The 72089-nt window shown below is 41.2% G+C and overlaps 2 protein-coding genes and 1 long non-coding RNA gene across 5 annotated transcripts; 2 read left to right on the top strand and 1 right to left on the bottom strand.

Moving 5' to 3' along the window:
- Nucleotides 1-4436: 4436 nt before the first annotated feature.
- LOC307030047 (uncharacterized protein) lies at nucleotides 4437-17246 on the bottom strand. The gene is made up of 2 exons (XM_079666275.1): nucleotides 15065-17246; nucleotides 4437-4503 (listed from the first exon to the last, which is right to left on the bottom strand). The coding sequence occupies exon 1, from the start codon at nucleotides 16392-16394 to the stop codon at nucleotides 15285-15287; it is 1110 nt and encodes a 369-aa protein (XP_079522401.1). The 5' UTR covers nucleotides 16395-17246; the 3' UTR covers nucleotides 4437-4503; nucleotides 15065-15284.
- Nucleotides 6234-10519, top strand: LOC307030827 (zinc finger MYM-type protein 1-like). 3 transcript variants are annotated; one of them, XM_079667493.1, is made up of 5 exons: nucleotides 6234-6546; nucleotides 7089-7172; nucleotides 7271-7372; nucleotides 7498-7584; nucleotides 7772-10519. In XM_079667493.1, the coding sequence occupies exon 5, from the start codon at nucleotides 8375-8377 to the stop codon at nucleotides 9977-9979; it is 1605 nt and encodes a 534-aa protein (XP_079523619.1). In that variant the 5' UTR covers nucleotides 6234-6546; nucleotides 7089-7172; nucleotides 7271-7372; nucleotides 7498-7584; nucleotides 7772-8374; the 3' UTR covers nucleotides 9980-10519. The 3 variants fall into 3 exon arrangements, with proteins under 3 accessions (XP_079523619.1, XP_079523617.1, XP_079523618.1); XM_079667491.1 differs by having other exon boundaries at nucleotides 6234-7172; XM_079667492.1 differs by having other exon boundaries at nucleotides 6234-7172; nucleotides 7271-7584.
- Nucleotides 17247-30793: 13547 nt separating the features above from the next.
- LOC307030512 lies at nucleotides 30794-37119 on the top strand. The gene is made up of 3 exons (XR_013805677.1): nucleotides 30794-31017; nucleotides 35772-36232; nucleotides 36919-37119. It is a non-coding gene; the product is annotated as an uncharacterized lncRNA (long non-coding RNA).
- Nucleotides 37120-72089: the final 34970 nt, after the last annotated feature.

Raw genomic sequence — 72089 nt, forward strand, 5'->3', positions numbered from 1 at the left:
TGACATTCTAATAGCCTCTGACAAGGGACTTGTCTCTATTCTTGTCTTACTCGATCTTAGTGCTGCATTTGATACTATCGACCATGATATCCTATTGCAAAGACTAGAGCACTTAGTTGGCATACAGGGAACTGCTTTAGGCTGGTTTAGGTCTTATCTATCTGAACGCTCTCAGTTTGTACGTGTCAACGATGAATCTTCCATGCAAACCAAAGTTAGCCATGGAGTGCCACAGGGCTCAGTGCTTGGACCTATTTTGTTCACCCTATATATGCTTCCGTTAGGCAATATTATAAGGAATCATTCTGTAAACTTTCATTGTTATGCGGATGATACTCAACTATATTTATCAATCAAGCCTGATGAAATTAATCATCTAAATAAAATTCAAGACTGCCTCAAGGACTTAAAAACGTGGATGACCTTAAATTTTTTGATGTTAAACACGACCAAAACTGAAGTTATTGTACTTGGCCCGAAGAATCTACGAAACAAATTATCTAAAGATATATTAACTATGGATGGCATTAATTTGGCCTCCAGTGAGACTGTAAGGAATCTTGGTGTTATATTTGATCAGGATTTATCCTTTAACGCCCACATAAAATCAATTTCAAGGACCGCCTACTTCCATCTACGTAACATTGCAAAAATCAGGCATATCTTGCCTCAAAACGATGCAGAGAAACTAGTCCATGCATTTGTTACTTCAAGGCTGGATTATTGTAACTCCTTATTATCAGGGTGTACCAAGAAGTCAGTCAAGTCGCTTCAGCTGATTCAAAATGCTGCAGCTCGTGTACTAACCAGAGTTAGGAAAAGGGACCACATTACTCCTGTTCTGGCTGCCTTACACTGGCTCCCTATAGAACACAGGATAGAATTTAAAATTCTTCTTCTCGCCTACAAAGCCCTTAATGGGCAGGCGCCATCTTACCTTAAAGAACTCATTATACCCTATTGTCCTACTAGGGCATTGCGTTCCAAGAATGCAGGGTTGTTGGTTGTTCCTAGAGTCTCTAAAAGTACAATGGGAGCCAGAGCCTTTTCTTATCAAGCTCCACTTTTGTGGAATCAGCTTCCAGTTTGTGTTCGGACGGCAGACACCCTATCCGTTTTTAAGAGTGCGCTTAAGACTTTCCTTTTTGATAAAGCTTATAGTTAGGGCTGATTAGATTCAGCCCCTAGTTTTGCTGATATAGGCTTAGTTTGTCGGGGGACATCTTACTTCTTCCTTCTCTCTGTCTATACCTGTGTACTCTCATGTTCCGATTAACCCAGCTTCCCCAAATTTCTTTCTTTTTGGTGTCTATATACGCCGGGATCCGGAGTCATGGATGATCCTGCGGTCCTGTGTCATGGATTGCGAGTCCTGGATCTTGAGTCGTGGCTGCGGTCCTGGATCATAAGTCCTGGATGGATATCCTCGTGGATTCATCTTCTTATTATACACACATGCATTTCAAAACATTTGGACTACCTATGTTGCAAATGTATTATCTTTTCAATTTACACACGGCATCTATTGCACGTCTGTCCGTCCTGGGAGAGGGATCCCTCCTCTGTTGCTCTCCCTGAGGTTTCTCCCATTTTTCCCTTTAAACTTTGGGGTTTTCTCTGGAAGTTTTTCCTTGTACGATGTGAGGGTCTAAGGACAGAGGGTGTCGTATTGTCATACTGATATTCTGTACAAACTGTGAAGTCCACTGAGACAAATGTAACATTTGTGATATTGGGCTATATAAATAAACATTGATTGATTGATTGATTAATATCTTTGTACATCCTGCTCTAAACTGTTTTATTGTAGAGATCACTTACAGTACCTTCTTGATTTTTTATATTCTATATTGCTATCATTGACCTTCTACTTTCCCCCTATGAAAGTATGTATTCTTAATATTTTTTTAATCAAATATAACACATAAAAACAATAATTCAATAACGTGCTTTAACCACTAGGTGGTGCACACAAGGTACACACAACCATAATAACTTTGTATTATTAGTGTAGGACACTTATGTATGTACAACATCTTAAGATGTGTAGTTTTATTCCTGCTTTCACATAATTTTACAGCATATTGCTATACTATTTCAGACTCAGTATTTACATTCAAAGAAAATCAGTAATATCTTTAAAAACTACAAGTCCTTTTATATCAGCTGTGCACCGTTATGGTGTAAATTTAACCTATCTACGAATTAGATCAAATGTAAAAGTCAGCCGAATTACTATACATACTGCAAGGAGACGTATTGTGTGAAGAGAAATTGAAGATGTTGTTTAATTGTTGATATATTTATGATCCACGTCAAGTATTCAGTTTCGGCGGCATTTCTGCAGTTTTTCCAAAGTTCTTCTCATCAGGGCTCTATAAATAAAGAACTACGGCAGATCTGTAATATGTAATGCAGCCGAACCGTGTATTACAATGCCGTTATGTGATGACTTTCAAAGAGAAAAGCAAGAACACTCGGAATTAAGTATTATTTTATTCTTTTAAAATGTATTTCCGATTTCATATCATATAAACACCAAATCCCAACATGCATTGCGGCTAAAACATCCAATCGGCGAGCTTAAACCAGAGCTGAGGATCTTGGGTAATCGCTCGAAATAGAGAGGCGAAGTCCCGCCCATCTACTTCCGACCCATGGGACCCCGGAAGCGGAAAATTATACATTGAAGTCAATGGAGAGAGAAAAGTCATATTTCGATCCCGTTTGAATTGAACCACGAATGACACATATGATGTTTGTGAAATTAAAAAAACATTTTGCAAGTCAAAAAAATAAAAATGTGTCGTAAAACTGTGAAGTTACACATTTGTTTGTGTGAAACCGCTCAGTGAACTACAGGTCTCTGATCTCGCAAAATACGCGTCACCATCACAAAGATGGCCGTCACGTTAGCAAATTTCACCTGTTTCTTTCAGAATGAGGCGAAAAAGTATAAAACGAGGTGAAAATCACTACAAGTCTGGGTATGTTGAGAGCTGTACATACACGAAAGGGGAGTTAGTCGGTTCTGTAAGAGCCAGCATGCGGGGCTGGCTTTACAAGGTTTCCGTGAGTAATATGAGTGCAATGTTTAACGTTAATGTCAGCTAGCTAACATTAGCGAACAAGGTACACTAACGTGTTTTGTTTTAGCAACTAGTTTTCTCATTAAGAACTTCGTGGTCTCTGTGTATGCTGTGGATAACATTAGTGTTCACAAGAACAAGATACACTCCCGTGTTTTGTTTTAGTTGTTCTTCAGATTGAAGCGGCCAGTTTTATATCGATTATACTGTATGTGTGATCTCCTTTTTACATCTCGTTGTGTCATTTGAGTTATTTGCTGTGTGTAGATTCAAGGATTTTGGTTATCTTGTACATTTATTGGTTATCTAGGCACAGCTGTGTGTGACTCCCTCTGGTACACTGCTATGTGTTTTCCTAATGTAGAGAGCATTGATTAATTAATAAACTACACACTGACTCTAGATCCTGACCAAATCCTTTTTTTTTGTTGATCAAATGTTTTTCAAAAATGTATTGTATATTATAACAGCTGCACTTCACAGACCGGAGTCTCTGCTACTGTGGACCACGAAGGAGGCGATCATCATCCCCATCCCCAAAGACCCTGCATGGCATGGAAATCTCCTCCTCCTGGAAAAATTCTATACCCAGCATATGCTCCCTGTGTTGGCCAGTAGAGAGGAGGACATTTAAATAAACATACTCTTAACACCCTCGGACTCTGCGTTGTGTTTCGTATGTGTGATGGGGTGTTATGCAGAGGGGAGGAAAACAGGACACAGCAGATTGGGATTGTGGTGGAAATGCTGAGCAGTTATTTAATTGTTGCATGTAATTATTATTATACTGCGTGCTTCTTAGTTATTCCATCTCTTGCTGTAACATGGATCTGTATGTAACTCTATATTTAATTGTTATCTACCACACTTCCTTCTACATCGTACACCATCATTATACATGATGGTGTATATAGGATGTATGTATTTGTATACATATCTTTAAATTGTATAATTTTATTTTTCATATTTGGGATTTCTCTTTTGTCCACTCAAATACACTTGGCCCTTTGTCTTTTCCATGTGGAAAATGGCAGCTGTATATTCTGCTTTTCTCATCTGGCTCCCTGTCTGCTCTTCTACAATGAGAAAATTATATAATTAATAACTAATAATAATTTAAACCTGTTATTACCAATATTTCACAAATTCTTCATGTAAACTTAAGAGCACAGCTGTATGTTGAGTATTTCAACTTTGCTTGGTTCATCTTACTGGGGGGCAGCTACATGGATGTCGGTGCAGTCCACAATCATTTTGCAGTTGAAGGCAGAATGAATTTATTATTGACTCAGAATGAAGCACAACTTCAAGTCATAAAATACATTGACTTTATTTCTAATTGTGTAAAAAAATATGAGCATTGATTAGCAAGCAGGACCTGCAGGAACAGAGGTGATGGTGGTGACGGATGGAGCTGGGAAGAGAGAAGAATAAAGAAAACAGATCAACTTTATTATCAGATATTAAAAATTCAATTTCAAAACAAGTTGCCACTCCTACTTTCTAGTATGTAAAGATGATTTCACATGACCAATGCAAAATATCACACTCAATACATGTGTGTCTCTGGGGGGTGCATTGTGCCTTTGATGTATATAAATAATATACCATAACCAAATACTATTACGCAGTGGCGGCTGGTGGAAATTATTTTAGGTGGGGCTTTTGTAATGGTGAATAAACCACACGGGGAACATTTTTGAGAAATTACCCCTTAAATTAAATTGGCTACACTATTTCATCGTTGGTGTTGTAGTATTGGTGTTTAGCTACGGTATTTAGCGTCTACAGCACCTCCGCTTTTTAGGGTTGACGTAGACCCAAACGTCGCCCGGAAGTCCCCCGGTGTTGTTGCGGGAGCTGCTGCACTAGCTAACGCTCCACTAGCTAACGCTGCACTAGCAAAACAAACGCTTATTTGTTTTGTAAATGGTGCGGCGGGCTTCAAACACGTTCCCCATCACTGGTTTCAACCAAGCACTAAATTAGATGTTTTCCAACCAAATACGGTTGAACTGACACTTCCCCATATTAATTTGTAAGTAGATTCGAAGATACATGAGTTTCTGACTGCCGCAAGCTGAAGCTTGGTTGCTAGATTACTAGCTGGGTGTTCTCCAATAAGGGGCCGGGGGAAACAAAGTTAGTGATTACTGGTTCCATGTTGATTTAATTCAATACAAATTGTTGGGGGGAACTGAAAGGCTATTACCGTACTGGTTACTTTGCAGCCCGGACATTTCCCCCAAAACACATTTAGACGCTATCGCAACACAGAAGTACCTTTCAAATCCGATCATTTTTAAGACCTTTCTTATTTTTTGGATATATTTAAGACCTTTTTAAGGCCTTACATTCAGATTATCAAATGTAAGACTTTTTAAGACCCCGCGGGAACCCTGAGGAGACTAAATACGAACATTATATGCAGACACAGACGTGGTTCAGAAACACAGAAATATTAGAAAACAGACCATTAAGGCAAAACATCTAGTTTGATGGATGGTGTCAAAACTCAACTACAATAATGTGTGTGTGTGTTTATTTAGCACGGGCACATAGTAGGCCTATCTGTCCCCGGCTGAAGAGCTAGCATGGGAAACAAAAGACAGTGTTTACCTCTTTGCATCCAGCTAGTCACACACAGTTACAATCACACTCCCTGTAATTGACATAATTAATAGATAGTTTAGCTTCTCACCATCATTTGCTGTGGCCCACTGATCTTAACGATCGTAACTGAAAGGCTGCCTGTCAAACGTAAACATTCAGCCACGTGACTCGCAAACTCTCGCGAGAGTTTTACACAAGACGGATCCTTTCTAGCCATAACTGGCCTGCCTGCCTGCCATTTTAATGTTCAATTGTTAACCATTTGTGCAGATAGTATGAAGTACAAAAGATCCCCGATACTAATGTGGCGTTAGCCTACCTCCCGCCCCCTTAGCACCTGGTGGAGGGGGCGATAGGCTATTCTTCAAATGTTTCACAAAATACCAGCGACGTGCAGTCAGGGGAGGCAGGGGAGGCAGAGCCTCACCTGACATACTCCCAGGGGCGGAGCTTCCTACAGGCAATATAGGCGGTTGCCTAGAGCGCCACCCAGAGGGGGGCGCCAAAAATTGCAACTTTTTGTCTTTTTTTTTTTGCTTGGCGCAGTTTTGGCGCCCCCCCTCTATATCTGCAACCATTATTCTTACATAAAAAAAAAATTCTAACATAAGGGAAAATGAGCCAAAAATCTAAAACGGTCGGTCGGAGAGCCTCGGCTTTAGGTGTTCACAGTCAGAACATGCTAGAGCGCTGTGCATTGATGGGTATCGGTCAAGTGTTTATCAAATTGAGCGTTGAGGAAAGAAAGACTAACGTTAGAGAACTATGAAGAGGCAAAAGCCATCTGGGGCGCAGTATAAAAACAGAAGAAAAGAAGAAGAAGAGAAACGTGCCAAGGTGAAAGGTATGCAATTTTGATTGTATTGTCAACATTAGCGAATGGATCATGTAATCTTGCTAGTTAGCAAAGCCAACGTTAGCTAGCCAGCGTTTGTTATTGCCATTCAGTCGAAACTGTCATAAGGCTATTTTCTTTGTGTCATGAAATAGAAATATTAGTAATAAAAACAATGTTAGTTTTGGTGTAGCGAGCTAGCCAGTGTGGTGGAATGTTAGTTAGTTGGTAACGTTAGCTAACGTTAAGTTTACCTCAGAAAGCACATTGACTATCCGAGTCAAACATTTGCCAAATTCAACCCTGTCATAATGTGCGCTAACATTAGCTAACTAGCTCAGTGGTTCTCAACTCCAGTCCTGTTGAATGTTTTCGTTCCAACCCAGAACTAACACACCTGATTCAACTGTTCTAATAAGATAGGCATAGCTCTTGATTAGTTGAATCAGACCTGTCAGGCTGTCCTAATGCTTACTAACTAAATAATAGCTACATTTAACAAATGGAAATGATTCAATGTTGATAATACACATTTTGTTATATCATTTTAGATTCACTTTTAAAATATCTGGGACCATCTGCTGCATCAGTTGACAAGGAACCGCCATGCACCTCAGCTGTGCCGGCTTCCTCAGGTGAGTGCAATGTGTCAATAGATGTTCCTGATGATAAATAATTGAATGTGAAATCCAGTCAATATATTTGCTCTTGTGTGTTCTTTCTATATTTATAGACCTAGAACCACATGAAGGAACGTCAGAACAGCAAGCTGCTCATCCTGATGAGATGACCACTGATTCCACCCTGCCACTGACCACTGTGTCTGTTTGTTCTGGTGAGTACAATATGTCAATAGATGTTCCTGATGTGATGATAAATAATTGAATGTAAAAATGACTGTCGTGCCATTTCTAATCCAGCCAATATATTTGCTCTTGTGTGTTCTCTATATATGTATAGGCCCAGAACCACTGCAAGGAACGTCAGAACAGCCTGCTGCATCTCATCCTGATTGCACCACAGATTCCACCCATACACTCTTCTCAGGTGTGTGCCTTATGAATGTAAAGATGTTTAGCTATAAACCTAATTGTCCTCATGCTTTCAAATAATTGCTTTCTGTTTTTATTTACATTTTACACACTGTCCCAACCTTTTTGGAATTGGGGGGGTGTGTGTGTGTGTGTGTGTGTGTGAATATGAGGTGAGAAAATGTGCTTCACATGCCCTCCAGATGCAGCAAAGACAGACGATCCACTACCAACCGATCCTGCTGACTGCCCTTCACATCTCACAGACACAATGAGGACAGAGTTTGTTCGGAGAAGACCATATCAGATAACACCTGATTTCATTTTCCCAAGGAGAGATGATGGGAGAAGTTGCCACCACCAGTACTTCAGCAGGACCTTAGTAAATGGAGAAAGGATCAAAAGAAGTTGGGTGACATATTCAAAAAAGAAGAACAGTCTTTTTTGTTTTTGTTGTCAACTTTTATCTCCAAAACAAATTAATTTAACAAATGCAGGACTGTCGGATTGGAAAAATGCAAGTGCTGCTTTGACCAGCCATGAAAATAGTCCGGAACACCTGAACAATTTGGCGTCATGGAAAGAATTGGCAGTTCGATTAAAACAAGGTACAACAATAGACAAACAAGAGCAGGCCCTCCTTGAGGCAGAGAAGAGTCGGTGGAGAGCAGTGCTGACACGACTGGTTGCTATTGTACAGTCTCTGGCAGGGCGAAATATGGCATTGAGAGGAAAGACAGAAATACTCTCCTTCAAATGGAAACTTTTTGAAAGAGGTTGAGCTTTTGGCGCAGTTTGACCCAGTGATGAAAGACCACATCCACAAGATTAAAAGTCAAACATCCCACCACAGCTACTTGGGCAAAACCATTCAGAATGAGTTGATTGAATGCATCAGTGGAAAGATTCTATCAACAATAGTGCAAGAAATAAAGAAATGCAAGTACTTTTCCCTCATTTTAGATTGCACCCCGGATGTTAGCCACACTGAACAGCTGTCAGTAGTCATCAGAATTGTGACACTGGAAGAAGACCCCCAGATTAAAGAGCACTTCATGGGATTCCTAGTAGCAGAGGAGTCCACTGGTGAAAGTTTGTCCGCCCTGATTTTGAAGAGGCTGGAGGAGTTGCAGATTGCCTTTGATGACTGCAGAGGACAGTCATATGACAACGGCGCAAATATGAGAGGGAAGAACAAGGGAGTACAGGCCAGGCTACTGCAGTTGAACCCAAGAGCTTTGTTTGTGCCTTGTGGGGCACATACACTCAATTTGGTCATTGCTGATGCTGCCAAAAGCTCCAAAGATGCCATATCATTTTTTGGCATTGTGCAGAAGCTATACTGCCTGTTTTCTGCCTCTACACAGAGATGGGCCATCCTCAAGAAACACGTCAACCTTTCACTCAAAATGTGGTCAGAAACCAGATGGGAGAGCAGAGTGAAAGCTGTGGAGCCTCTGCGATATGAAGCCGCAGCTGTGAGAGAGGCACTGCTTGAGGTGAGAAACCAGGCCAAAGACCCAATCATCAGGATTGAAGCCCAGTCTCTGGCAGAAGAAGTGGGGTCATTCCGCTTTTCACTGTGCACAGTGGTCTGGTATGACATGTTAAGTCAAATTCAGCAGGTGAGCAAAGTCCTGCAGTCCCAAACAATGCAAGTGGATGTAGCAGTAAGTCTACTGAAAAAGACTGAAAAAGCTCTCAAATCCTACAGAGCCACAGGCTTTGTGGCTGCACAAACATCAGCCAAGGACATGTGTGAAGACATGAATGTGGATGCAGTCCTTGTGCAAAAGCGGCTGAAGTCAACAAAGAGGCACTTCTCATATGAGTCTCCTGATGAGCCATTGAGGAATGCCTTGCAAAATCTGGAGGTAACGTTCTTTAACGTGGTGGTAGATGCTGCAGTGTCAGCACAAAAGGAGAGGTTTACCACTCTTGAACATGTGCAAGACAAGTTTGGCATTCTGTACAACTTCCCAGACCTGCCACACCAAGAGCTGATGAAGCAAGCAGAGGCACTTGCACATACCTTAAGCCATGGAGGGCAATCTGATTTGGATGGGAAGGAGCTGGCTCAGGAGTTGGAAAATGTACCTGACTTGCCATCAAAGAGCATGACAACTCTTGAGTTGTTGAAATTCATACATACAAAGCAGCTCACCGAAATATATCCCAACTTGTGTATTGCTCTGCGGATCAGTGCAACGCTACCAGTAACAGTAGCTTCAGCCGAGAGGAGTTTTTCCAAATTAAAACTCTTGAAAACATACCTGAGGTCCACCATGGCTCAAGAACGCCTCAGTGGTCTGGCTGTAATCAGTATTAACCATGAGGTTGGTGGTCAGATTTCATATGATGATGTGATTGATGACTTTGCAGCGAGGAAGGCCAGAAGGATTGCACTGTAAATGGAAACCAGTAGGAGCTAATATGTAGGCCAACCTTGTGTGATGATAGGGAGTGGAATGTAAATAGTTCTTGAGACAAAGTGAATTTGTAATTTTTATGTATTTGTTTGTTTATTTAGCATATTATATTTTGATTATTTGACATGTGTAACATATTTTACAATACATAATTTTCTTTTAAAGCAAATGTGCACGTTATTTTATTGTTTGTTATTGTTATTATTATTATTGTTTGTTAGCTAAGTTGTTTGTTTTAATTCTTTAGTGTGCACTTTACATTTCTTCTTAATTTTCTTTGAAAGCAAATTTGCACATTCTTTTATTGTTTGTTGATATTATTATTGTTTGTTAGCTAAGTTGTTTATTTGTTTTAATTCTTTAGTGTGCACTTTACATTTATTCTTAGCTCTTGTTCTTGCTTGTAATAAATAAAGCTGCAGTACTTTACTGTATAACTGTTAAGATGTTTTGATATTTTTTTTGGGGGGGGCGCAGTGGTGAAGCTCGCCTAGGGCACCAAATGTGCTAGGTCCGCCCCTGCATACTCCAATGTAACGGGAAAACAACTAAAGAAAAACTAAACAGTAATAATAATAAAATGTCTCCACTGATCTATGTTGTAAGTGTAATTTATGTATGATTCCAATCGCTTTTTAAAGTCAAAATCAACAAATTTGCCGAGCTCCGCTACAACTACGGGTAGCGATGAGAAGTGAGGCAGGGACGAGCTCTGCCTCTCGTAAGCCCACAATAACTTGCTGGAGTGCGGGCACTAATTTAGCGCGGGCACTTATTTTGTGAGCGTGCTCAAGCCAGTTACTCGGGGGTGACGTGAGGCACAGATGAACTCTGCCTCACCTCAGAATGCGTCACCCCACAGAAACTGGCTGGAGCGCGGGCACCAAGCGCAAGCCTGTTACCATCTCACTGTAGGTCACAAATGTAATGTTTGTAGATCCCTTTATTACATTTATCCTCACCATCCATAGTCTCTAAATAACTTATTTCACATATATATGATATTTAGGCTCGCTGGTCTCATCATATAACGGCAATGAAAAAAGCACCAGGGGAGGCAGCCATAACCTCTGCCGCACTGAAGGGGGCGCACGTGAGCCCACAGGTTCTTGTTGCTACTGTTATTCTACGCAGAGACGGTAGACGCAAACAACAAACTAGACTTTTCAAACTACAGGAAGATAAGGAGGACTTTTACAAAAAAGTAATAGAGATTGTTGTCCAGAAGGATAGCATGGACTTCATCTTCAAGTCAAGGTAAGACCACAATTGTAATGAAAATGGGATCTTACTAAGAGAGAACAATCCAATATTTAGATTTTGGGTATCGTTTTGTTGAACGGTCTGTTTAAAATGAATCGAAGCATCAGACTAAAAAAGCTTTTGAAAATAACCGAATATTTCGATTAAGGTTAAAATATAATATTTGTAAATCTGACTCTGAAAGAGTCAGTGCCTCACCAGCCATGAACCTCACCGCACGTCACTGCAAAATACTTACCATCATGACTACTCTTACTGTTTAACATTTTGGTTTACTTCATGTTAAGGCTAATACAAATGACAAGGCTAAGTAATGTAATGTAATGCTAACTAACGTGCTCGCTACTAGCTATGTAGCTAACTTGACTATGTTCCATGCAAAACATGTATATTACCTGATATGTTTGGTCCTGGTCCTTTCACCAGACGGGAAGCGATAGCACGAGCAAGTGGTATGATCACTTTTGTGATTACAACCTGGTACAAAGCACACAGGCATCTTGTAAAAGTGAATTTATTGGAGCAATCTCTTATATTTATTGGAGGGAATAAATCAGTTATGAGATCTTCTTCTTTGTTTTAATTGCGAGTCGCAACCACCAGCCTTGGAGCATTATCGCCTATGACATCACTTAAGCGACCCAGAATGCGATTTGGGATTTTGTAGTCTTTTTAGTTGCGTATTTTTCATAGTCTTATATTTCAACAGTTTTACAACAAACTGTGACTTTTTTTACATGGAAATGATTGTTTAAGATTGACAAACATCATATGTGTCATTCGTGGCACAATTCAAACGGGATCAAAAGATAACTTTTCTCTCTCCATTGACTTCAATGTATAATTTTCCGCTTCCGGGGTCCCATGGAGGCTCCCGGAAGGGGAGGGACTTCGCCTCTCTATGCCTACGTCTGTTTCCGGTTATTTTTATTTTGAAATTCAGTTCCTGACGGACGCCAAAAATTATGGAACTAAACAAATATATAAAAACAAGGATAATTGTGTGTTATTGGTGAGCAAATAACAGTGTGATTTATTTTAAAAGAATAACAAATTAGAAGGAAAAAAAGATTGAAAAAATACAGATTTCAGTATTCTGAGGCTCTGAGCCCCATTTATTTTCCTCACAGACGGCAGCAAAAGTCCGAAATGATACGATTTAAAATAAAAGCAATAATTGTGGCTTGAGAAGACACAGCTGAGAAGAGGCTGGGGGAGAAAACCTGACGGTGGACAAAGGCAGTTTTGATACTGCTTTCAGCTGCTTCACTGATCCACCAGAGGTACAATGTAGAAGAGAAACATCTCCAGTGCATCTCCATTCAGCAACACGCAGCGGATTAAGATGCTCCTAACATCACAGACAGCGGACTCTGGAAGGTGGAGAGAGCTGAGGGTTTGAATCCTCAAGATTTCCGCCCTTGTTGATTTGGTGACACCCGCTGTTACCATTGTAATAAGATAATTGACACGTTTTTTAACCTGTTAAACCCCAAGGTCCCCGTCGGCGGGTACTTTTTTTTTCTTTTCACGACACTGTCCCAGGGGATCTTAATATTTAATAACCTATTAATGTGTTATACCAGATTAACGGGAATAATCTCAACTAACTGACGATACAAACCATTTTTACCAAAACAAAACACAAGTCTCATAAGAAGCATCTAAATGACCCCTGAGCGAAAAATGCTAACCTATTACTGCACCGATAATCACTCATAGCTCCCTTATTACTTATCCTTGGTGCACATCCAACACATCGTTTATGATCGCAAGTAGACACATAATCTAACGGTGCCGACCTCACCAAACTCGCGACGTTAACAAAAAGGTACATCAAAACAAATGGCGCTAGGTAGCCCACAACGCTAACATGGCTTACCTTTGTCTTTGTCTGGTCTAAACTGGTCTTCAATGGCATTAAAACGATAAAAACGATGCTGTATCCATAGGTCAATCCAATGTGTGTGTCCCCTTTGAAATGTTCTGATAATCCATAAGCAATAAAACAGTTTTTCCGTTGCTTGATATTGCTTGCAGGATATTTCTCCCCTCTGCTGCAAGCTAGCATGCGCAGAGACGCTACCTTTTTTTTTAAACATGTGTGTGCGGGACGATTTCCCTTGGATTTTATTGGCTCTAACGGCCAGAAAGAGATGTCACATGTCAAAATCGAACAAGGGGGGCCAGAGATATGAAAAATCCACCCAAATGGCCCCAGAAGAGGTTTTTTTGTACTAAATCTGTCTAAAAAGGTCAAATATCACTTATTTTGCATCAATCTTGATACAGGGTACTTATATGTTGTACTTTGGATTCCTAAAGCTTTTAGTCTACTAACCCATCATCCAAGATTAGTTTTCACTATAAGTACAAAATATCTTTTGGACGGACACTATAATTTACAGTTTTTTACCATGTTCAATCTGAATTTTCTTTAAAATAAAAAACATCTATATTGATTCTGACTTTTCTACATCCAACTCACAGGTTTATCATTACTTCGAGAAAAAAGATTATTAATTTAACCATTTTAGAAGGGAAGATATGGTCATTTGTTCTGGGAATGTCATTTTCGAGCCTGAAACCTGAAAAACAGGCTTGGGGCCTAAGAGGGAGAAGGGGACTTAATTGAGCAGTTTGTACTTATTTGCCACCACGAGTGACAGAATTTCTAGTAAGCTAGCTAACAGCGGTAATCGTCCCTTTCGGTGAGGCACAGCAGGGTGCGAGACAAAAATACAAATGTTCACTGTACAACATGCATTGTACTAAGGTGTTATGTCCCAACTAGGGGAAGAGGAATGCAACACACACCAGTATGTAATTGGTATTAATTATAAGCGTTTATTTAAAAACAGCTGTAAACAAAATGGCAGGCAAGCAGCCTGAAACGAACAAAAGGGCCAAAAGGGCACCGGTTGACAAATAACCAAACAAAAGGAGGACTCTAAGAAAGGAGTCTAAAGACATACAGGGAAAATAAATACTAATATACTAAATAAAGAACGAAACAAAACCTCACTCTAAAAGTGGTACAACTAACACAAAGAATCTATACAAAAACACAGCCAAACTAAAGGCAACCGTCACCGAATCCTAAACTACTCTAAACACTAACTAAGCTACTCTAGACACTACTAATCACACAAGTTTTAACCCCAGAAGCAAGTAGCGAGAGGCATCTGTCCACCTACAGAGCCTCCAGAATGATGATTGTCCCCAAGCTTTGTAATAATCTCCAGCAGGTGTGCGCCGGCTGTGCGCTGCGATTAGAGTGCGTCGGGCCCGGCGTGCTCCAATCGCAATCTTCAGGGGCGGACCAGGAGATGGGAGCCAATGCCGGGAGGGCAACCGCACAGCTCATTTACATAGAACACACACAGCTGAAAACACTCAGACGACCAGGAAGGCAGCAGCCGTAACACTCCCCCCCCTTAAGACACAAACCCACAGGTTTTGTGAACCTAAGCACCCTAACGAAATTCCTAATGACACACATTCATCACAAACTCAACCCGACACACTAACGTCACAAACTCAACCTGACACACTAACATCTCAACCTCAACCTGGACAAGCATCGGCCAACACATTCTCTGAACCCTTTAAGGACGGGTGTCTACTGCTGTAGTCCCGCACAATCAGAGCCCATTGCAGGAGACGCTGGTTGTGCGTGGACACGCAGGGGCAGAATATAAAGGGATCGTAACAGCTAAACACCACAATTGGCCAAAGGCTGGGTCCAACATCAATCTTAACATGTTGTAGAGCCAACACCAACACTAAGATCCGATGAACTACCTGACGCTCTCTGGTTACCGGGAGTGTCGAGAAGTCTAGAGGCTTGTCTGAGCCGGCGTGTTGTGCTGGTCTCATGACATCCTCACGAGGGGGAGCCACAATTTCTGGCTTCTCCTCAGACACTGCTTTATCTGAAGACACAGGCACAATCACAGGATCAGACAATGGGACATCAGGGTCACGTTTACTTGCCTGTGCGTGTGTAGCCAGACCAATGCCTTTAGGCGGAGATATTTTCTGCCGCTGTTCCTTGCGCTTCAGCGCTGCACAGTTGGCGATGACATGTCCAGGTTTGTGACAGTAAAAAACACTCCCTCTCTTCTCTGTTCACGTTACACACATTTGCTGGCTGAGTAAATGGTGCGGCTGACACACGGCGGGATCTCTCCGTAGAGACAGGGGAAAACACAGTTTTATGCATCAGCACATACTCATCAGCTAACACAGCGGCAGCAGAGAGAGAGTTTACCCTTTGTTTGTTCACGTACTCCGCAATGCGATCAGGCAAACACTTCTTAAACTCCTCCAACATGATCAATTCTCTCAGAGAAGAATAATCGGTAGCATTACATGAAGCAATCCACTTAGCTAAACACATTCCCTTTTTCCTAGCGAACTCTACGTGCGTTTGATCAGGACTCTTCCTATAGTGCCTAAACTTTTGCCGGTAAGCTTCAGGAACTAATTCGTACACTCTGAGGATGGCAACCTTTACTGAGTCATACTGCAGGCTGTCCTCTAACGTGAGAGCCACAACTGCTTCACGAGCTTTTCCATGTAATTTGCACGTTACCATCAGAGCCCAAACTTCAACCGGCCACTGCAATGCTGTAGCAATGCTCTCGAATGCGTTAAAATAGGCATCCACCTCAGTCTCACAGAATGTTGGCACTAGCGAAATGTTGTTACTCACGTCAAAGGCAGGTGGAGGAGGTGGAGATGGCAAGTTTCTTCCGGCAGAGTCAAAAGCACCGGATGCGCGCAGTTGGGAGTCTAGCTCCAGCTGACGAATCTGGATCTGGACTTCCTTATCTGCCTCGATTTTCCTTAGCTCCAACTGAAACTGCCTGTCTTGCTCCTTGTCTTTTGCCTCTAACTGAAGTTGCCTGTCTTTAGCTCCCAACTGAAGTCGGGTGAGGCGGACTTTAAGTTTATTCCCTTCCCTGATCAGGACTACCAGGAGACGGTGGACAATAGCGAGGCGGCGCAGACGGTGCTTTACACTGCTCGCTCCCCTCGCTGTCACTACCCTCTCCTTTAGCACGGTCATTTGGCACAGTGAGCTCAGCTTGTGCAGGCAGCACCAGAAAACCCCTTTCCACCAACTCATCCACCACCAGAGCCTTTAACTCTTTTTTTTAACATCTGTTTAGCCACTGGGAGACCGAAATGTTGCGCTATCTCATATAAGTCGTCTCTACGACACTGAACTAACTGCTAATGAGAAGGACAGACCAAAAACGACTCCAAATCAAAAGTTGCCATACTCAGCTAAAACTGCACACAACCTTACCAATTTGTTTTCAGCTGTACACAACCACTTATAACCCCAGGAAAGTAGTTAATATCCCGGACAAGCCCCCATGTATGTTACATCCCAACTAGGGGAAGAGGAATGCAACACACACCAGTATGTAATTGGTATTAATTATAAGCGTTTATTTAAAACAGCTGTAGGCCTAAACAAAATGGCAGGCAAGCAGCCTGAAACGAACAAAAGGGCCAAAAGGTCACCGGTTGACAAATAACCAAACAAAAGGAGGACTCTAAGAAAGGAGTCTAAAGACATACAGGGAAAATAAATACTAATACTAAATAAAGAACGAAACAAAACCTCACTCTAAAAGTGGTATAACTAACACAAAGAATCTATACAAAAACACAGCCAAACTAAAGGCAACCGTCACCGAATCCTAAACTACTCTAAACACTAACTAAGCTACTCTACACTCTAACTAACCTACTCTAGACACTACTAATCACACAAGTTTTAACCCCAGAACAAAGAGCAAGTAGCGAGAGGCATCTGTCCACCTACAGAGCCTCCAGAATGATGATTGTCCCCAAGCTTTGTAATAATCTCCAGCAGGTGTGCGCCAGCTGTGCGCTGCGATTAGAGTGCGTCGGGCCCGGCGTGCTCCAATCGCAATCTTCAGGGGCGGACCAGGAGATGGGAGCCAATGCCGGGAGGGCAACCGCACAGCTCATTTACATAGAACACACACAGCTGAAAACACTCAGACGACCAGGGAGGCAGCAGCCGTTTAGAATCAGCTAAACTAGAGTGGGAATGGCGGACTTACTATGAAAGCCATTATACATGAGGCAGTCACAAAGTAAAAAAATACATAAAATAGCTATTGCAGGAAAAACACATTTTGAAGAGATACTTTCAGACAGCTGCTTGTAGGGTTTCCAATGTCAGCACAACGCCAGCTGTGGTCTGCAGCAGTGGTGAGCAGTCTGAGATTACATTTGTTTTACATTTGTTAAAATATGCTGTCGCAGCCTGGAATGTGATCATCACACTGACACTCAGAAGATGAGCCAGGAGGTCATATTACATGTTTCTGAGGTAATTTATGTTTGAATAGGGATCATTTAAAATGAGATACAACGTGTAAACAATTAAAAAATGAATCAGTCCCAATGCAACTTGAAATCTTAAATAAATAAATCAGATTTCCAAATACAAAAACATTTATAATGTGAAGACTCCCTGTCCGCCAGCGTTAAATGATTGTGTAAATGATTTATTTATTGACAGGATGCAGTTAAAGTTGAATTCTAATAAATCAAGCTACAGCCTTTTCTAATACAAACCTTAATGCTAGTGAAATGCATTTCCCTGGAGCACACTGAGGTTTGATTTCATGACACTGTTTGTCTTTCTCTGGACAGAAGCCAGCCTGAACAAATATTGCTGCAGAAAAATAATGAAGACAGATTCTTGACAATTATTCCACTAACACCTCCTGAATGTCAAGTGACTCTCGAGTCCTGAACCAAAAGGTCTTCATCAAACCCTAAAGCCTGATGCTTCTGACAGGCGCTCCACCCAAGTCTAAACATCTTCCTCGTGCCTGGTCTGTTCTGGGCCTCCACCCACAGCCCCCACCAAAACACCTTCCGTCTCTGGATAACCATCAGCTTTCTTTAAATGTCCCATGTCATGGCCATTTCTACTGATCATATTTCCATTGTTGAGGTCTACTAGAATAGATTTATATTGTGCAATTTTCCAAACTCACATTGGTTTCTCATACAGCATCTCTGTATAGTATGTGTATTCACTCTCTGTCCTAAACGGCTTGTTGGAGCTCTTGCCCCCCCTCTCCCTATGAGCCCAGTGTGCTCTGATTGGTCAGCTCGCCCACTCTGTTCTGACGAGTCCACTACCGTTACAGCGGAACATCAGTGATTATGTGTTACAATGGCGTTAGCAACCAGAAAATGACACAAACAGATGAGAATGCTGCGTGGGGTCTGGGTGCCGTGATGGCGGGACGTTGCGCGGCTCGCTGCTGCGAGGAGCGGACAGTGTGAGCTGGGTTCATTTCCTGCTTGCTGTGTGCGGTCTGCGAGACATCGCGAATGGACGCGGGAAGGGAGGGAGCCATCTGCGAGGCTCCACTAGCACCCGCACCCCCAAACGTGGTGCACCTACAGTGTAAGCGCGCCATAGTTTCGCCGCTGCGAGGCTCCACTAGCACCCCCCCCCCAGCGCGTCACAGTTTCGCCGCTGAGAAAGTGTGTGTGTGTGTGAGGAGCTCCACGGATTGGTCTATTTGGGTATGGTCACGTCACTGTACCCAAGAAGAAAAAGAGAAATGTCCAACGAGGCGTTCTGGGGCAGACAGGTATATTCTGTGTTAGAGTTGTACTCGCTACTTTGAGGGTTTGTGACTCTGCAAACCGTTTACATGCAGAAAAACCTTCATAACACACAAGGGGACGGGTAATAACCGGAAAAGCATGACATGGGAACTTCAAGTTGTGTTTTGTTTTGGTCTCACAGGAGAGGGGAGGTTATCTGTGTTCAGGGTGAGATGGACAGGTGAGATGAAACTAAGAGGAGGGGGGGACATAGGGGAGATAATGTGTAGGTAAGAGTGAGCAGAAATGGGCAGTAGGAGATGCAACCCAGTCTCACGGCATTTTGTGTTATAGTCACAACATTTCATTTATTGATTCGTGTTCACCAACATGAAAGATTTTAAAAGCAATGTATTTCTATTGGTAGTGTGTTTCGTGCCTGCACCACGTCTTTTTGTCCGTTCGGGTCTTGGAAGACCGGAAGCTGTGTGGTTCATAAAAACATTTTCTTACTCAATATCAAGCCACTATTATTGTTTTTATTTTAAATCGTATAATGTCAGAGGATTTGTGTGTGTTTGTGCTCAGCTCCGCTCCGCTGTGTGTGTGTGTGTGTGTGTGTGTGTGTGTGTGTGTGTGTGTGTGTGTGTGTGTGTGTGTGTGTGTGTGTGTGTGTGTGTGTGTGTGTGTGTGTGTGTGTGTGTGTGTGTGTGTGTGTGTGTGTGTGTGTGTGTGTGTGTGTGTGTGTGTGTGTGTGTGGGCATTTGTTTATGATAGTGTCGTTCGTTCCGGTGCACTCCGGCAGGACTATAGCACTACATCGAGATTAAGATTAAACAAATTTTTTTCACTTGGGAATACACATATAACTATGGAGAACCAGATTTGTGTAAATTACTACGCACACACACACACACACACACACACACACACACACACACACACACACACACACACACACACACACACACACACACACACACACACACACACACACACACACACACACACACACACACACACACACACACACACACACACAGACACACACACACACAGCGGAGCTGAGCACAAACACACACAAATCATGCGCCCTGGTGACCGGACATCTCCTTCATAAAACGAGTAATAGAGGGAATACTCTGGTAGTTCGATGTGTGTAGAGTAGGGATGTGTGATTCACCCCTGTTGCGATACGATTTGATTCAACATTATGCAATATCATACAAGCGATACGATGCGATTCAACACGATGCAAAATAATGACACAATTCAATATGGCACGACAGAGGATTTGAGTTTTATTCCTCATATACAGGAAATCATACATTAACAAAAAAGTGATTTACATATTTGGTTCTCTCTACTAGTAATGCACATCCCATCATGCTGTTTCTTTTTTACCTTAAACAAAACAAACACTTGGACCTTTCACAAACTGGCCTTTTCACAAGTGTAGTAGTGTTCTCTGTCTCCAGAGTAAAGTACAATTTTATAACACCTCATAGTTAAACAATTTAAGGATGCATTGCCCATGATTACCAATGTGCAAATAACAACTACCATAGTGCAATGCCCATACAACTGCCAGCCTGATGTGCTTAACACTCATCCATGGGCTAACTCACCAGTGAGCAGAAAGCAGTGGTTTCTATATGAACAATAAAGAATACAAATAACCTTTCACAAACAGCTCTATCATAACTGCTTACAGTAAGGAAGACATTTAAACTATTATTGGCAGTCACAGGCTGCTGTAAACTAAACACCACTCTCTCTGACAAAACACCTCACTGAGTGATTTAACTCATATGTCTAACTTTCAGGTTTTACTTTTCAGACGCAGACCCCATCTCGCCTCTTTATGTGCGTTGCTAAGTTCCTCGTAATACTTGTGTACTTTAAAGCGGCACGGCATCGTTAACAATTTGCGAGCGATTTTTCAAGTTGTCCGTCTTTCTTGAAAAATCAGAAGTGTTGCCAAAGGTTTGATTTGTAGGTATTTTTCGGTGCGCTGTGTTTCTCTTTCTCCTCGACTTCCATGTGTGTTGAACGAAATGAAATACTATCTTGTTCGCACAAAATGGTATTTTGTGCGAACGAGATGCTTTTTTTCTCTCTCCATGAACCTTTAGGGGCTCCATAGAAAGAGACGTCTGTAAATCGTTGGATATTTTTTTTGAAACTAAATAAACTACCCAGTATGAACATTTGTATAGCCCTTATTAAAAACATTCGTTCCTCAAGTTGTAAAATGTGCTAATAACGTGATTCTGAGAGTTATTTTCCTCGACATTATGAACGCGGATCTAACCCACGGGACCATGCCGCCCGCTACGTTCATCTGACGTGTTCAGTACTACATGAATTTTACCTTTACCCATGGATGCACAATAAGAACGGATTATATGATTATATGGATACTTTCGTGACGTTTCGCTCTCTCAAAAGTTGGGCCATTTTGTCTTCATGCGCCAATGAACAACTCTCATAGGAATGAACGAGGCCCCGCCTCCCACGCTGTATCCAGTTCTTATTATAAATCCATGATACACACCTACTGAACTGATTACCCAAGATCCTTAAGCTCGGTGATTTTGTATGTTTTAGCCGCAATGCACGTTGGGATATGGTGTTGATGCGATATGAAATCCGAAAACATTTAGGAGTTTAGGATGGCCAAAGACACTACACTACCCATAATCCTCAACTATCGTTTGGGACTACTGTCCCTTTGCTTGAAAACCCCGCGATTAATCTTCAAGCTCTGGGATTGGATGTTGGAGTGGAAGTGCGCCAAGGTTACGCCAAGCGTCAAACAGCAAATCAAACGAAACCACGGCAGACTATCCAAAACTGTACTCGAACAGGACCAGCCCCCACCCCCCAGAACTACACATGCTGGCTATTGTGTCACGCAAAATGTTCTATGGGACGTCTCCTGGGAATGTTTTCATTTTTCCCACAATTAGAAGTTGCCAGTATTAAACACATTGTTGTTATCAAATTTAAAACATATAATTAATTAATGGGTAAAAATCGCTTGTGTCCATAATGGGCAGCACTTTGTAATTCTACTCCACTACAATTCAGAGGTTAACCTGGTATTTTTACTCCACTACATTTATTTTAGTTACTTTGCAGATTCTGATTAATGATGTGAAATATAAACAACCCTTAAAGCAGACTTTAGTTACACCTGAGTAAAATTCAGGGAAAGGTGATTGTCAAGTGCCAACAATCAGGAGAGATATTTGATAGTTGGTGCTTGAGAAGACTAAACATTTATCTTCAGATCTCTATATAGTATATTCATTATTCTCTACTAATACTTAATTAAAGACTGTATAATGGCTATTTTGCACATTCCTTTCAAGATTTCAAGATTTTCTAAGGTTTATTGACATATCATACGTTGAAGTTATGCAATGAATGAAAAACTTGGGTCACAGGTTCCTCAACAGTACATTACAAGACATCTATCAATATGTGTGTATACCTCCTCCATTAAACTGTCAAATTCTGCACATTTCTTATTCTATCTACATACATAAGAGTATAATTCATATGTATAATATCAGATAAAATAAGTGCTTCAACATAGTTAACATTGCAGGAAAGCAATATATTAGACGTTAAGTACTTTGTCAGGCTTAATATTTATCTGTAGATACCCCCAAAGCTTTTTTCTTATTTAAAAGAAGACATTAACCTAAAGCAGGGGTTCCCAAACTTTTTCAGCATGAGACCCAAAACAGAAATGCTGTGTTCCTAAGGGGCCCGAGCTAAAAAATTGTCATGATTTTCCATAATATCTACAGTTATAAACAAAGAATGCAACACACCATGAATTTAAAATTGAAATGTTTATTTAATTATAAAAGTGCTTCGCAGCAATTAGGTTTCTTACCATAACAACCTTCCCTTTGAGCTTGCCCAGAAAAAATAAGGATCAAAGCAGAAAGACGAAACATGGGAAGTGCAGTCAAGTATACAGTCAAAATCAAATTTAAATTATACAATTATCAAAAGTGCAATATTAAGTTTGTCACTAGCTCAAAAACTATGTACACACCATTTTAAACTATTTTAAATTAACAAAGAACAAACATATTGTAAACAGGAAGGGACAAAAAACTAACTATAGGAAGTGCAGTCAAGTGTATACAGTACATCACAGGTGAAACCACATTTAAATTATCAGAAGTGCAACATTAAGTTTGTCACTAGATCAAAAACTATGTACACACATCTTTTAAACATTTTTAAATGAACAGAGCTGTTGTAAAACACTCTGAGAGACAAAGAAACTCCAACACTTGGCAACTGATTAACTTTACTGACTTATTTACAATATTTTCTTATCTGACATGCTAGAAGGGGTATTATATCATATATTGATACATGATATAATATAATAACAATTACATCTAATGAGAGGTATGTTGCTGGTTGAAGTTTCCAACTAGCAGATCTATTCTGGGCTGGGTTTTTGACAGTGCCAATCTGAGGTCATGCTCAGGATTTAACTTGTTTCTGTATTTGTTTTTCAGGTATGCTAAAGTAGAACACCCAGATTCACACAAGTATGTGATGCCAAACTGTATCAATACTTGTACAGCTATCTTAGCCAAGCTGGAGAATTCAGCCTGCTGGAAATGAGCAACCCAAAACTGTGCCAAAGTGGTTGTTTCAAACAGCATCTTACTGCCCCTGTTGACCTGCAGTGTGACCAGTGCCTCTAACACTGCCTGACTGAGACCCAGCTCTTGTGATGGCACAGCTTGGAAGGGAAACTTCACCCACTGAAGGTGTTGAGCTCTCTGTGAGTCAGGAAAGTACTGCTTGAAGTTCTCCTGTAGTTGAGACAAGTGCTCGACTATGTTCTGCTTCACAGAGTCACTCAAGGGAAGACCGATGCTTACTTGGTAGGCAGTGAGAACAGGAAACATTGCCAGTTCTCCTGCAACCATCTGGGAATGCGACAGACCAAGGCGTGCTTCGAATCCTTGCATTCCATCTTCAAGATCCAATATGCTGTTCTCTTTTCCTTGAAGGCTGGTGTTCAGCATCTTGAGCTTATTAAAAATGTCCACAAGGTAGGCAAATCTTGCCAACCAGCGCTTGTCCTCAAAATGCTTGGCAAGGTTAGCGTCCTCATTTTTCAGGTAAGCCATGACCTGCTCTCTCAGCTCCCACACTCTCTGTAGAACTTTTCCCTTGGAGAGACACCGTACCTCACAGTGGAAGAGTAGGTGCTCATGCTCTGCCCCCATGTCCTTGCAGAGCTCTCTGAAGAGCCTTGATTGTAGTGGTCACTTTTTAATTAGATTTACCACTCTAACAACCACATCAAGAACCTCACCTAAGTCCTGCTGCAATGCTTTGCTAGCCAAAGCCTCCCTGTGGATAATACAGTGTGTTACCTTCACATTTGGGACCACTTTATGTACATGAGCCACAAAACCAGACCTGCACCCAGTCATGCTCCTTGCACCATCAGTGCAAAACCCTATACAGTTTTCCCATTCTAATTTCAGTTCTTTCAAATGTGTGTCCACCAATCTGAAAATATCCTCTCCCTTTGTTGTTGTGTGCAGCTGGTCACAGAATAGGAACTCCTCCTTGATATCTTTACCACTAATGTACCTGGCAAAGTCCATTAACTGGGGAATCCCAGCAACATCCACAGACTCGTCTAGCTGCAGTCAAAATAATTTGCGCTGTAGTATTTCCTCTGTGACTGTTTTTTGGATGTCAGCTGACATATCCTTCATTCTGGATACAAGGGTGTTGTTTGAGAGTGGGACAGACTCAATTTTGTTCGCTGCATCCTCACCCAAGACAGAGAGACACACATCTTTAAGACAAGGCTTTTTCAGCTGCTCCCCGATGGAATGGGGCTTCTTTGCTTTGGCAATGCGGAGGCGGACTTGATAGGATGCCCTCAGTGCCCCTCTGTTCCCTTTGAATGCCTGAAAATAACAGAGAAGATATTATCATTAACATTGCTGGGTTATTGGGTGATTTTTAACACCAGCCGGCGTACGCCGTGTACCTAATGTGGACCTGGCAACCGCATTTATAGCGCATTACATTACATGTTACTTGTTAGACACTTTTATCCAAAGCGACTTACATAATCAATACTTTGGGGAATCCCCAAGGAGGGGTTTTGACAGGGTTGTTGCACAAAAGATCCAAGCGCGCACAGAAGAAATCTGAGAGCAGACATTTCACGAGCGCACAGAAACAGCCTGAGTGCGAGGAGAAGGTTTTAAGCTGGAACACAGGAAATCTGTAGGCAGCCATCTGAGTGCAGAAGCAGAGCAAATCTAAGTGCAAGCAGGCACTATTTGAGTGTGAGGACAGGGTTTGAGGGAAAGAAATACATATTCTGAACCTGAAATCAATAAAGTATGCTCTCAAATTTCAAGACCACGCTCTTGAATAAAGATAGGGAATAACCCCATATGTATTCCCATGTGCATCACACTGCAGCAGTCAGATACTTTCTCTCGCTTTCCTTCTCATACTGCCTGTCACTTTCCCTCTAATCTTCCTGTGGTTATTGTTTCTCTGTTTTTCTCCCGGCCGTTTTAAAAACATTTTAGGCTAGTAAAAGTTGAAACATCGCTCTGTGCCGCTGCAGAATTTAGTAGTCTCGCGGGAGCGAGTAGAGGACGCGCGAGAGCGCGCAGCTGGCGGTCCGCTCCGGGGCTCAGTCTGCATTTCATCCAACTTTGTATTAACGAAACAATTTCACAACAGACCCTGACAAACTCACAAACACACAAATCAAATGATTAAAATGAGTGACTTACTTTTCCGCCGTCAAAACACTGCTTCTTGAAAGACTCTTCTTTGCAGATGAAAAAATGCTTCGATTTGTCCCGATACAGAGGATGTTTTGTTTGGAGATGCCGGTCCAATTTATTCATTTTTCAAGCTTTCGTTACTGAGCACCTCTCAACATAAAACACACTGAGGCCGCTCCTCTCCATTTCTAACAGCTTTTGTGAAGCCAACTTTTAAAAACTCCTCTTTGTATCGTCTCTTTGCCATCATGTACGATCGGGATTAATGAACAGACAATAAACAATAAACATAAATTAAATCATTCAATATACAATGCTGTATTGCATAATTTCATTTTCAAAATAAAAAATGAAATACAAAAATTATACAAAAATTGTATTTGCAACGCAGCCATCAGCTCTGACGCCGTGTGTGTGTAGCAATGCATTTAACATGGCGACCCAATCAAAACGAGTCCGCGACCCATTTTGGGCCTAAAGTATTCTTTAATGTGTTGATAAAGGTTAATTCGTTTTTCTGTTTTGCACATCCTCCTATTAATATCTTTGTACATCCAGCACTAAACTGTTTATTGTAGAGATCACTTACAGTATCTTCTTCATTTTTTATATTCTATATTTCTTTCATTGACCTTCTACTTTCCCCCTTTGAAAGTATGTACTCTTAATATTTTTTTCATCAAATATGACATATTAAAACAATAATTCAATAACGTGCTTTAACCACTAGGCGGTGCACACAAGGTACACACAGCATACAATACCATAATAACTTTGTATTATTAGTGTAGGACACTTGTCCCATACTTGTATGTATGTATAACATCTGAAGATGTGTAGTTTTATTCATCTTTTGACATAATTTTACAGGATATTGTTATATTATTTCACATATTGTAGTTCTACACATTAATATCTGATTTGTAAAACATCACAGAGAGAAAGGCATATCCGTCATTTAATGGTAAGCTATTGAAATTGTGATTCCATAGATGTGTCTCCCATCACCCAAAACCCCTGACTATTCTCTCAACTCAGTATGTACATTCTTATATTCAAAGAAAATCAGTAATATCTTTAAAAACTACAAGTCCTTTTCTATCAGCTGTGCACCTTTATGGTGTAAATATAACCTATCTACCAATCGGATCAAATATAAAAGTCAGCCGAATTAGTGTTGATACTGCAAGGAGACGTATTGTGTGAAGAGAACTTGAAGATGTTTAATTGCTGATATATTTATGATCCACATCACATATTCAGTTTCGGTGGCAGTTCCTCCAGTTTGTCCAAAGGTCTTCTAATCAGGGCTCTATAAATAAAGAACTACGGCAGATCTGTAATATTTAATGCAGCCGAACCTTGTATTACAATGCAGTTATGTGATGACTTCCAAAGAAAAAAGTAAGTACACTCGGATTAAAGTATTATTTTCTTAAAAAAAAAAATGTTTTTCGGATTTCATATCATATAAACACCATATCCCAATGTGCATTGCGGCTAAACAATCCAAACACCGAGTTTAAACCATAGCTGAGGATCTTGGGTAATCAGTTCAGTGGGTTTGTGGTGTGTATCTGTTTCCGGTTATTTTATTTTGAAATTCAGTTCCTGACGGACGCCAAAAAAAGATTATAGAATTAAACAAATAAATAAAAACAAGTTTGATTATGTGTCATTGGTGAGTAAATAACAGTGTTTTATTTAGAAAAGAATAACAAATAAGAAGGAAAAAAAGATTTAAAAAATACAGATTTCAGTATTCTGAGGCTCTGAGCCCCATTTATTTTCCTCGCGGATGGCAAAAAAAGTCAGACATTGTTGGTTTGTTTGTTTATTTATTTAAAGGACAGTGCACATTAATCCACATTGCTGTAAATGAGCCAGTATTAGCCAGCAGGCACATTTTCAACTGTTGTCCTTGGCAAGATGTTAAATGACCACACCATTATACTATTTAAAATTAAAAACAATAATTGTGGCTTGATATTGAGTAAGAAAATGTTTTTATGAACCCCACAGCTTCCGGTCTTCCAAGACCCGACCGGACAAAAAGACGTGGTGCAGGAACGAAACACACTACCAATAGAAATACATTGCTTTTAAAATCGTTCTGTTTGACACAAATAAAAAAAGGGGAAAATCGTGTTGGTGAACACGAATCAGGAAGGAAGGCAGGTAGAAAAGTGTGGGGGGGGGGGGGGGGGGGGGCGGTTTGGTGTCATCTGACTTTCAGGCTGGCCTGCTGATCTCCTGTACCGTACATGACATGGCCTGGAAAACCCGGCCCCTAATTAAGGCAGCAGCGGCAGCTGCCCCCCCCCCCCCCCCCCCCCCCCTGCTCCCTCGGCACGGCCGGGGCCCAGGGAAGGAGGCAACACACCAGCAGCTGTGTTCGTCTCTCTCTCCAGGTGGAATGAGGGGATTGGAGGGGACTGGAAGTGGAACAGAAGGGTATCTGAGTAAAGCCGGAGATATTTGCATGCCTCCCAACGCTTCATAGCCTCCAATTAGCATGGGGGGCCCCACTGCCGGCTGCAGGAGCCAGGCCAGTGGTGGCATTCCATGGCCTGTAGAGGATTAACACACCCCTCCTCTCAATGAGGATGTGCCAGCGCTGTAACCAGAGCATGACCCTCCACCCACTACCCGTAAGTCCCTCTGCTCTGTGAAATCCAGGTGAATGCTGCAACTCTTCATGTGTTAGTCTTTCACCATCAGATCAAGTTAAACATGAAGGAGAACCTAAAGGAAAGTCACATGAACTCAGTAGTTAACCCGGTCCGAGTGCACGTTAGTCCCCTGTGTGTTTTCCACACTGACCACTGCTCTCACACAGGATACATCTGATAGCACAAGTCCAGACTGCCCCCCCCCCCCCCCACATGGTAAATGTAGGGGCCACGCTCATGTTGCCCCCTTTTTTCCCTACAATGTTCTGGTTATCCAGCTAGTACATTTTGTATACTGCCCTTATCAACCTCATGGAAATAATGAAGCTGCGGAGGCGAGACGGTTTTTACTGTTTATTTTCACATCCTCTTTTTTTAAATTATCTTTTTAATCATGGAAATGTGGCAGGGTGGTTTATTACATATGTATCTGTGGCTTGAGAAACTTCCATGTATATCTTTATTTGACATGGACTTAAAAGGAGAGTAAATATTAGTCTCTCAGACATTCATCAGGTGAACACTAACACAAATTAGTGCTTATGTTGATCCATGTCTGCTGGATTTGTAAATAGGCAACTTATCTCTATGGGTTTTGTCAATGTTTTTTTTTTATCCGTCAGTTTGTCTTATCCTCATGCACTGTTTTATGTATCCGAGGATAACCATTTTCTTTTTGCATGGAGATGTTGAGCCCTTACATTAGTGACATGAATAAGGCATTTCAATCCTAACATGTTCTTCTGTCTAAGCAAGGCCCAGAGTGAAGCAGTAAACAGACTCAAGTACAAAGAATGGGTTTGAAGGGACCCAAGTTCCCAGAGCAGAAGAGAAATGTGAGTCTACGGCTGAACAATCAATGCTGTCGCTGCAGAATGGCCCTGCTTTAAGATCTAAGAGCACCTTAAAAAAGACACTTGAGTGTGTGTATGAGGTAGAAAAAGTGCATGTTTTATGTGCGATCACGAACACGTACAGTCATTCACTGTATGCTTTTATTCCGACAGTGAAGTGTTGTATTTCTGAGGGACAACAAACCCTTACAACACACACTGATACAGGAGAGATGTCCTGGAGGCTCAGCTGAACCTGGACTGACCTCGAAAAAGGTTAGAGAGAAGAGTTTTTAAAAAACACAAGTGCTTTGGTCAGGCTCGTTTTGTTCAAGGCCTGTGTTTCAATAATAACTGTTAAATTAGGTATGCTACCTTTGTCTTTAAGTACTGCTCCACTGAAGAGGACGTCCTTCAGTTGTTGAAGTAAACCAACACTTTCCAGAACACACGTTTAATAAATGCACAACAGAAGGTTACGTCTTCAAATATGGAGAACTGTCAATTACAACTTATAGTTAAAGTGTATTCATTGTAAGTTGAGGTCTATTATTTAGCTGTAAATCTGCACATCAATGTAGTGTAAATATATTGAAATTGGTGTTATGATTCTGTTTAGTTTTGTTGTGTGCTCTTTTCGTGTTTTTTCCTGTCTCCCCACTCCCTTCTCTGTTTTCCTCTGCAGGGCTGGTGTGTGACAGGGAGTTGGCTGGCTCCTCCCAGTAGCAGACGAGGCACACCTGTTTCCACTCACCTCTTCACTTGTGGATATAAAAGCCCGGTCCTCATGCCACTTCCCTGCCAGATCATTCCTTTGTGTTTCGACCCTCCGGTGTGTCTCGCTGCTCTCCTCGTCCCTATGATCTGTTGCTTGGATTTTTTGCCTCCTGTCTCTGACGTCTCCGTGCCAGCCAGCTTCCTGCCTCCACTACCGTTTTTATGTTCCTCTGCTTTAATAAAGCTTTTTGTTTTTGACCATCTCTCTCTAGTGTTTTGCTTTGGGGTCCAATATTCTCTAGGCCTTAACCTGTTAAACCCCGAGCCTGTTTTTCAGGTTTCAGGCTCGAAAATGAAATTCCCAGAACAAATGACCATATCTTCCTTTCTAAAAGGGTTAAATTAATAATCTTTTTTCTCAAAGTAATGATAAACCTGTCAGTTGGATGTAGAAAAGTCAGATTCAATATAGATGTTTTTTTATTTTAAACAAGATTCAGATTGAACATGGTAAAAAACTGTAAATGATAGTGTCCGCCCAAAACATATTTTGTACTTATAGTGAAAACTAACCTTGGATGATGGGTTAGTAGACTAAAAGCTTTAGGAATCCAAAGTACAACATATAAGTACCCTGTATCAAGATTGATTCAAAACAAGTGATATTTGACATTTTTAGACAGATTTAGCAAAAAAAACCCTCTTCTAGGCCATTTGGGTGGATTTTTCATATCTCTGGCTCCCCCTGCTGGATTTTGACATGTGACATCTCTTTCTAACCGTCAGAGCCAATGGAATCGAGGGGAACTCCCACATAGTCCTTATTTGGTCGTGTGTGTGTATTATACTGCCGCATAGCCAAGACCGGAAGCAGCAGTCATTCTGGTGGCTACCATTAGCAGCTAACTTTTGCTCTGCGATATTTACATAAAAATGGAATTATGGATTATAAATAATTCCAATTATTGCCCAGAAACTTTATCAACCTATGGATTAACCGATTCAGCCGCCTTTTTTCTCGTTTTAATGCCATTGAACACGTCTTTTGATCAGATTAACAGCTACGGTGAGACGATCTCCCTAGAAGCTACGTAAAGGTACGTGTTGTGATGTCTGTCTTTGCTTCCCCTGTTGCAAATTCAGATCACTCAGTGATGATACTATATACCTAAATAATCTGTGGAACCTCAGCTTTAATCGGAGATCTTGTATGTGCAGCTACGATAAGTAATAAGGGTACTTTTATCTTGAGTTCTGTGCCAATGTCCGTTAGCATTTTTCGCTAAGGGGTCATTTAGATGCTTCTTATGATACTTGTGTTTTGTTTTGGTAAAAATGGTTTATATCGTCGGTTAGCTGAGATTATTTTCGTTAATCTAGTATAACACATTATACTAGACCTTGGGGCTTAACAGGTTGGTCTATATACAGATGAACTTATTTGATACCTTTGGTACTTTTGTTTTTCACATATCAGTCCTTTTTTTTGTTGAAATCAATTCTTAAAACATGTTAACATGTTTATTTCACAGGGGAAATAATGTTACAACATTTATCCTCTTAATTGTATTATTATTATTATTATTATTATTATTATTATTATTATTATTATTATTATTATTATTATCATTATCGTTGTATATAAATTAAATATTTTGACCTGATTATAATGTTATATGAAAGATCAAGTTCTATTTCGTATATGGCTTCGCCCTCTAAGGCTATCGCTATTGGGTAATCCCCCTGCGCCCCTGTGCAGCACTGAAACACTTGTATTCCACGCCCACCCGCAAGGTGGGCCCCACCCTCGGGCCTCCTTCCGGTATAAATAGGAAGGAGGCCCGACAATCTGCTCCCTCTTTTCTTCAGCAAACCATGGCAGTTACTGAAGCACAGAACCATTAATCATCATGAGCAACAACTGCGTCCGAGATTGTCCCTCATGTGGCTCGGGATATATCATGAGCTACGACCAGCATGCAATGTGCAAATCCTGCCTGGGGCCAGAGCACGCGGACGCGGCACTCAGCCAGCAGGTCGCTTGTTCACATTGTGCCCGTCTCCCATCAGCCGTCAGGAAGCGAAGAGCGGACGCTCTAGCTGCTGCGGCCAAGGAGGACGATTGGCCCGTCCAGGAGCACGTGGACGGCAGCATGTCCCTGGAGCCGAGTGCCGGGCAGGAGTCGGACGACTCCTACCCCGTCTCCCTCCATGGTTCACCGTGCGGTTCTCCCCTGCCTCCTCTCCCCCGGTCGGGGGAGACAGAGTCGGAGCAGGGTGCTGGTTTTGGCGGCCGAGCACGCGGTCCCCTTCTCCGTCTCCACGGCGCTGCCGGCGTTAGGTGGCATCATGGTGGAGCTGCCGGAGATCATCTGCAGGGCGGCCGCCTGCAAAGGTCTCCCCGTTCCCCTTGGTCAGGAGAGGGTGGCTCTGGACGACATGGCCGGAGTTTTTTCCCGGGTGCAGACGGTCAGGAGTGATCCGGTCTGGCCGCGCTTCCCCGCCATTAGGAGGTACCAGGAGGGGACGGCGGCGAACCCGAGGACCCTGAGGGTTCCGGTGGCCACCTTTGTTCCCTTCACTAAGGTGGAGGGATTCACGGAGGATGGTTTCCCAACCACCCCTTCTCTGGAGCCGAGCCTGACGTCGTTCTTTAGGGTTAGGCGGTCCAACATGATCGCCGGACGGCGCCCTACGTTGGCCTCCCCCAGGGACCAGTATGTCGCGCGCCAGGCTGACCGGGCGCATAAGTGTGCTTTTCAGGCGGCAGCGGCAAACAACATCGCGCTGCTCTCCAACTCGGTGGTGACGCTGGTGCAGCGTTCCACCACCTTGGCTGCGGAGGAGGCGGAGGAGATCAGTAAGGCGGCCAGCACGGCGCTCACGCTGTGCGCGTCCGTTGCTGTCTCCCAGGCGAGGATCGCTGCGTGGATGACGCAGATCCAGCGCCACCTCTGGCTGCAGCAGGCGGCTGTCACAGAGCCAGCCAGAAAGGTTTTACCGGACGCTCCGATCAGCCCCGGGCGGGCTGTTCGGACCCCAGTTCTTAGCCATGGTGGAGTCCATGAAGGCGGCGGCGGAACAGCTTGCTCCAGCCTGCGGCAACTTCACAGCGGCACCAACGCCCGCAGCAGCAGCAGCGGCCAACCCGGCCACAGCGGCAGGCGGAGAGACGCCCACAGCAACCGCAACCGAGGCATCAGACTCGTCCGTCGGCGGCGGCAGGGGCGCCGTCCCGCGTCTCCGCCGTTCCGCCAGCGGTGAGTCAACGGGGAGTGAGGTATTCCCGCTCGTCGTCTGCTCCACGAGAGCCTCCGAGGAAGCAGAGCCGGTCTTGACGGGTTGCGGGGGATTGTGAGTCATCAGTATCAAATGTGTCTCACATATCCCCCACTCTGTGTAAACCGGCCGCCTATAAATCGGTTAATAGCCAGCAGGGCTCGTTACAAGAGCCTGCAGTTTTTAATCTATCGGTTAATAAGCTGCACAGCTTGGTAACTAAGCCAGCTGCCTCCAATCTGTTGTTTAGTAGGCAGCAGGGCTCGCTGCAGAGGCCTGCTGGTTTTAACTTTTCGGTTATAAAACCTCAGAGCTCGCGGCATTCCTCTGTCCGAGATACGCCACCTACACACGGTCACAATAAGCCCATGAGCGCCGTTGTAACGCCTCATGTGGACGTCACTGCACACACCTCCACTCATCCCCTGAGCGTGTACGCGCCTCATGATGAGAGTCAGAGTGAAACGCAGCGTGTGGAGGCCTCCTCAAAGCCCTTTCGCTCTAGGCCCACCTTGGGTTGCCTCACGGGCAGCGGAGGCGAGGGCTCTGGCGTGGCTCGTCGTCATGACGACCACAACACATCTCGAGCATGTGCGCCCGCTCTCAGAGTGTTTCTCAGAGTGGCAGCGCGTTTGTCTGATGTACAGATGGATGAGCAGGCTGATCAGCAGAGGGTACACCCTGCAGTTCGCCTCTCCCCCCCACAGTTCAATGGGATACAGAAAACACTCCTGTCATCCCGGGAACAGTGTTTTGCGCTCCAGTCAGAGCTACGGGAACTCCTGTAGCTCCGTGTTAGCAAGTTGCCTTAGCAGGTGCTTGGAGAGGTTTGATATTGTTGTGTTTGCAGCAGTGCACCTGACCGTCACATTCCTGTCCTTTCTTCTGACAAATTTAAATAATAGGCATACCTCCACCTACCTCGAAAGTTCTAGCTGTTGATGACTCCGCCATATCTCTGCACTGCAGCACAACCCCTGTGACAGTTGCATGCAGGGCTGCCCTTAGCCAACTTGTGGCCCCACGCAAAGTTATATGATGAGGCCCTCTGTGTCGCGAGCGTCGACGGGGTTGCGGGGAGTGCTCGTGGAGCCTCGCAGCGGCAAAACTGTGGCGAGCTTAGAATGTAGGTGCGCCGCATTTGCGCTTCAGATGAGGCTCCCTCCACAAAATGAAGAACCCTCCGCAAGATGAGGCCCCCTCCGCGAGGGGAGGCCCCACGCAGTCTGCGTGATCGGCCTGTAGGGAGGCATGTGCTCCTGGTTGCATGTGGACAAGTCGCGCAAATGTTACGCAAATATAAACCTGGGCGGGAATCCTTCTAGTGCATGGGCGAGGGAAGGGGGGTGCTGAGGGCGCTGCAGCACTCCCTAGCAGCAGGCAGGCGGTGCGGAGCTCCCCTGTCTGAATTATTATTTGACGGTTATTGCTGCTCCCGCTGTGCATAATCTGTGTAATATGTAGCCAATAAATTCCACATTGTTGGTAAAATAATATTTTACATCTTTGTAGTGTGCATGCTCGCCAGTGGCATCGCCTGGCCTGCCCTGAATGTTTTTTCTGTGGCCCCGGACAATTCTACCTCAATAATATAATACATTAACCGTGCTTTACGTGAACCTCATCATGACACTAGAGAGGACGGCAGGACTGTAATTTCCCGTGTTCAGTGAATGCAACAGAGGCAAGACACAGTGGCGGTTCTAGACCAATTTGACTGGGGGGGCCAGGCTGGGGCCAGTTATTTTCTGATGGGGGCACAATAAATGCAGGACGAAAAAGACAAAGACAGTATGAAGTAATTGCGCATACACATAAGAAAACAATGTAATACAGTTATTGGTATTTGTTTCATTACACATTATTATACGCTTACCTTTGTGTGCTGTTGGGTCTGTGGGACCCGTTTTCACTGTTGACGAAAAGAAAATGTATGCAATTTAATTATTTGAACCTGCTTTTTTCGGGGGTGGACCTAACCTTTTCTAGGGGGGTCTGGGGGCATGCAGCCCCGGGAAGATTCTTTTTGAAATGTTGAAGTTAAATGCATCAATCTGGTGCACAAAATGAATTTATGGATACAGCTCTCAACACTCATGAAAGAGCTGTATACTTTTCAATAATCAACAAATCTTTAGAATATGATCACAACCAATAACAAATCATTTAAACTAGTTTATTCTTATCTTATGTTACCTATAGTTAGTATTCTTTCTTTGTATTTATGCATATTTTACTAATCACTCCCCTTTCAAACTGTTTATTTTTTTTACTGTCCTATTGTACACATTGGAATGATTTATTAATTTTTTACAACACATGAAATAGATAAAGGTGTGCTCTCTCTAGCTCTCTCTGTCTCGCAAGCTCACAGAGGCTGCGTGCTCCTCCGTGGCGATGACGGCTTGCGTTAAAAAAAACATATTTGTAAAGCGGTAGCGTGTGATCAACGTGTTGGAGACCCCTGCTCTAATGGGTCCGACTAGAATGACAAATATCGTTACTTCCGCCTATTCCGTCAGCCAAGAAATTGTTTAATCATAAACTTTTTTCTTTTTTTTTTCATTTTTAGGGGGGCCACAGGAGGGTCCAAAGTCAGTGTTAGGGGGGCACTCCCCCCCCCCCCCCCTAGAACCGCCCCTTGCAAGACACCAGACAGTTGCAGAGAGTTGCATGGAAATAAAAGTGTGCTCAAGCTCGGCTCTCTCTGTGTGTGTGTGTGTGTGTGTGTGTGTGTGTGTGTGTGTGTGTGTGTGTGTGTGTGTGTGTGTGTGTGTGTGTGTGTGTGTGTGTGTGTGTGTGTGTGTGTGTGTGTGTGTGTGTGTGTGTGTGTGTGTGTGTGTGTGTGTGTGTGTGTGTGTGTGTGTGTGTGTGTGTGTGTGTGTGTGTGGAAATAGCGCATTTAGTGTGTGAGAGAGAGAGAGAGAGACCGTGTTGTTAGCATCTGGTTAGCTAGCTGCACTAACGGACATAAGGCGCTGTTTCCACAACAAGCTGGAGGAGAGTCCTCTCCTGTCAGACTGAGAGACTCAGGTGAGCTAAAGGACTCTCTGAGGGTTTAGATAGTTAACTTTAGTCAAGTTATTTCAGTGGGTCTCAAACGGTTTGGTCACAAATGATTCAAAAGATTATTTCCATGGCACACCTTCATATGATCATTATAGTTATAACAAATATGAGAGAATAAAGGAAAAATAGTTATGAAATATTATATGGCAGTAAAACAAGAATAGAGTTTGAAAGGGGAGTGATTTGTAAAATATCCATAAAGAAAAAGAACATCTGTTTACAGTGCTGTTTCATTTGGGTGTTGAGAGATGTATCCAAGTCCTGCTACACAGGATCAGTGGGGCTATGTGAGACAATAGTATTACAAGATTGTTGTTGACCCAGCCTCTTGAGAATATGTTGCTACCATTTCTTTACACAATTATTTAATCTTTCTTCTGGACACCTTTTTTATAACTCTTAATGTGGTTGTCTTATTCTTAAAGTATACATACATACATTACATACATACATACATACATACATACATACATACATACATACATACATACATACATACATACATACATACATACACACACATACAATTACCGCAAACATATGATAATTTAGGTGTGTATTTTTGTCCTTACCCTTAATGTTAAAGGAAAGAAGGGCGGAAAATGTTGACAATAATTTATATATCTGGCTACCTTTCTCATGTTTTTAAGGTTTCCCAAAAGCGGAGAGAGGGAGTGGGAAGTTTCCTTAAGAAGGGGCGGTTTTGTTTCCTCTGGCAGTGAGCACTTCAGGAGTGAGGACTTTGACAGGACGGGGCAGACTGTCCGGCTTAAAGATGGTGTTCTGCCAACAATATTCAACTTCCCAGCTCATATTCAAAGGGTATGTGTATCATTGGCCAACAAGAATTCAAGGTGTATAAGATTGATATATAAATATGTGATTAAATGTCACACTTTAGTTTTTCTTTCTGCAAGTTTAGGAATAAATAATGTGTTGTGTATTACAGCACATTTTAAACACACAAAATGTCTTTAATTATGTTTATTTTAGAACTCTCTGCTTCATAGCTTATCTTGAATATAACCACGTTGTACATTTTACAGATATATAATCTGTTCAATATTTAATATTTAACATTAATATTCCATATGCCTTATATTTATGTATATGTATATTAGATATATATAATATCCTGTCAAATTGTATATTGCCTTATTTTTATGTATATATATATATATATATATATATTAGATATATATAATATCCTGTCAAACTCAACATGTATATTGCCTTATATTTATGTATATTATTATATATAATATCCTGTCAAATCCAACATGTATATTTTCCTCTTTCTTTCTTTTTTTTCTTTTTCTTGCTTATTTCTAATTTATTGTAGAATGCCTTGTCCCTTATGCTGCTGTAACTAAAAAATGTTTCCCAAATTGGGATCAATAAAGTACCATCTTATCTTATCTTATCTTATTTGCATGTGGAATGTCACTAACAAATGAGAGCATCATATGGCTCGTCATATTAAATCCTTTATCTCGGTGGTACACAGGAAGGTCGGTGGTTGTGAAAGAATACCAAAGCTGAGGCTGGACGATGATTGATTGTTGGTGTGCCATCAACAGATATTTACAAGCTATCACTTGGCAGTAATGAACATGTAACATGATTTCTTTGATTTATTAATAGATCATCTTGTGGCTTCACGAACCGGTTTCCTCTCCTTTTTTCATTTGCCCGGTTGTTTTGTATTTTGTTACTTCTCTTTGGTTCCCCTAGTCCAGTATTTATTTATTTTTTGCTTCAAAGTACAGTTGCAACTCAAATCCGATTCTCTAAGAACAGAGGGTTTAAGTTGTTAATTGGATTTGGCCATTTTAGGTGATGCTTGTTGAATGTGAGGTGTTGTACTGTACATGTGTCACCGTGTGTCTTATTGGTTTTGTGTTATACTGTATTTTATTGTGTGCTGTTGGTCCTTATCTCCAAGACACATTTAAAACAAAAATAACCTTGAACCTTGAAGCCCCATCTCTCCCCACCTGCCCCTGCTTCCTACATCCCCTCCACACCACACCAAGTTGTTCTTCTAGGGCTTTTTTCGACTACAAGAACTCAGCGCACCGTGCTGTGAAGTGGTAACGTATTTCAAAGGTTCTGGATTTGTTTAAAAATCTAGAAACTAAATACAAAACTAGGACGATATGAAGATCTCATGTCAAAATAATTGTGATAAATGAGACAGAACTGGCCAGGACCTACTGTCTGTGAGATAATTTTATGTGGTTTGGTTCTTCTGATAAAGGTGTGAATATCTAAATAATATACCACCATATGCTATTGTCATTAGTTGTGTCCCTGTTCTTCAAGCTAAGGCATTGCTAAATTAACACCTCTTGGCTTACAGAGTGGTAACATGAGACCGATTTTTATATATAAAATATAAATATATTTTAATTTGATAATTTATTTTAAATATTAACAATATAATAAAATAAATGGAAATACATATATATACCGTTAATTATTTAATATAAATACCTTGTGTGTGTGTGTGTGTATAGCTATTGCTTTATCTGCTTAATGTTATTTTCATATGAAAGTCCATGATTATAAGTATGCAGTGTCATAACTACATCTTTGATGTTTATAAAAAACCAAACCGTTTGAAAATTGGTTGAAAATTGAGCAAGCTATGGTTATTTAAATAGTAAACCATAATGTTATGAATGAGAGCACTACCTGTAGCAAGATGGCAGCCATGGCCAGAATACCCAAAACAGGAAGCCCTAAACAGGAAGCTGTCAAGCTATCATTAGCAGCTAATATGAAAACTCCGTTTTTGACATAAAAATGGAATGATGTATTATCAGTAATCATTTCAAAGTGACACAGACACATTGGATTAACCTATGGATTAACCCTTCAGCCGCGTTTCTCTCGTTTTAATGCCATTGAACACACCTTTTGATCAGAAACCCCTGCTGAAAAAAAACAGCATACCAGCATGGTGTTGACCAGCATAGACCAGCATAGTTGACCAGCAAAACCAGCATATGTTGTGTTTTGGTCACTTGTATGCTGGTCTATGCTGGTATGCTGGTCTATGCTGGTATCAGTGGCGGCGCCAGGGTATGGCTGGGGTAGGCTAGCCATACCAAAAAATGGCTTAGCCCCACCTTAGCCCCACCATGAAAAAGAATGTTAAAGAAAGCAAATTAAATAATAAGCAAAAGGCTAAATGTTGAGAACATGGCTTGCAAAAATATACGGTCGTGTCCACAACACACAAACTGATCCTGCTGTTACAACAAGTGCACGTTACTGATGCAATATGGTGACCAGCATAGACCAGCATACAAGTGACCAAAACACAACATATGCTGGTTTTGCTAGTCAACTATGCTGGTCTATGCCGGTCAACACCATGCTGGTCTATGCTGTTTTTTTTAGCAGGGATGTATCTATTCTATCACCAGTTTATGTTAGTATTAAATATACAATGTATTCTGGTAACTATCAAAATAAAGACATTGTATAGTGTTCATAACAGTATTTTTATTTTATAAATTATACATTAACAATACAATAATATTACAAAAAAAACCTAAATCTAAATAAATATATAATCTAAAATAAATGCATTTGATTTAAAAATAAAAAATAAAAAATATAATTCAAAATGTAAATAGCAACAAAGAAATTATAAAAAAAAAAAGAAGTATTTTTTTTCTTTTTCTTGTTAATACCCATTATCTTCTCTGTTATGTATCTTCCGGTCTTTGCCAATCTGGCCAGCATTTCTTGGTCCTCCTCGTCTTTCTCGTACAGCCACTGCTTGAAGCAAACTGAAAATAAATGAAAAGATCAGAGTATCAAATATCGTCTAAAAATGTACAGTACTATTACTTTGATCGATACCGCTTATCGATCCAGTCCTTTAACGGTACTCCTATTGGTTCTTTTTTTTTTAAAAAGGTAAATGAACTAAACTTATTGTGTACAAAATTAACATTGCTTTTTATTTCAATTAAAAAAATTATATTTCACGTCAAAAGAAACAACAATGTTTTAACAAATCGTATTCAATTATGTGATGACAGAACTGTAAACAGAATAGCTGAAACTTAAACAAAATAAATAACTCACTTACCTCTAATCATTAACCCATGTTTCTATAATTTAGTTAACTCTGTGTGTTGCTGCTAGCATACATAATATATATCTGACGTGGAAACTTTACTTGTGGATGGAGCTATAGAGCTACTAGAAAGACAGTCGAACCCGGTGCATTTCTCCGTCTGAATGTGGTGCACTTTTGCTAAATGTTTAGATAAATTGCTCGTGTTACCACCTTTACATGCTAAATTCTTATTGCTTATTGTAAATCGGTGGATCATTATTTTGAAACTAAATAAACTACCCAGTATGAACTATTTTATAGCCCTTATTAGAATCATTCGGTCCTTAAAGTTGCACAAATGCACTAAAAGCCTAATCTAGATTTATTTCTCTCCGCATTCATTCTAGTGAGCCGAGAGTGGGTGATCTGGGGGCGGGGCTTAATGACAGGAGGCGGGGCTTAAGGGGTGCACACTCTGTGAGCGCACATGTAGGATCTTCTGCTCTGATAGCCGGGCATGACAGGTAATCTGTGACGTTTCGCTCTCTCAAAAGTGCAGTTTTGCTTTATTGGGGGGGTTTGGGGGGGTCCGAAAACCCTAGGGTTAAACCCTAACCCTAACCCTAACATGTCACCCATTGAGCATGTTCGGGATGCTCTGGATCGGCGTATACGACAGCGTGTTCCAGTTCCTGCCAATATCCAGCAACTTTGCACAGCCATTGAAGAGGAGTGGACCAACATTCCACAGGCCACAATAAACAACCTGATCAACTCTATGCGAAGGAGATGGGTGACATCTTAGGGTTAGGGTTAGGGTTTAACCCTAGGGTTTTTGGACCCCCCCAGACCCCCTCAATAAAGCAAAACTGCACGTTTCAGAGTGGCCTTTTATTGTGGCCAGCCTAAGGCACACCTGTGCAATAATCATGCTGTCTAATCAGCATCTTGATCTGCCACACCTATGAGGTGGGATGGATTATCTCGGCAAAGGAGAAGTGCTCACTATCACAGATTTTTTCAGATTTGTGAACAATATTTGAGAGAAATGGTTATTTTGTGTATTTAGAAAATGTTTTAGATCTTTTAGTTCATCTCATGAAAAATGGGAGCAAAAACAAAAGTGTTGCATTTATATTTTTGTTCAGTGTAGAAACGGAGTTGGCGACAGTAAGACTGTGATATAATGTTTATGTAGCTATAATACATATGACATCTATTTTTTAAATGTCTCGAGTACCGATAAAAAGATCAATAACGTTGGACCTTAACGGTACCACGGTCTTTAATAATTCATCCCCGGGGCCCCGTTAATACCGGGGCTCGGTACCCATCCCTAGTTTTAATTATTACATCATCAATATTACATTTCCAATAACCAAGCTGGTATTTATGCTGGTCTACCAGTAGTCTGTAGTGTACCAGCTTTCACATGCTGGTCTTGCTGTTCTACCACCATGGTCTTGCTGGTGATACAGCTTCACCAGCAAGACTGCTGGTAGATCAGCATAAATACCAGCTTCACCAGCATAGACCAGCATAACTGCAGCTTCACCAGCAAAAACCTTTTTTTTCAGCAGGGACAGCAGAAGGTAAGACATTTCTCCCGTTTTTGCTCCGTAAAGCTCCGTGTTGTGATGTCTGTGTTTGTTTTCCATGTCGCGAGTTCTGACTGCTTAGTGATTATACTAATACCTCTAGAATCTGTGGAATCTCAGCTTGCTAGCTAATATCTTGTTTGTGTAGATCCGATAAGTAATAAAGTATTTATACCTAGAGTTCTGTGCTAAGTGCGTTTTTCTGCTCAGGGCTAATTTAGACACTTCTTGTGAGACTTCTGTTTTGTTTCGGTAAAAATGGTTTGTGACACATTCATAGTTTGTTAAATGTTAAGAAGGCCTGAGGGGAACAGCATAAAAGCCAGACTCAGTCTTAAACTATTATACCTACCTTATGAGAGGGGGCGTCTTCAATTCCCTAATCTTAAATGGTATTATATGGCTGCCCAACTAAACTCAGCTTCATATTATTTTTGTACAACAACACCCCCGACTTGGGTAAACATAGAGCAGACATCAACTCCATATCCAGATCTGACATTACAAATGTATCTTTACTCTTCAGATATTAAGACATTGAAGAAACGTACAAAAAAAACTTTTCTTAAGAATACGATCTCGGTTTGGTATGCTGCACACAAACATGTAGGTGACACACCTACGCTGTCTCAATTTACTCCTGGGCAATGAGCAGTTTACACCTGGGAAAAGGGATGGAGGATTTAAATCATGGAATAAAAAAGGCATTCAGAAAATTATGGATCTATATACAGACAGAGTTTTGCTTTCTTTTGATCAGCTATGTCAGAGATATCGAATCCCTAAAAAGCACTTTTTAAAAATATTTACAGTTAAAAAGTTAGATGTCATCAAAACATAAACAGATAATGTCTGTACCACCTTTATTGAAACTTGAGGAAATAACACTTGCACATTTGGAACGAAAGGGCCTAGTATCTAAATTCTACAACATGATGTTTGCATTTGACACTGAATGAGCATTAGATTAATTAAGTACATGGAAAACAGATATAAAAGAGGATATTGTTGAGGAAGATTGGAATGATGCTTGCCTAAAAGCACAAAGTCAGACAATAAATACTAGGTTCAAATTACTTCAGTATAAATGCTTAATGAGAATGTACATAACTCCTATCAAACTTCATCATATGTCTGCCAATATTCCAGATGTCTGCTCTAAGTGTTTGGATGAGAAAGGAACTTTATTTCATTGTCTTTGGGAATGTCCAAAAATTCAAATCTTCTGGAAGGATGTTTTTAGGTGTCTGTCAGAGATGTTTAACATTAACTTCCCTTTGAACGTCACACTTTGTGTACTTTAAATATATCCAAATGACTTCAAACAGACTTCAAAACAAACCAAGCTTCTGGATTTTGGCCTTCTTCAAGCCAGGAGGGCTATTGCTTTATGTTGGAAATGTACGGATGCCCCATCACTGAAGATTTGGTTGAAGGAACTTTCTGGAAGTGTTGGTCTAGAAAGACTGACTTACATCGCTAAGGGCAAGCGGAAGGACTTTGTTCAGCTCTGGGAGCCGTATGTACATTATGAGGGACGGGAATGTAGACTGCCTCTGAAAATAAACTGTGAAATTATTTCTGTTTTATTTATTTAATTTGTAGGCCTATGCTTTTAATACTCGTGCAATGTGAGGGTGTGTAAGCGTGTATGTCTATATGAGTTTGTGATGTACCTTGTTGTTCAAGAAGAAAATACCATAAAAAGAAGAAGCCCTGAGGGGGACGGGGGCTAAACAGGTTAACCATGTTTATCTAAACGAAACAAAAGGGTTATAACAAAGGCTCTGAATTAGCACTGAGCAAAAAATACTGACGCAATTATCACAGAACTCAAGGTAAAATACCCTTATTACTTATCAAATCTGCACAAACAAGATATTGACTAGCAAGCTGAGGTTCCACAGATTCTACAGGTATAAGTATGATCACTGAGCGATCTGAACTCGCGACATGGGAAGCGAAAACAGACATCACGACACGTAGCTTCACGGAGGAAACACGGGAGAAATTCTTACCTATGCTGTTGTTCTGATCAAAAGTTGTGTTCAATGGCCTTACAACGATAAAAACGCTGCTGAAGGTTAATCCATAGGTTAATCCAATGTGTCTGTGTCACTTTGAAATGATTACTGATAATCCATCATTCAATTTTTGTCATTAACAGAGTTTTCATATCAAGCTGCTATGAGCAACACACTCTCACTCCATAATCGTCCAGGAGCGACGTTTGGTCAGGGTCCCGTGGCGTGCAGTTGTGATGCTCCTAGGCTCCTTCAGCTTCATAAAGGGACGCAAATAGCTTTCAACTGATTGCAATGTATTCCCATCTGCGGCGGGATTTGACGCTCATGGAAGCACGGCATTCGTTTGTGTCGGCTGCCCTTAAAGGCAATGTGAGCGTCCATTCCCATTGGATAACAGAGAATTGTACACCCGGAAGTAAGTATTCCCCTTACGGCCCGTCTACACTACAGGCATGAAAAAATCTTGAAGCTGGGCGTGTCTGAAGCTTGGCGATTTTTTGCGAGCAACCAATCACATGAATCTCCCGCCCCCGACATACAAAGCAATAGCAATGTTAAAACGAAGTAAACTGGATATAAACTCTCCAAACAGGCGAAAAAACTATCAGTTTCACCCACTGTCTCTGCCACCTCCCTCCATGCCTGGTTCCTCCGGTTTGTATCCCGGTAAATAGTTCCGGTCGTAAAGAACCGGGTGATTTGCTACCGTAATATCTCGTTTGGAATATGAGGAAATGAACTGCGGTCTGGCTCTCCCAGCTTGCACTCGGTTTGATTGGCTGAGCTTGCACTGGCGGGATTTGCATAAACGGAATTTGATTGGCTGATGCCAAGCATCGAGCCTCAAAAGTTGAACATTGTTCAACTTTTGATGCCGATAGATGCTCGTGATGCTTGCAAAGCCATGCCATGCTCCCCACAATGCAGTTCGGCGAAGATTAAAAATCTTCTACGTCACCACATTCAAGTGAATGGGCCAAGCGTTGAAAGCATTTTTTGATGCCTGTAGTGTAGACGTACCGTTACTGTCGATTGATTTTACAGTGATATCTGCACTACTCATCGACTAAAAAACACCAGATTATCCTTGTTAATTACACAACATTGATTGGTTTAAATTGTGTACAATGCTTTTGTATTTTTCCCCTTTGATTCGGAGAAACAAATATTTGTTCGGAGTAAAGGATGGCAGAAGACACTACACTACCCAGAATCCCCAGCTATCGTTTAGGACTACACCTTGTGCTCTGTTTGACAAACCCCGTTTTTTTTCACCATTCATTCCAATGGCTGGCGTCTATGTCACGTGATCTTCAAATTTCTCCCTGCAGAAAAAAACAAAACATGGCCGAACTTCGTTTTATTCTCGGTGGAAAATGCCTATTTTAAAGTTAGTTTGGCCATTAAAATGCGTTTTGATGTCATTTGATGCGAGCAATATGAGTTGTTATTTCAGATTATTTGTGCAGTGGATGTACATGATCTTTAGTTTGCTAGTTATTACGAAGATTACTTCAGGAAATTGCGTCCATAGAACGTTTTCATTGTTACCAAGGTGGTTGCTAGGGACGCTGCTATCGATATTATTTCTGTTATGTTGTGTAACTGTTTAATGGTGTTATCTTTATTGCTACCCCCTTCCCCGTCAATATATAGTGTTGGTCCACAGCGCAAACGTATTAGTTTAACAAAATCCGCATCTAAAGATACGTTATTTTCCCCTGTGCAATTCCAGTCTCACATCTCACATCACATCGTCATTGACAAATAGACCGAAAAAAATTAAAAATAATAATAATAATACTTTATTCCGAGTGTGCTTGCTTTTCTCTTTGAAAGTCATCACATAACGGCATTGTAATACACGGTTCGGCTGCATTAAATATTACATATCTGCATTAGTTCTCTATTTATAGAGCCCTGATGAGAAAACTTCTAGACAAACATGAGGAACTGCCGCCAACACTGAAAACGTGACGTGGATCATAAATATATCAGAAATTAAACAACCTCTTACATTTATTTTCACACAAGACTTTTATATTTGATCCAATTGGTAGATAGGCTGTATTTACACCATAAAGGTGCACAGCTGATAGAAAGGGACACCTGGTGGTTAAAGCATGTTATTGAATTTCATTATTTTTATTATTAGATATTAATAGGATCCCTATAAAGTATATTCATTACTCGTTATTCTCAACTAATAGTTAATTAAAGACTGTATATAATGACTATTTTGCACATCCCTTTCAAGATTTCATGATTTTCTAAGGTTTATTGACATATCATATTCACAAACGGTGTAGTTATGCAATGAATGAAAAACTTGGGTCGCAGGTTCCTCAATAGTGCATTACAAGACATCTATCAATATTTGTGCATACCTCCAGCAATGTTAACTATGTTGAAGCACTTATTTTAACTGATATTATACATAGTATTATAAAACGGACAAGTAAAATCAAGCAATCTGATTGGTTCTTAGCCGTGATATACTGAGCGTATACCACGGGTAGAATTGTAAGTTACTTTTCACAACAAGTCAGTATCCCTCCGCGTCTGAGAAAAACAGTATACCTTTGGGTCAGTTTGCTTCGCGTCGGGCCGAACCACGCCCCTTAGCTGTGATATAATGATCATATACCACGGCCTGTCGTGAGCTATTGCTTAATTATACTCTTATAGGATATATATAGATATTCCATCTCCGGCCTTGTCAGGTATTGAACAATCAATAAATAAAGAACACAGAATTATTAAATATAAAACACAGAATTTGAGTGATTATACCAGTTGTCACCAACCTTTGTGTCACCGAGAGCTACTTCAAGGGTACTGAGTAATACGAAGGGCTACTTGTTTCATACAAACTTCCTGAATAACATAATTGCACAGTTCACCTTTAATGAAATTATTATTATTAATAATAATCAGAATACATATTCATTTACTGTATGTGAAGGACTGTCTGATCACATGTTAATGTTAATTATTCCTCACAATAATTATTAACAATGATTTACCATTGCTATAGCAACCCCATGGTTTTGTTATGAAAATGTATCTATATTTATACACATAAATCACGAGATCTATCAGGGGTCGTTGTAATGCTGCGTTCACACCGGACGCGACTTCGCTCTAATCGCTTGAGTTTCACCGCTGCTGCCAGCTGTGTTTACTCGCATCATTCAAACAAGACGCGCTGGCTCGGGAGCTACAACTACAACAAAATGAACATATTTTACCGTGATTAAATTGTAATACACGTTTCTAAATGATGCCGAAGTAAGAAACATACTGATACCGTTGTGATGACTATTTGTTTCTGTTTTGTTTTTGCTTTCACTTCCTTACCATGCACTTTTCATGAAATGATGAGTTGTTCCGTTCTGGTTTGTATTATGTATGTTTTGTGTGGGTGAGGACCCCAGGAAGAATAGCCAATGCTCATGCTAGTGCTAATGGGGATCCTAATAAAAACTAAACTAAACCGTTTAGTAAAAACCATGAATTAATGCTTGACAAGTCTGCAGACAAGACGGCAGGCGAAAAACCTTTTAAAATGCTTGTTTTCTGAATGGAGATTGGGTCGACCAGGCTAAGCTAACGTTGTATGCTCATTCCACACTCATAACAACGGCCTACAGACATAAATAAACCAGCGACTGTATTCGCCATGACACAGACAGTCTGTGGTTTGTACTTGTTTAACTTTTGTCCAGTTTCTGAAAAGATATGAGGAGCTGTGATCTCTGTTTGCGATGTTTTCTGGTTGAACGTCAGTGGCAGGCTGAGATCCTCACCACTGCTGTGTGTGTGTGTGTGTGTGTGTTTGCGGTGTGGTGATGAGGCCCATGATCGTAGCTGCTCATGCTAGCTTGTCTCAGCTAAAGGTGGAACGGAGATTTGGTGCGTGGAGTTCAACTCTGAACCTATCTGGGATCAGAGTTCAATTTCACAAACCAAATCTCCATTTCACTTACATATGTACATACAAAATGTGTGCTTTTAAAATGTTATATTCAATATTGTCATTTTAAAAATAAAAAATGTATTCAATTACTTTTTTAGACGGAGCTCCATGGTGACTTTTGCTATTTTTAGAACATGCACGCGGGCGACCAATTTCCCCCCTGCGGGCGACTTAGTGCCCGCGGGCACCACGTTGGCTACCCCTGCATTATACTAAATGATTTTCAAAGAAACACCACTGCATATTTACAACTGTTACACATGCTGATGTAACGCAAATGTTTCCAATTTGGGATCAATAAAGTATATCTTATCTTAAGATGATCGATGGCTACTGCCATATTTGCAAAATTTGCCTCTGAACCTTGACAAGTGCATGTTTTAGGCTTATCAATTAATGTAATGTAATCAATTAAAAACAGGAGGGGTCACAAACATAAGACCAGCTGTTAAATAAAGCTCTTCTGACCTCAGCTGGCATGTGGTTATATATATTAATGCTGCCCATTATGGGCAAAAGCAATTTTCACCCATTTATTAATTATATGTTTTAAATTTGAGTGTTTCCTATCCACTAAACCTCCAGGGATGTACACAGTATACTGGCAACTTCTTATTATGGGAAATACGAAAACGTCTTTTAAAACTACAACTCCTAGTAGAGACGTGCCATAGATAGAGAACATGTTGTGAAACACAATATTGATAGCAGCGTCCCTAGCAACAAGTAACAAGTAGTTAATAATAATAAAATACATTAAGAAAAAGGCATTTTAAACAGTCATTAAAAAGCAACACAATCTACCTGCATTGCATTACTCTAAACGTGTAATAACGTGCTTTAACCAGTAGGTGGTTTGGGTTAAAAAGCTGTCAAGTTTACAGTGTTAACAAAATAAAATATACTGCTATTTCTGGTTTAGTTTACGACGGATATATTTAGTTATTGTTTTGATATTTGTAACACAAAAGCGATGGAAAAAACCCACAGCAACACAGAAAAGATGGTCTTAACATGACCCAGCGGTCTAGTAGTTAATAAAAAACAATAATATCAAAACACAACATATTACTACTAACTTTGTTGTGAAATTCAAACTGAACGGTAAAAGAATAGTTTCCGGTCTATTCTGGGCCCGATCTCTTTAGATAAATAAAAATAAAGAACTACGACAGATGTGCAATATATTTAATGCAGTCGAACCATTTATTATAATGCATTCAAGTGATGACTTTCAAAGAGTAAAGCAAGCACTGCTGAATAAAGTATGATTTTATCTTTTAGGAAACCATTTTTTTTCATATGGAATGCAGTTGGAGGTCAACCAATCACAGAGCTCGAGAACTAATCACGGGATTTGTCAAACAGAGCACATGGTGTAGTCCTAAACGATAGCTGGGGATTCTGGGTAGTGTAGTGTCTTCTCCCATCCTTTACTCCGAACAAATATTTGTTTCTCCGAATCAAAGGGGAAAAATACAAAAGCATCGCACACAATTTAAACCAATCAATGTTGTGTAATTAACAAGGATAATCTGGTGTTTTTTAGTCGATGAGTAGTGCAGATATCACTGTAAAATCAATCGACAGTAAGGGGAACACTTACTTCCGGGTGTACAATTCTCCGTTATCCAATGGGAATGAACGCTCACATTGCCTTTAAGGGCAGCCGACACAAACGAATGCCGTGCTTCCATGAGCTTCAAATCCCGCCGCAGATGGGAATACATTGCAATCAGTTTAAAGCTATTTGCGTCCCTTTATGAAGCTGAAGGAGCCTAGGAGCGTCACAACTGCACGCCACGGGACCCTGACCAAACGTCGCTCCTGGACAATTATGGATTGAAATGTGTGTTGCTATGAGAGCTATGAGAGCCAGAACCCAACTTCCGGTTCCGGGGGAATTCTGGCAACGAATCACTCTATTCACCAATGGGTAATGTTTAGATGGATTTTAGGAGCTTCCCCTCGATTATATTGGCTCTAACGGTTAACAAGAGGTGTCAATCACCAAAATCGACCGAGGGGGGCAAGAATGATGGAAAATCCACCCAAATGACCCCAGAAGTGTTTTTGTTGTTGCTAAATCTCACTGAAAGGGTAAAATGTCACTTGTTTCGCATCAATCTTGATACAGGGTACTTATTATACGTTATAGTTTGGATTCCTAAAGCTTTTAGTCTCCGATCCCATCATTCAAGGGTGGTTTTCACTTTAAGTAATGTTTTTTTTTGGACGGACACGATAATTTTTTTTTTTTTACTATGTTCAATCTGAATTTACTTTAAAATAAAAAAAGTCTATATTGATTCTGACTAGTGGAGCGTCTCAGCGGCGAAACCGTGCCGCGCCACACTAATTGCGCTGCATAAACGCATAGGTGCGCCGCATTTGCGGCTCAGTTGAGGCTCCCTCCGCAAGATGAGGCCCCCTCTGCAAGGTGAGGCCCCACGCAGCCTGCGTGATCTTCCTGTAGGGAGGGACAGCCCTGTATATATAATACATATAATGGCACTGTTTTAATGGTAAACACTGAATAAAGAACATGTCAATATATGTGCTGTATCAGAAACAATGAACAACGTGTTTTGGAACTAATATGGTCTGTGTTTACATTAGCAAACACTCAGAGCTAACCTGTACTGGAGAGAATACGTGTAAAAAAGCCAGATATAAAAGGTACTATCCTTGTAGTAAACCCACGAGAGAGAAAGCGTTTGAGCTCCATACTGTTTCAGAAATACAGATGTAGCACTTCATTTCAGAAAGTTTGAAACGCGAGGGCCGTGATTGGTACGTGATCTGCCCTCGCTCAAGGGAAAACCTCCAGCTTGACTTGAGACCGCCCCCGTGATAGATAAATGTAATTATAATGAAGCCAGCTGCAATGGATCATTGATCCACCAGGGGGTGCAGTGAGGTTCCACACTGGAGCTCATGTGAAATAAAGTCAGATACAGTACGCTGGATGTACAGCGGAACTTTGTTAAGATCAATATTTCACGGATATCATACTCTGTGCTAAATAAGAGACATGTAATCATTTACAAAACATCACCATGTTGTTATTTAACAAAATAATGTTGTTTAGTTGAAAAAAACAAAACGGGAGGAAATGCAGCCCGGCTCTCGATTTTTAATCCTAATTTAATCATCATCTTCACCACGATCATTTATGTTTATGTTCGCCAAATTGACATGAAATCACTGACACATATGAATATACTGTATTCAACTTAATTAAAACGTTATTAACGTGCCTAAACTCAGTAATTCACTAAAAATATGTATATTTTAATGGAGCCTCGTCGGCAGATCAGGATCCCGAAGCGTAGCGGAGGGATCTTGATCATGAAGGGTGTTATTTTCCCCATAAGGAACAAGTCGCTGCAAATTATCCCGCTTATTACATGACCACATTCTCAACAAAGTAACGACATGACTTCCAATATTAATTGAAATGCTTTTATGGATTTAGAAAATGTTTTTATTGATTTAAAAAATAGTTGTATGTATTGATTTAAATTGACATGCATCCGCTAAGAACAATAGTTTGTTGTTACCGTTTTTTAAACAGTCTGAATGAAACGGCAGCTCTTAGCTGTGTATTTACACAACTAATGGCCCATCAACCACAGCTCTCTCCCCCCCTCCCCCCCTGATCTTTCTTCTCCAGCAGCTAAATTAACTGTAGGATACTCACTAATTAATGAAACCAGTTCAATAGGCATTATTCTTATTCTTATCATTCTTTATGAGCGCAGAAATAGTCTTAAAATCAGATCTGTTTTTTAAATGAAATCTGACGGCAGGCAGTTAGCTCTGATCACCTATGATAAATGCGCCACACCTAATCGCTGGCCGTTCAGCCACAGAGCTCCCTCTATACAAATCCAACTGTAGACGGTGTGAAAGCACCTATTGTTTTAAATAATGGTCGGAATGTGACCTTCTGAATTACCGTGGGACAGCACATTCTAAACAAAAATGTTCAATCAATAAAGTAACATCTTATCTTATCTTATCTTAATAATATGTTCATATTAATAATAATAATAAATCTTACAGTATGTGTCCGAAAGGGAGCAGGAGGAAGCAAACACAAAAATATACAAAAAATATCCTGCATATTAAAGCAAACGATTGTAAAGGTAAAAGTATGAGCATAACAAATAAAGAAGTGTAATTTAAACATTTACATTATTATTATGATTATTTAATATATAAAGACTATATATTATTGAATTACAAGATTAGATATACTTTAGTTGATCTAAAATATTGATGTGTTCAAATGCTCTTCAAAACACAACTGAAAGTCCATGAAACTTGTCTTTCTGTATTTGTGAATGAAGCGCCATCTCCAGGTTAAAACCTGAAATTGAAAATCTGGCAACGCCCTCTTGGAAAATAGTGGGAGGGCTTAACATTCCTCTATACTGGTCTTAGGCAGGTCGTAGGCAGGAAGCTGTAAGCTGGAGTCTGAAATTAGGTGCTACATCTGTAATGCTTGATGTGGTTTGGAACATACTACTGTATGGCGTTTAATCACGGCAGTGTTTAGCTGAGTTTCTGCTGGTAGAAAGACTTCTCTTCACAGAGCTCACTGCTTGCATGCGGAAGTTCAAAAGGGGCGTGGCCAGCAGCAGCTCCAAAGAGGCGTGGCTAACAGCAGCTCGGTTCCATTTAAAGGGCCGGACCCAGAATCAGCACTTTTGTAACAGGGCTGAAATAGAGGGGTATGAGGCATGCTACAATGGGTGATCTGTTTGGTATTTTGAGCAAAACACTTCATAGGCATGTTTTGTATAGATATGGCCCGATAATATATTGATGAAATATAGCATAATAGGTGACCTTTAAATGTTTTGACATTTAACTAGTCATTGTAAAGGAATACATTTTTAAAGTAACCCTCCCAATCCTGCCCCTTATATTACTTAGTCCTTTTGAGTTGCATCAACCTTAGAAGTGCTTTTCATGCTTTCTTTGCCAGCAGTGGATATTGTAAGGAAAACAAACATATGCATTGTCAGTGAAAATTTCGCAGTGAATTTAAAATAACATGACTTGGTAAATATTCCTACATCACTTTGGGAAGCCTTTAACTGTTGATGCTGCGATATGAGCTGCAGACAGCAGCAGAGCGTAGGAGAGCTGAGAGTGAATATTTCAGCATGGTTGGAGGCATTAGTGGTGTCAGTGTGAGTGGTGGGATGAGGGTGTGTGTGTTTGGGAGGGGGGGTTAGCAGATAGCAGAGCACATCTGGTGCTTAGGTGGGGAGGAGGTGGCGGGGGCCGGGGGGGGCAGCCTGTGGCAGCTCCCCTCTCCGTACCAGCCTCAGCCTGTGGAAAGGGCTGCCTGTCTGTCGTTGCCTGATTTATACACGGCTAATGTCAGAGGAAAGCAATGTGGAAACTGTGGCATAAACACTGAAAACACAGTTCAGAGATTATGGCTCAGAGTTTGGGAGGACTGCTGCTCCATATGCTGCTCATACACACACACAGGTGCTGACACACACCAGCATTCTTCCGTTTTTAGGGTTTATCTCAACAGTGACCTACGGCTTGCATCTTCCAGGGCGATTTCTTGTACTGCCCCCCCCCCCCCCCCCCCTCTTTGTGCCTGCTTCAGGTTATTGTCCTTGACCCCTTGTGCTATCAGCCCTGGTCCAGCTCTGAATGAACAGCTGCATTTATCACTGACTATTGTCACACTCCCATGTCGCTGTGTTTTCTGACTGTGCATGGGAATGTTACTTTGTCCAAAATGTGTGAGGAAACAAAAGTGGAGATTCTTAGTTATGAATTGTTTTCCTTTTGTTTGATGGAGTGAGTGAATGTGTTTGAATCTGAAGCTCAGGCTGCCCTTTGTGTGTCGGTGTGCTTCTGCTTATTGTGCAAGACTGCGCTGAGCCCTGAGTACAGCCAGCCAGGCAATGAGTTCTCCCAGCATCTGAAACATTAATGCAGAAACCCGATTAGCCATGCCATCACAGGCCTCTTTCTCCTTGCCTATTGATTTTCCTTCCGTTCGTCCTCCTCCTTCAAAAAGCCGGGAGGGGAGTCTCTTAAGAGCCAGAGCACCTCCTCTCCTCTCCCAAGCCTCCTCTGGCCCGGGCCTCCTCACCGATCCAGCCCTGCTGATTTCTACTGAGACTTTAGAGGGGCTATAGACTTCTGACGATAACCCTAGGTGCTGTAGGAGGAGGCTTGGGGGGTGGAGGATGCAGGTGGAGTGGGGAGGGGAGCTCCAGTCTGTGGAGCTGCAGTGATCATGGAGGGCTAATCGGCCTGATCAGTATTCCAGGGTGGAGAAGTGTACACTCCAGAGAGAAGAGCTGTGTAATCAAAGATGAAAGTTGTTCAGGGTCTGGTCAGCTTGACTCTCTCTCTCCCCTCTGGTTTCCCTGACCTGGAGCGCTTTACTGAAAGGTAGAAGAACATCTCTGATGGCTTAGCCCAGGGACTCAGTCTACCAGACAACGGTCCAGCTCCACACTCTCGATCAGGTACTCAGCCCAAGTCCCCTGACAAATAGGGTGCGTTGAGAATGTAAACTAGAACCAAATCAAACTTTTTATTAATTTGATTTGACGGGAGGTAACTTACAGGTTGAAACTGAACTTTCTGAACATGCATTGCTGGACAGGCTGGGTGAAAGACAGCCGGGCTTGTCAACAGCGGGAATCTTGATTGATTTTAAGACATTTGTAGCAAGTTTGATTAAGTAACAGGGACTGGAGTCCTGACGTCATACGAGTTGCTATCCCATCAGAAAACAAAAACAAAAACTAATGACTAGCTAGCACAGTTTTATATTTTCGTTTTTTAATAATTATTTTATACATTTTGTACATTACTGTTGGGGAAATATTTTCCAAGGCCCATAACTTTTACCCAGTTTATCAGTTCATACTGTCTTGACTGAGCACAGGCACCTGTAATCTTGGCTGCTGTGCTCTCAGTGTGTTGTCTCCCTTTTCCTGCCTGTTGGCGTCAGCTGATAGAGGTGTTATGATTCTATCTTGTTATGCAAAATGTTGATTATTCTCTCAGAACTAGCTAAATACATGGGTCTGGGGTAGAGTTCTTCAGAATTGATTATGGCATATCAACCATGTGGTCAGATCGTGGCCCGTGACATGTCGTGTGAATTCTCCGGCCGAAGCTCCAAATAAACCGTCAGTGTTTGCCATCAAAGCTCCAGCTCTCCTCGTGTCTCTCTGAGTCCTGTCTCCAAGTGCTTCAAAAGTTTCCCCCATACATTACCATAACTCCCACAAAGTGTGTTAATGTGTCAGATCACCATTTCACCCTAACCTTAATAACCTTCACTATTCTAATGGGTCTTATTTCATGTTTGAAGCTGTAATTCCAACCCAGTCTCACTAAAATGTATTAATTTCTATTGACCAGCGTCCATATCAAGTTATCGTCAACTCTGAAAACCGTGAAAACAGTATTTCCGGTCTCATAGTAACTAAGGTGATTTCTAATGACGCATATCATTCCCCCCACTGTCGAATGATTTCACAGTTATGTCTGCAGTACTAAATAAACTAAAAAATATCAGTTTGTCCTTGTTAATTACACAACATTAATAGGTTTATATTGTGTACAATGCTTTTGTGTTTTACCGTTTCGATTCTGAGAAATACATTTCTTTTTTCAGAGTTTTGGAAAGCCGAAAACATTACACTACCCATGTTCCTCAGCTATCGTTGAAGGTCGGTGATTGGATGTCTTAGTCGCAATGCACATTGGGATATGGTGTTTATGTGATAAAAAATACGGAAAAAAAACGTTAATGAAAATAATACGTTATTCCATGTGTGCTTGCTTTTCTATTTGGAAGTCATCACATAAATGCATTGTAATACACGGTTCGGCTGCATTACATATTACACATCTGCCGTAGTTCTTTATTTAAAGAGCCCTGGCAGGCGGCAGTGGCTCAGGTGCTGTTTACACGGGAACAAAACGGGTTGTATCCGCTACTTTTCTCTTTCGTATAGCCCGCTCGTTCACACGAGGCCTTAACGGAACCGCGGAAACTGACCCCTAAAACGATAACGGGTCCCAAGGTGGATAGATCTGCGGACGGAACGCTCTGGAGGGCCAAATGGCTCAGTGTGTACGTCCTATACGATGATTTCCTGATAACGATGAAGCCATAGCCCCACCTCTCCCCACCTCTGCTGCTCACTGCTGTAGCATGGTCAGTAGCTACTGTCAGTAGCTACTGACCATGCTACTGACCATGTTACAGATGTTGGTGCAAATTCTACAGCTCCTCTACCACAACCATCAGCAACAACTGGACATGGAGAACAACATGAAGTAAATGTTGCTAAATCCACCGCGGAGAATAAACAGAAGGGCAACCAGGCAACCATGGCAACCATGCTCGGGGTGTTCTTCGCTGCTTTTGGTGTATTTTGTGGCGGAAGTACAGCGCCACTTACAGGCCCGGCATATGTATTACAGCGTCACCAGCGGGTCGAGCGGTCTTGTGTGAAGGGACACGTTTATTGAGCCGTATCCGTGTGAACGCAATACTTTTTTTATACCGAATTCGTTTAGTTTGCGTTTCGTTTGCGTTCCCGTGTAAATGGGGTCTCAGTCTGTAGGGACTTGGTCTTGGAACCGAAGGGTCGCTGGTTCACGTCCCGATCGGACCAACAAACAAAAAAGATGGAGTGAGCTGGTAGCTGGAGAGGTGCCAGTTCACCTCCAAGGCCACTGACAAGGTGCCCTTGAGCAAGGCACCTAACCTCAAAACTGCTCCCTTGGCGCCGGGTACCTGGCAGCTTCTCCGCTCTGCCGCCTCTCCTATCTGCATGTGGTTGTGTGTGTGCATGTATATCCTCTGTGTTTGTGCATGTATATCCTCTGTGTTTGTGCATGTATATCCTCTGTGTTTATGCATGTATATCCTCCCCTGTGTGTGTAATGTGTGTAAACACAACAGAGTGGGGAATGACATTTCCCTGTAAGGGATTAATAAAGTGTATCTTCTCGGGCGACTGTGGCTGCGAGGGAGTGCGGTCGTCTTTCAACCAGAAGGTTGTGGGTTCGATCCCAGCCCATGCAGTCAACATGTCGATGTATCCTTGGGCAAGATACTTAACCCTGAGTTGCTCCCGATGGCATGGCCAACGGTGTGTGAATGTGTGTGAATGTTAGGTCCTAGAGTAAGGTACACTGCTCTGTATGAATGGGTGTGAATGGGTGAATGACATGTAGTATGTAAAGCGCTTTGAGGGGTCTTAAAGACTGGATAAAGCGCTATATAAGTACAGTCCATTTCTTCTTCTCCTTCTTTCTTCTTCTGATTAGAAGACCTTTGGACAAACTGGAAGAACTGCCACCGAAACTGAATACATGACGTGGATCATAAATATATCCGCAATTAAACAACATCTTCAATTCCTCTTCACACATTACGTCTCCATGCAGTATCAATACTAATTCGGCTGACGTGTATATGTGATCCTATCGGTAGATAGGCTATATTTTACACCGTTTTGCATACCCAAAATGAACTACAAAACATGATGTCGTTTTGCATAACGGTTCACAGCTGATATAATGGGACTTGTCATTTTTAAAGATATTATTGATTTTTTTTAAATTAAAGATTGTAACTACTGAGTTGAGAGAATAGCCAGGGGTTTTAGGCAATGGGAGACACATCTATGGAATCAGAATTTCACTAGCTAACCGTTAAATGACTGAACGATATTTTTCTACCTATTTTACAATTATATTAAAGCTCACCTATTATGCTATATTTGAACAATATATTATAGGGCCATCCATATCTATACAAGACATGTCTCATGAAGTTTTTTGCTCAAAATACCAAACAGATCATCCATTGTAGCATTCTTCATACCCCTCTATTTCAGCCCTGTTAGATAAGTGCTGATTCTGGGTCATTAGCTACGGAGAGAAGCAGATTCTCAGCTAAATGCTGCCGTGATTTAACGCCATATTATGTTCCAAACCACATCAAGCATTATTTCTGAAACAGTATGGAGCTCAAACGCTTTCTCTCTCGTGGGTTTACTACAAGGACAGTATCTTTTATTTCCGGCTTCTTTACACATATTCTCTCCAGTACAGGTTAGTTCTGAGTTAGCAATGCTTTCTAATGTAAACACAATCCATATTACTTCCCAAACACGTCACACATTGTTTCTGATACAGCGACGTTTCTGATAGGGCCATGGGTGTAAAGCTAGCCCACATTTTAGTAATGTCGTGACGACTCAGCAAGTCTGGATCAGCTCCGTTGTTCCCCCTTTTTTAGAGATGTGGGTACAGAGGAAAAGAGAGTTGTATTTTCGGACACTTTGTGAGTCTCCTTACACACCTTTATGTATAAAATAAATCAAAAAGTGTGCTTTGCATAATAGGGGACCTTTAAGGCTTTTTCTATAATTTAATTTTATAAATGTTATAACATGTCTACTCTGAAACACTTTGTTACCAAGGTCCAATATTAAAGTTTAAAATGAAAGTTTATGATCATTGTTATGACTGTGTATTCATGTTATGTTATGTATCTCTGTTTTCTCTGTGATGTTTTACAAATCAGATATTCATTTGTATAGAACTAAAATATGTGAAATAATAGTTATATCCTGTAAAATGATGTGAAAACATGAATATAACCACACATATTCAGATGTTAAACATACATATGTGTCCTAAACTAATAATAAAAAGTGATTATGGTATTGTATGCTGTGTGTGTACCTTATTTGTAACATCTTCAGAAACTACCTTTCCAACTCCTCAACAGTTGCCTGTTTTTGACTGTTACAGGTGTATACAGTTCATGGTACAATGCATAAGCCTCATATAGTCCATATATTTAGCTTGGTTATGATAATTACATAATGTAACCTAAACTAATAATACATTTTTGGTGGCATTGTATACTTTATACATTTATCATCCTCAGCAATTACCATTCAAACACCTCATCGGTATTTTCTGGCGACTTTAAATCATTGCTCGGCCATAATGTGGCAGTTCAGTGTTCTTAAACAACTAAACAGAGGAATTACCACCTCAGCTTTAGGTTCACAAACCCAATGCCTTTCCTTACTGCTCTTTGTGCTTCTTTAGAAAAAAAGTTTTGAACCAAAAGTGGAGATGAACCATGACATGGCAATTCGATAAAATGGCTTGTCGGTAACTATTTTTAATTATCTATTTCCCTGCATGGAGCAAGTTAAAGCTACCACAACTGAAACAGTCTGAATTTCAAGACATTTTCTACTCCATACATTCGAGTGTGGCAATGGGAGAGCACTGTGGATTTGTCTGGTAGCTATTGTCTCATGTATAAACAGACAATGTATAATACACATTTCTCCAGTTCCACGTTATTTTAACCGCACTCCCCGGTAGAAACGTGTCCATTCGCGTATCTGCTGCCGAGTTGAACAGTGAGACTGATGAAGGGCATGATTCATTCTCTGAGAGAGAGTAGGACAGCCAGGAAAAACCTGGGCTAAAACATCATTGCTCAAGGCATAATCACTGTTAAATAGGTTGTTGACATACACAGTCTGCTGTGTGCAAACATTTCATTTGGCCAATTATCCCCTTCACTGAGGTGGTGTGGTCGTTATGAGAAGTGTAAGTGAGGATTGGTCAGAGGGAGGGAGTACTCGCTCCTGTTAATGGAGCTACCAGATGTGTTGTAAAGGAGCAGGAGCACCAGTACTGGGTGGCCTGCCACATGTCCAAGCTGAGAATGTGTGTGTGAGTCTGTGTAAGTATACCGTTGTCCATGACCGTGTCTATTAGTGTGCAGGTTTACAGGGAGGCTGTAATATTTAGTGGAACACCCCAGGGTGCTACTCACTGCGACCAGAAGTGGGAGAAGTACTCAGATCTTGTACATAAGTAAAAGTAGAAGTAGAGTGGAATACTCTGTTACAGTAAAAGTCCTGCATTCAAAAAGTTACTCAGTAAAAGTAGAAAAGTATTATCATCAAAATATAGTGAAAGTAGCAACAGTAAAAGTAGTCATTGTGCAGATTGGTCCATTTCAGAATAATATATATGATTTGTTTTATAATGATTGATCTTTAAAGTGTTCTCAAAGCTGGTAAAGGTGCAGCTAGTTTGAATGACTTTGTATACTGCACTGCAGGGTAGCTCGTGGATTTACTCCAGGTGGAACTAAAGTCTGATTTAACACTTGATTATATTTCACATCATTCATCCACATGTAGTGGAGTAGAAGTACACCATTTACCTCTGAACTGTAGTGGAGTAGAAAGCAAAAAATGTAAACTACCTAAAAATGTTACTTAAGTACAGTAAATGGACTTTACGCAACTGACTGAGACCACGTCCTCCCATTACACCCCGAAGCCACCTCACTTTGACACACACACACTGGCAGAGACACAGCTTCCAACACATTTAGAGATGATCCTGGGATTGATGATGATTCGGTTCAAATGCTGCTGTTATTGGTGTTTGTTTCCATCTGTTTCTAGAACTAAAACTGAAATAAAACGGGATGTTAGAGTGTTGTGCACCAGAAGAGACAGGAGTCCATGGCAGGCCATGAGGGACATGTGTACGAGATCTGAGTGCTCTCTTTGATTGTCTGATTATGTGTTTGATTCGCCAGTAGTGATAGATTGCTGGAAACCCCCCCTCCCTTAGGCTGCAGGCCCGTCCTGCTCTAATCAATGACATGTTAAGCTGGCAGGCTTTTGAAGTGAGGGGATCCAGAGGGGTGCTGAAGGGGTGAAGGGCAGGGGAGGGGGGGGGGGGGGGGGGGTTGGAAAGGGGGGATATGTGACAGAGGAGTTGATAGGTATTGATGATGTGCGGCGATGGGACACAAGGGAGAAAAGCCAGCGAGGGATGAAGGGAGTCCAGAGCCAGGCTTAAGGTGGGGGACGGTTGACATGAGCAGAGCCGCCTGGAGCTCATCACACGGAGGGGGAGGCTGACGGCTGATGGCTCACCCTGATGGTCCCAACAGGTCAGGCTCAAACCCGTCCCCAAACAGACATCCCAACATGTGTTTTTTCTCCCGTCTAACTTTTTGACCCAGCAGAATGTCTACAATCACCTCGGAGGAATTGGAGGAGATGTTATTGTGTGGTTTGTGTTGGCCAGCTTCTTTACATTTCAGTTGTGCTACATTCCTGTTCAGAACAGAAGTCATAGGTAAGTAGTCTTCACTGAAAAAACGGAAACGTTGACTTTATTTAAATGTATTGTCAACAGATTTCACATAGCTGTGTTAGGTAAGTTTAAATTAATAATATTAAGTTTAAATAAATATTAGGTTCAACTTAATATTATTGCTTTCAAATAACCCAATAAAGTCAACCAAGATAAAAATATAAACTCAATTTTCTGGCCTACACATATCAATCAACTATTTGGAAAAAAGCAAGAAAATGTGTCCAAATATATGCAACTACCCCTTTAACTATTCTCAATGCTCACTTCTCATATTCATAAAAGAAAATGTATATAATTATTGGTAGTAAACTTTATTTATTATAGAAATATTCCCCAATAAACAAGTTATTGGTTTACTTTTTAAACACTGCCATTGGTATTTAAGATCTGAATGAATTTGTGCAGTGAATTACCAAGAAACTTGGCTGCATCGATGAGATGAATCAGAAACAAAGTATCAATTTATCTGATGATAATGTCTGTTCTGTCTTTACCTCCGCATTTCTACATCTCTCAGAACTTTACACGGGAGAAACAGAAGAGTAAGAAAGTCAGTGTGTGTGTGCTTGAGGTGGTATCTGTGGGTCTATATCTACATGTGTGTTGATACTAAAGTTGCGTGTAGTGTTGTTTTCAAATGTGTGACTGGATGTGTGTGTAATATTTGTGTAAATGTGAACTGCTGCTTGTGTGTGTGCGTGTGTGTGTGTGTGTGTGTGTGTGTGTGTGTGTGTGCGCGTGTGTGTGTGTGTGTGTGTGTGTGTGTGAGCCCTGAGAACTTGGCAGTGTGTCAGCAGTGTTCTCCAGCAGTGAGGGGGAGCTGCTGTGTTTCTCTGTGCTGGATCCCCTTTCAGCCTGACACAATCCCACAATCAGCAGCGTAACCCGGCGTGCTCTCATACCCACCTGATCTCTGTTCCAGCACACCGGGATCGGCGGCTGTCAGCGTCTGCAGCGGTGCTCTAGCTCACTCCACAGCACTGGGCTTGGTTGGAAAGGAGCCTACGTTTGTCTATTTTTACAGAAACAACATTGTAATACACCCTGGTTTCCAGATCCTATAAATCTGTGATCACTTATATCACAATCAAAGGCTTGGTTTATTTTTTTCTAGCTCCTTTTTGTGGTCTCAGGGCATTCAGATCAGCAGTTTTTACTGTGAAAAAACTGAAACGTTGACTTTAATTAAATATAATATATCAACAGATTTTAGACAACTGTATTAGGGTTAGTTGAAAGCAATAGTATTGAGTTTAAATAAAAAATATTTGGCTCATCTTAATATTATTTCTTTGAACTAACCTAATACACATTGGCGAGCCGTGACTTTTATACCTGGGCCCTTTGACCCACTTCTCTTTAAAAAAAAGAAGAGTTATTACGTCACAGCGTATACTTCAGCGGAATATCAAAACAACGGCCTGGGGTGCAAAACGCATCAATGACAGCGACCCTCTACCACACAAAACAACACCATTTATAAAAACACCTATCATGACAAGGCACCCACGTCCCACAGCCTACCTTGACAATACAGTCTCACTCCCTGAACTTCCAGGAGCGACGCTTGGTCAGGCTGCCGTGGCGTGCAGTTGGGACGCGCCGAGTCTCTTTCAGCTTCATAAACGGACGCAAAGAGCTTTCAACTGATTGCAATGTATTCCCATGGGCGGCGGTATTTGACGCTCAGGGAAGCACTGCATCGGTCCATGTATGCGGCATTTAAAGGCAATGTGAGCGTCCATTCCCATTGGATAACGGAGAATTGTACACCCGGAAGTAAGTATTCTCCTTACTGTCGATTGATTTTACAGTGATATCTGCACTACTCATCAACTCAAAAACACCAGATTATCCTTGTTAATTACACAACATTAATTGGTTTAAAATTTTAATTGTGTACAATGCTTTTGTATTTTTCCCCTTCGATTCGGAGAAACAAATATTTTTTCGGAGTTTAGGATGGCAGAAGACACTACCCAGAATCCTCAGCTATTGTTTGGGACTACACCATGCGCTTTGCTTCACAAACCCCTTGATTAGTCCTCAAGCTCTGTGATTGGTTGACCTCCAACTGCATTCCATATGAAAAAAACCGTTTCGTAAAAGATAAAATCATACTTTATTCAGCAGTGCTTGCTTTACTCTTTGAAAGTCATCACATGAATGCATTGTAATAAATCGTTTGGCTGCATTAAATATTACACATCTGTCGTAGTTCTTTATTTTGATTTATCTACAGAGATCGGGCCTCAGAATAGACCGCAAACTATTATTTTACCGTTCTGTTTTAATTTCACAATAAAGTTAGTATTAATATTTTGTTTTGATATTATTGTTTTTTATTAACTACTAGACCGCTGGGTCATGTTAAGACCATCTTTTCTGTGTTGCTGTGGGTTTTTTCCATCGCTTTTTTGTTACACATATCAAAACAATAACAGAATATATCTGTCGTAAACTAAACCGGAAACAGCAGTACATTTTATTTTGTTAACACTGTAAACTTGACAGCTTTTTAACCCAAACCACCTACTGTTGGTTATGGGTTATGGCTAGAAAGGATCCGTCTTGTGTAAAACTCTCGCGAGAGTTTGGCTGAATGTCACGTGGCTGAATGTTTACGTTTGGCAGGCAGCCTTTCAGTTACGATCGTTAACATCAGTTGGCCACAGCAAATGATGGTGAGAAGCTAAACTATCTATTAATTATGTCAATGACAGGGAGTGTGATTGTTGAAATAGGGTGTTAGCGGTCTTGTTGGTGTTCAAAGAAGAATGACAACACTGTAGATCACCAACACTATGGTTTATTTTTTATTCACAGGCAAGTCAACGTTGTCGCAGTAAAAGTCCCAAGATAGCTCCTGGTGCAATACAATGTTCCCTTGCAGTGTTTTACTATTAAGTCTGATGTTTCTCTATTAATATTGCTGCTGCATTAATGTGTATGTTGCATCATGTTACTGCTGTAGATGTGTTTCCGAGCCGCTCCGATTACAACGAGAGTTACAACGAGAACGTGACGTCATATTTACACTAGACGGATCCTTTCTAGCCATAACCGTGGTTATGGTCATGTTATTACACGTTTAGAGTAATTGCAATGCAGGTAGATTGTGTTGCTTTTTAATGACTGTTTAAAATGCCTTTTTCTTAATGTCTTTCATTTTTGTAAAGCACTTTTGAATGTGTTATATTTTATGAAAACATTTAAATATTAAGAGTACATACAAAATAGGAGGAAACTAGAAGGTCAATGATAGAAATATAGAATAGAAAATATCAAGAAGATACTGTAAATGATTTCTGGAATAAAACAGTTTAATGCCGGATGTACACAGATATTAATAGGAGGATGTGCAAAACAGACAAACTAATTAGGCTTTATTTAAACATTAAATAATACTTTAGGTTAAGGTCTTCTTTTAAATACATGTAAGCAAAAAGCTTTGGCGGTATCTGATAAATATTAAGCCTGACAAAGTACTTAACGTTTAATATATTGCATGGTTTGTTTTGGGACTTGACAATCAACTTTCCTGCAATGTTAACTATGTTGAAGCACTTTTTTTTAAAGGGGACCTATCATGCAAAATGCACTTTTGTACGTCTTTTATACATGAATATGTGTCCCCGGTTTTCCAGGGAACTCCCCAAGTGTCAGAAAACACAACCCTCTCTATTTTCCTCCATACCCAAATCTCTAAAAAAGGGGCTGCAACGGATCTGATACAGACTGATCCTGATTTGAACACTGTCCTGACGTCGGGACGGTGGCACTACGGCTATTGGGCCAACTCTCCACCTATCAGGGGAATGTGGGGTTGGGCCACGGCCGGCCATTGCCGCTCGAAAGCGCTGGAGACGCTGTAGTACATATGCCAGGCCTGTAAGTGGCGCTGTAGTCTGCCACAAAAGCAGTGAAGAAGACTTCCCGCGCATGGTTGCCATGGTTGCCCTTCTGTTTATTCTCCGCTGTGGCTCTTTTTCTCCCTCCCCGAGGCAAGCGTTTGCTCCCGCTGCTGTAATTCAATGCAATCCCTCCCCGTCGAGGCAAGCACTGTAATTCTCTCCGGTAGTCCACCAGCAGATGACAAACACCCACCTCTCCGCCTTTTCCAAGGAACGAGGGGACCGTGCGGCAGAGTTTCTGTTTCGCCGGTCAAGATGTCCGTTAAAGTTTAAATCTTCCGGACAAAATTAGAAAAGTGCCGGTCAAAGGTTTTCTTTGTTATTTATTGAGCTTTAAAACAAATGAATAACGACTCTATATAATAATATAATAAAACACGGAGGACGGAGATCTCTTTTTCTCCCCCTCTTCTAACTTGATCAGAGCACGCTCCCCTCTCTTGCAGGGGGGCGTGGTCAGCTGCAGCTCACAGATTCAGCCCCCTGCAAAAACACGGCTGGAGAACAGCAAATAGAGCGAAATGAGGCATGGCTAAAATGCATGATCTGTTTGGTATTTTGAAAACAGAAATGTATAAATATACCTTATATAGGTATGGCCCTACAATATATCATTTAAATATAGCATGATAGGTGTCCTTTAACTGACATTATACATATTTATTATATTCTTATAAGATGTATGTAATAGATAGAATAAGAAATGTGAAGAATATGACAGTTTAATGGTGGAGGATGGATAGATGTCTTGTTGAGGAAGCTATGACCCAAGTTTGTCATCATTGCATAACTACACCGTAGTTGTGTATATGACATGTAAATAAACCATACAGTTTTTGATGAACGATTAGAGAATAACGAGTAATGAATATGCATATAGGGATCTGCAGATAAATGTTTTGTCTTCTCAAGCACCAACTATCAAATATCTCGCCTGATTGTTGACAATCACCTTCACTGAATTTTACTCAGGTGTAACTAAAGTCTGATTTAAGGGTTGTTTATATATTTCACATCATTAATCCAAATCTGTAAATTAACTAAAATAAATGTAGTGGAGTAAAAATACCAGGTTAACCTTAAAGAAAGCCCTCAGGTTATAAAAGACCCCCATCACCCCAGCCACCATCTGTTCTGTCTGCTGCCGTCTGGCAGGCGGTACCGCAGCATCCGGACTAAAACCACCAGACTCAGGGACAGTTTTATCCCACAGGCCATATGACTATTAAACACCTGAACTTTGAAACAACATCCATAACATTCATCTGGCTGCTACTTAGAAATTATTTGTCAAATATATCATATTCCAATCACTAGTATATAGACTCTTATTGCACTATTTCACTTTTTACTATTTTACTATTTATCTTTTTGTATTTACTTGCACTATTTTTTCTGTTTATCTGTTTTATTGTGTTGCACTGTTGGAGGAGCCTGTGACCTAAGGGGGGTAGGACACGTTCGATTTCCTGTTTTGGATAGTGTGCCGTCAATGGGATTAATTCCATTTCAAAGTGCTTTTTGACGTTCCGTGTAAACTTCGCGCACTTACCACTCCAACATCCAATTACAGAGCTTGTGTAGTGTTTTCTGCCACCCTAAACTCCGAAAACATATTTGTTTCTCTGAATCTAAGGGGAAAAATACAAAAGCATTGTACACTATTTAAACCAATCAATGTTGTGTAATTAGAAAGGATAATCTGGTGTTTTTGAGTTGATGAGTAGTGCAGATATCACTGTAAAATCAATCGACAGTAAGGAGAATACTTACTTCCGGGTGTAAAATCCTCCGTTATCCAATGGGAATGGACGCTCACATTGCCTTTAAGGGCAGCCGACATGGACCGATGCGGTGCTTCCCTGAGCGTCAAATACCGCCGCCGATGGGAATAAATTGCAATCAGTTGAAAGCTCTTTGCGTCCGTTTATGAAGCTGTGGGAGACTCAGCGCGTCACAACTGCACGCCAAAGGAACCTGACAAAGCGTCGCTATTGGACGATCAGTGAGTGAGACTGTGTTGACCTTGATGATCAAATCACTTAAACACAAATTCCATCCTCCTGTCCTTTTTGATGAAGTACTTGATGCAGCTGATCCTTTGCCACTCCAATTTATAACAATGTTATACATTTGTAACTCAATCTTGAAAATGTTAATAATTTCGCAACGATGTCATCACTATCACTGAAATGAGCCATCATGACAATAGTATGTTTCTGCAGCCCCGGAGGCTGCAGTTTCAGGACCGCAGTCCTGGGACCGCACTCCTGGGACCGCACTCCTGGGACCGCACTCCTGGGACCGCACTCCTAGGACCCTAGTTGTTTTGCAACATAGCCACCTAGTGAATTGGATGCCCGCAAAAGTACAACCAGAGAGTATTGAGTCTCATACACAGCGAGTCTCTTTAGACCAGGGGTAGCCAACGCGGTGCCCGCGGGCACTAAGTCGCCCGCAGGGGGGAAGTTGGTCGCCCGCGTGCATGTTCTAAAAATAGCATAAGTCACCATGTAGCTCCGTCTAAAAATATTATTGAATACATTTTTGTTTTTAAAATGACAATATTGAATATAACATTTTAAAAGCACACATTTTGTATATACATATGTAAGTGAAATGGAGATTTGGTGCGTGAAATTGAACTCTGACCCCAGATAGGTTCAGAGTTGAACTCCACGCACCAAATCTCCGTTCCACCTTTAGCTGAGACAAGCTAGCATGAGCAGCTATGATCATGGGCCTCATCGATCGACAGACAGACAGACAGACAGACAGACAGACAGACAGACAGACAGACAGACAGACAGACAGACAGACAGACAGACAGACAGACAGACAGACAGACAGACAGACAGACAGACAGACAGACACAAACACACACACACACACACACACACACACACACACACACACACACACACACACACACTCTCTCTCTCTTTCAAACACAGACACACACAGACAGACAGACAGACACACACTCTCAAACACAGACACACACACACACACACACACACACACACACACACACACACACACACACACACACACACACACACACACACACACACACACACACACACACACACACACACACACACACACACACACACACACACACACACACACACCAGTGGTGAGGATCTCAGCCTGCCACTGACGTTCAACCAGAAAACATCAGCAGTTAGCTGTTAGCAGTTAGCAAACAGAGATCACAGCTCCTCATATCTTTTCAGAAACTGGACAAAAGTTAAACAAGTACAAACCACAGACTGTCTGTGTCATGGCGAATACAGTCGCTGGTTTATTTATGTCTGTAGGCCGTTGTTATGAGTGTGGATTGAGCATATACAACGTTAGCTTAGCCTGGTCGACCCAATCTTCATTCAGAAAATAAGCATTTTAAAAGGTTTTTCGCCTGCCGTCTTGTCTGCAGACTTGTCAAGCATTAATTCATGGTTTTTACTAACCGGTATCAGTATGTTGTTACTTCGGCATCATTTAGAAACGTGTATTACAATTTAATCACGGTAAAATATGTTCATTTTGTTGTAGTTGTAGCTCCCGAGCCAGCGCGTCTTGTTTGAATGATGCGAGTAAACACAGCTGGCAGCAGCGGTGAAACTCAAGCGATTAGAGCGGAGTCGCGTCCGGTGTGAACGCAGCATTACAACGACCTCTGATAGATCTCGCGAGAATGTGTATAAATATAGATACATTTTCATAACAAAACAATGGGGTTGCTATAGCAATGGTAAATCATTGTTAATAATTATTGTGAGGAATAATTAACATTAACATGTGATCAAACAGTCCTTCACATACAGTAAATGAATATGTATTCTGATTATTTTTAATAATAATATTATCATTAAAGGTGAACCGTGCAATTATGTTATTCAGGACGTTTGTATCAAACAAGTAGCCCTTCGTATTACTCAGTACCCTTGAAGTAGCCCTCGGTGACAAAAAGGTTGGTGGCCCCTATTGTAATGCTTTTTATTAACGATCTAAAAATGTTTGAAAATATGTTTTTCTTACAGATATTAAATTATTATTATTAACAACAATTTGTTGTTATTATGTTTTTGTTTTTTAATAACAAATATATTTTGTATGTCAGATGTAAAAAGATAGTCTTTTATATTTATCTTATCAAATTTACATATATATATATATTGTAGTAATAATGATATAATCTATTTATAATTGTAAATGTATATTGTATCGAGACATACATTTAGATTAAAGGAAAACAACAAATTTAATTTCGTTTTTGGGAGAAGGGGTAGGATTAAATACGTGTAAACTCCTTCCCACTCCTTTTCGGATGAGTCATTAGGTAGATCATTTGTTTATATATAATTTGTAAGTCAATAATATTTAGTCAAATAAAATCAAATGTGTCTTTGTAGAGCTGCTTGATTACTCAAAAACAAAAACAACTGTTAGTGTGTTTATGCACCTGGCTGCCAAAGATAAACATGCAGTTTCACCAAGAGGCATTTCAGTGCAGAATCCATTTTTATTTATTTAGAAGACGGGCGGAATTTCCTTAACACAGACACGGAATGACCTCTGGAGTCCAGCATGTCTTTGAGTTCCTCTGATCCTTCTTCTGAAAGTGGAGAGGACATAAATGATGCCTAATTGTCAGATTCTGACACGACAGAATCTAACTAGTCGAGGGCCGGACTGGTTCAATGTTTATTTCAAAACGTATTGGATAGGATACGTCCCCAGCTGACCCAGACATCAGCGCAGGTTCTGGTCCAGGCCCTCGTCATCTCACGCCTAGACTACTGCAACTCCCTCCTGGCTGGTCTACCTGCATGTGCCATCCGACCTCTGCAGCTCATCCAGAATGCAGCGGCTCGTCTGGTCTTCAACCTTCCTAAATTCTCCCACACCACACCACTCCTCCGCTCGCTTCACTGGCTTCCAGTAACTGCTAGAATCCACTTCAAGACACTGGTACTTGTGTACCATGCTGCGAATGGATCTGGCCCTTCCTACATCCAGGACATGGTTAAACCGTGTACCCCAGCACGTGCACTCCGCTCTGCATCGGCCAAACAGCTCGCTGCACCCGCACTGCGAGGGGGACCCAAGTTCCCATCAGCAAAAACACGTGGGTTTGCTATCCTGGCTCCAAAATGGTGGAATGAGCTCCCCATTGACATCAGGACAGCAGAAAGCTTACACATCTTCCGGCGCAAACTGAAAACTCATCTCTTTAGACTCCACTTCGAGTGATAGAATTACTAACAAAGCACTTATATACTAATAAAGGGCTGGCTTATCTAAAGCCAGTTGAGCAGCACTTGAAATGTTTGGCTCTATGAAACCTGATGTACTTATATGATTCTGTTTTCTTAAAGGTTGTATCTTCCTGGTCGAATGCACTTATTGTAAGTCGCTTTGGATAAAAGCGTCAGCTAAATGCAATGTAATGTAATGTATTGAAATGAAATTATTGCACATTTTAAACCTGGAACTAACAAAGCTTAAATGATTGCCTATAAAAACAACATTAAACATTAAATAATCAGTTGCATTAATTTCTTATGGCTCTATCTGCAGCTTTTCCTCAGTCATTTCTTATCATTACATTTTTCCACAGGCCAACAACAGCTTCAAAAAAACTGTTTCCCTCAAAGAAAAAAACAAACATGCCCTGTTGTCTCAAGAAAGAAAGTGCAGAAGGAAACATTGAAACTCATTTTGCTGCTCTGTGATGCTAGTTCAAGCAGATACTTGGCATCTCATCTTGGGTGCAAGTTCATCAATGTTTGGGCTCAGGCTCTGAGCTGAGGAAACCCTCAGGGTTGAGTGAAGGTGTGCGTGCAATATACCGGCGGGCCAGATCTAATAGTAATTAGAAATTATCCTGCGGGCCGAAATTAAATCCACCAAAGTAGTATTATTCATCCCGCTTCCATCACATTAGTATGCATAGAAAGTGACAGGTGCTGTGACAGGTCACACCTCTCCCTACTTATTCTAATGAGCTAAGTAGGGGTGCAACAACTAATCGACTTAATCGATTAAAATCGATTACCAAATTAGTTGGCAACTAATTCAGTCGTCGATTCGTTGGTGACGTCATCACATGTGTTCTACACCCCGTTAAGCTCCAACGTTATCGCTCTTTTGTATGGGTACAGGAGACATTTAAAAACATATGTTATGTATTATTGCTACATAAACATTATATCGCAGTCTTAGTGTCGCCAACTCAGTTTCTAATATGCAATATGACTACAAAATGCGTCTATAATGTATTTTCGATCTTCCGAATTCAGACGAGCGATCTCTCCCCCGCCTGCTTGCGAGGGGGCGGGGCAGTTTACACACACACGCAGGAGATGGCGGAGAGAACGCGCTCCGAGGTGTGGTTAAACTTTATCCGTCTCGATGTGGACAATGCTCGTTACCAAAATTGCAATAACAGTTTATCATATAAAGGCGGTAAAACGAGCAATTTGTCTAAACATTTAGCAAAAGTGCACCACATTCAGACGGAGAAATGCACCGGGTTCGGCTGTCTTTCTAGTAGCTCTGTAGCCCCTTCCAAGAGTAACCTTTCCACGTCAGGTGTTATGTATGCTAGCAGCAACACGCAGAGTTAACTCAGTTATAAAAACATAGGTTAATGATTAGAGGTAACTGAATTAGTTATTTTGTTAAAGTTTCAGCTATTCTGTTTACAGTTCTGTCATCACATTATTTAATATGATTTGTTAAAACATTGTTGTTTCTTTTGATGTGAAATATTATGCATTTAATTAAAATAAAAAGCAATGTTAGTTTTGTTCACAATTTGTTGAGTTAGTTTACCTTATTTCTTGTCAAAAGAACCGTTAATACTATCGTTGAAAGGACCGGATCGATAAGCAGTATTGATATAAGTAGTAGTACAGTTAAAACCTTAACGATCCGAATAATCGATTAATCGTTTCATTAATCGATAGATTAATCGA

Source organism: Notothenia rossii (assembly GCF_949606895.1).
Source record: "Notothenia rossii genome assembly, chromosome: 2".
In the NCBI taxonomy this organism is placed as follows: Eukaryota; Metazoa; Chordata; class Actinopteri; order Perciformes; family Nototheniidae; genus Notothenia; species Notothenia rossii.

Excerpts from the sequence above, each read along its gene's own strand:
- LOC307030827 (XM_079667492.1), top strand. The coding sequence starts at position 8,375 with ATGAAAGACCACATCCACAAGATTAAAAGTCAAACATCCCACCACAGC.
- LOC307030047 (XM_079666275.1), bottom strand. The coding sequence starts at position 16,394 with ATGAGTTGGTGGAAAGGGGTTTTCTGGTGCTGCCTGCACAAGCTGAGC.